Genomic DNA, 71,931 nt, shown 5'->3' on the forward strand with positions numbered 1-71,931 from the left:
GTCTAGCTGTTGGCACCAATCCTCCGATTCTCCATCTGAGCCGTTATTTTCCACCTGACAGGCCGATTCTAAGGGCTCAACGGTTGTGATGGCATTGTTGTCAACAGTATATAACTATGCCATTGTAGCGTACCTTGGCAAAGTGACCTCTTCCTCTCCACAGTTCAAAAGTCGTACCGGCACCCGTCCCCGGTGTACCTCGACCACCCCTCGTGCCGTGAGTATAGTGGGCCTGCTGTCGGTGTACGCTGGTTCTATTAAGGCTTGATAGTCTCGTCCTTTAGTACCAATGGCCACTCTACACCATACCAGCATTTCTGTTTTTGGTGGGATTACAATAGACGTTGGATCACTCACTCTCACACTGCCGATTTCTCCACCTGCAACTTCTATCTGTTGCCTTAACATTAATACTTTTATTTCTCTCCGGAGAACTCTCTGCTGGCAGGATTGGGCAGTTTCAGCAATTTGTTGTAAGACAGAAATAACTTCGGAAAAGCAGTTCTCTAACACATTCATTCCTATCAATACAGTTGGTTCACAGTTCTGTCGGTCAACATCAACGACAATTATACCCTGTTTCTTCAATTCTGCTTTACCAATCTTTATGGTCATCTCCCTGAATCCTAGTTTCGGTACCAACTTACCATTACTGGCCCATATATCTAGTTCAACATTGGAGGGTCCTTTATCAATATCTACCTCAGCCCAGTACCTCTTATAAAGGATATACGGTATAGATGAAATCTGGGAACCTGTGTCCAGCAAAGCGTTGAGGGGAATTCCGTCCAGCACGATAGGGATGATGGGTCATCCTCCGATGTACCTGTCGTGCCAGGGTGTTGGGCCTTGAAAATTCATTCCTGCGAAGTGGCCCGCATTCCCAGGGGATTCCAATTTAAATCACAATTTCATGCAAAGTGGCCTGGCTGCTGGCAACGGCGGCAAATGGGCTGTCCATCCGGTTGGTAGCGGTCACGGGGTCGTCCTCTCCATGTCGGGTATCTCCGGGACCTCATCCATGGAACATCCTCTCTACGGTTTGCCAACTCCATCTTGGGTTCTCTCATCTCCTGCATGGTTTTAGCCATTGAAGCAACAACATCAGTTAAAGAGTCAAGCTTTTGATGAAGAGCCTCATTAGTAATGGGCCCCAGGGACTGGCACCGGACATAGCTGATGTCACTGGCATTCCCCGTTGCTGAAGTGCATCTGCCATGGGTTGTGTGAGATCCTGATCCCGAGGTGCCTCTGCCAGCTGGAGACGTATAGCGCTCTCCTTTAATTGGGCAAATGTCAATTCAGGGTTCTTAAAAACAAGCATGCTCACATGCCCCTGGTGAGAAGGGGTGTAGAGTCCCTCAATAAATTGGTCTCTTAGCAGTTTATCGGCTCCTGTGTTAAAAATGGGTTCAGCCAGTGTAAGTGATTTAAAGGCTTCCTGCAGGTTTAAGGCAAAATCTCTCACGCCCTCATTAGCTTTTTGTTTGCAATTAAAGAATCGTACTTTAGCTTTGCTGCTGGCAGTGGTTTCAAATGTAGCTTTTAATCCAGCAAATATGCATTCAACAGTACCTTTTAGATCAGTTGCCCATGCCGTGACTTCTCGCTTAGCATGGCCACTTAACTGCATCATCAGGAGACTAACACGCTGAGCTGCACCCACGGGGAACATATCAAAATGAGCCAGCATCTTTTCCCTGAAACCGTCAAGGGTATTAGGTTCACCTTCATACATTGGAAGCCACGGGCCACCCGGGGTATATGGCATCAACACCGGCATGATGGGCGCCACTCCTTGCACTGCTGCGCTGCCAGGCTCTCTATCAACACTCTGTCTTTCAGCTGCATTAGCGTCGCCGGGTGCTGCGGCGTCTCCGTGCTGCGACATACTGTACCCCCTTAGTTAATCCAGACCCCTCCGGTCCCAGCTTCCGTCTAGATAATGTAGATTCGTTCCTCTGTGCAGCAGGATGACAATGACACGCCCCCTGCTGCTTCTAACTGCCGCACGCTCTGTGATGATGGATTTTGAAGTTTTTCAGTTAGACTGGGGCTTGGGTAATGACGTAGCTCGATTAACAGTTTTGTGCCTAACGGTTATGAGATGATTACATCAGGGGATGGCGGCCATTTTTACCCCATTATAACCAATGGAGAAAAGTCACTTTCAATAGTTTTTAATGGGGAACGGGATTTTCTTTAACAAAGTAAATTTCCAAGATTTTTCATCCAAATTTTCAGTTTCAGACTCCAATTACGGCACACAATACCCGGTGTACGGGCTGGCCCAATCCTGTTCGTGATGCCAGTTGTGACGCCCGGGAGACCGAGGTACCCAGCACCAGATCAATGAGGTCCGTCTCTTGAGGGGGATGTCACTAGTGGCTTGACCCGGTGCTGTGGCCTCAGGCGATGCACAATGTAAGGGATATCATGAAGGAACATACACTTACTTGATCAGCAACAGGTCCTCTCAGCCGTGATGACCCCGATCCTGGATCGATGGCTATTGTCCAAATGAAAGACTGAGGCGCTGAAACGTTTAACCAGTTTACTTCAACAAACAGGGATTTGCAACCAATACTGTCACCGGAGTCTGTTTAAGAACTCTGAATTACTTTGACCCTGTCAGGATTTCCACCTCTTATTATGCGCAGTTTCTGTATGGCCCTGCTGCTGTATGTGAACTGGCTGCTGACCCGATCTGTCTCTTCTGTGCTCTGGTTTGACGGACAACCCGAGTCCTTTTTTGTCGGCTTACCCCCTCTGGGAGTACTGCTGAACTCTGTGTCTGTTGCTGCGTCTTACCCTGGTGAAGCTGATATCACCTCACTTCCTTCCGGTTGCTGTATTATATATAATGAACATAGCCACGGATCCGGTATCCGTCTCTGCGCCTATTCTGGGTAGAGGTTATTGCTACCCGGTTCTCACAATGTCCTTTTTCTCTATTCCTCTTTTCCTACTATGGGTATTACAGGCCTATAATCCATCATAGGGCTGTTAGGAGTTCAGTTATACGACCTCTCACTTTCAGCTCCTCAACCCAACTTCCAGTCCTTTTCTCAGACCAGAATAGATCAAGGGCAGTCTCTGGAGCTCCCCCTTCTGGCCGGAGATGGTAGTGCAGTCTTGCTATTCTAGTATTTGTATTTGGTGTCAATAACTATTTTTGTGGCAAATACCCCTAGGGGCGCCACACATCTTTCTCAGGTGTTGCAAAAGCTTCAAACTGCATGTCTTACTGTTAAGCCAGGGAAATGTCAGGTAGCCATGCGGGAAGTACAATACCTGGGACATCGGGTGGGGGGAGGACTGCTAAAACCTGAGCCAGGGAAGGTAGAAGCCATTACAGCTTGGGCCACCCCACGAACCAAGAAGCAGGTACTGTCCTTCCTGGGTACGACTGGCTACTATAGGAGGTTTGTACCAAACTACAGTGCTCTGGCCAAACCGTTAACTGATCTGACCAGGAAGAGACTTCCTAAAATTGTCTCCTGGAGTCCTCAGTGTGATGAATCATTTTCTGCCCTAAAGTCGGCATTGGTTAGTTTACCCGTCCTGCAGGCCCCAGATTTCACTCGCCGGTTTGAAGTGCAGACAGATGCCAGCACCTATGGGCTAGGTGCAGTTCTCAGCTAGGTGAACGAACAAGGAGAGGAACACCCCATTCTGTACCTAAGCAGGAAACTCTTGCCCAGAGAAGTGGCTTATGCCACCATTGAAAAAGAATGTTTGGCAATTGTATGGGCTCTGCAGAAGCTGCAACCATACCTCTATGGGCACAACTTCACCGTGATCACAGATCATAACCCATTGAGTTGGCTCAACAGAGTAGTTGGGGACAATGGGAAATTGCTTAGATGGAGTTTGATACTTCAGCAATATGATTTCACAATTCAGCACAAGAAGGGAGCTGATCATGGCAATGCTGATGGCCTTTCTCACCAAGACGGGGCAGAACCAGATACGTGCTCGGGAGCTGACCTGTAAGTCAACCCCCATGCACGTTCATAAGGAGGGAGGTGTGGTAAAATATGTGTATATATATCTATATGTGTGTAGTGACCTATGTCTAGGGTTATATGTGTGACTAGTGATAATTTAACATCTGTCCTGAAGGCAAGTCGCACCTAGGTGTTAATAGGTACTTCCTTGGGGCTAGTAGAATTGTGTCTCCTTATCTCACCAGGAGGTCTAGCTAGGGCCAAGAAGAAAGTAACATTTGGCACCTCTCAGGTCTTGCAGGGGAGATGTTAATTGTGGCCTGAGGGGATCTATTCCTGAGAACCTTTTCACACGTAAGTCAAGAGAAAATAATGTATTAATTGGGGGCGCGGCCGTGGCCCAATCAAACAGGCAGCAGTTATGATATTGACTTGAGGGGCCGGTCTAGAAACCTGACCTCCAGACCAAATTTATAAATTTAGGCTGCAGACAGAGAATTGTGTTCACATGTGAGGGCAGCCTGAGAAGCTGTTGTGTTTCACCAACTCCATTCACCCCCCCCCCTCAGGGAGCAGAAAGCAACTACCAGTTAGATAATTTCTGTAAGTTTCTCCTGTTTATTTTGGTACTGTTTTGCATAAGTTGTATGTCTTTTTATTATCATATTTTTATACCTTTTTCTTATTGTAAGCATTGAACCTTTTCTTATTAAAGTATAAAACTTTAACAAGTTGAACCTTGAATGTTCTAAAAGGATCCATAGCCTAAGGTGTGTGAGCCTTATGAGTGATAGACATATTTTTATTAGTATTATTATTATTTTCCAGGACTCATCGCCCGTGTATTCGATGAGTGGTGGCAGCGTGCATGAGCGGGTGTGTGGCCTGGGTCGGTGTGTGATTTATGCTCCCATTACAGCATAGGACAGAGGTTGAATGCTGGACTGAGAGTGGGGAGATAGATTAACCCTTGCAGGCACAACCCCAAGTCACGTGTGAGAGCGGGCACGTGACGAATAAGTGACACCACGGAGTAGGGATCTGTGACACTCCGACTCCTCAATTTCCATGACTCCGACTTCCTCGTACCTGTCTCATGTTTTAGTTTAAGTGACAAGTTTACTGTAGTAAAATGGTAACATCAGGCTTTTAATCATTATTTTGATACAATAATCAAGCCATTTAGATAGAACATAAAATATTTTTTATAGGATTACAGCTTTAGAACAAAAAACTTTTTCATATTTAGTTTATTATACTCTATGCAGTAACTGTTCAACAAAAACGTACTGAATAGCATTTGTGCAGTATATGAATTTGTTCTGAGAAATAGTATTGCCTCCATCAGATCCTCCTTCATAGAAGACCTCACATCTGACCTAATTATTTTAAGGCTAGAGAACAACCTCTCCACACTAACTTGGGTTGGTGGCAAAGCAGTAACCACATGGACGACATCTCTTAACTATTTCAGGGTATAAAGGAATTGCCTCGTGCAGTCAGTTTTGGAGAACGACTGAACTCTTCTACTTCTCTGAGAGCAAGTGAAAAATATTGCTGAAATATGGTCAATCTGTTTTCTAAGGGAGTGGAATCTTTTTCCCTGCTCCATGTCATCCAAATACTTGTCGAAATCATACTCCTCATCTGATGAGGATGAAGGAATGGCAGCAGCAGCACTGGCAGGACCCGAGTCCTCTTGCTCTTGGCCGTCCTGTAGCCCACTCATCCTAACTGCTACCTCAATCAGAGCTTCTTTTTCTTTAGCAAGCTGTTGATCATCCAGCAATATACGATGACTCGGGTCCACATAAACAGCTGCCAGAAGAATTTTATTTTCTAATAGCAGTGTCACCGTGTAATTGAAGCAGCAATGCCATTTGCGATTAAACTTCCTCTTTGGGACAGGCAAAACAACAAGTTCTTCCACCCCTTTATAAAAATGCCAGGAGTTAAATCCTCAGCTTGTAACTTGTTAGTCACTGTAAATGGGTGATGAAGCAATTCCTTCAATTCAACCACCTGTGTCTATTGACCTTCATGCAGTGTTACCTGAGGGTTGGCCATATCTACAAGGAAGGGTTTCAGCTCAAGCAATCGCTCAATCATTAAATAGGTGCTGCCCCACCGAGTGGCTTGATCCACAATTGCCCCTTTTCCAGCACGTCTCTTCAAGATGGAATCAATTTTAGTGGTTCTGGCAGCAATAGACAATTTCCTGACTTTGCTAATCAGAGTTCCAGCATGTCCCTCTTACAGACTATCTCTTATTGCCAGCTGCAGTGTGTGCACAACACAGCACATGTGCTGAATAGGAAAGAGGTGTGAAGCAGCTTCAACAAGATCATCTTATTGTAAAGAATCATTTTGCTGTTCTTCTGTAGTAATATCTGTTTGTTCCTCCGTTATGGGAGCAGGACTGTGGCCTTCCATCTCTAACATACTGAATGTGAAATGTTCTAGCTGCTGTCCACCTTCATTATTCTCATTCATCAGTTTAATAGTACTTATCCTGTTTGAAGCATTGTCTGATACAATAGCAAGAACCTGTTCATTTTTGAGTTCATAATCTTGCAGAACTTTTTCCACCAAGGTCTGGAGAACCTGGCTGCTGTGATGAACTATAGTATCTTTTACTGCCAGCGTCTTAGTAATAATTTTTTTGTTGTCACAAACATATCGAACGTTGATAGCAAAATAGTTCACTCTGTGACGTGTGCAGGCATAAATTTTAAGAAACACAAAGTGTCTCTTGACAGCCTTTTTAAGATCTTCCTTTTGGTTAAGGGCTTCTTCAATCACTAATTATCTAATACGTTCTCTTTCCAGAGAAACACCAAGTTTGTGGGGCCATTTCTCCATTAAGAGCTGTAAAAGCTGGGCGTGCAAATAATGATAATGGTACACTGTCCTTCACAACAAGCTCAATGAGCTGTCTTTTAAACACATCAGCTGTCATTGTTACAGTAACTTTGTCACTTACAAAATATCTTGTAACTGATGATTGAGATGCTGTTTCCTCCTCCTTTGCCTGGCTGGAAGTGCTGGTCTCCAGTTTCTTGGTGCTGCTGTGATCATTTTCAATCACAGCTTTGTAAACTTCTGGGAGGCAACGTTGTAAATGTCTTTTTAGCTTGGAAGCTCTTGAAGGCGCATTTTTGTCACTGCCTGAGTATTCACTGATTTTGGCATCACAGCATTTGTTTTTATCTGGGTCATATACACTGACACAGAATGTTTTTTTTTTATCTTGAGTCACTGTGAAATGCTCAAATACAGCTGACTTCTTAAGATGCTTCTTAGACATTTTGTAATTATGTAAATTCGCTCTCAAAATAATTTTGTCCTGTAAAAAAAAATAAGGTATATTGTAATTGATACAAGAACAAGGAGTCATGCACTGTATAATTTAGGATAGAAATAAAACAATCTTTGCATAAATCAATAGATAGATCACTGCTCTTTTACCTCAGATCTTTGGGATAGATCGCTGCTGTTATGCTTCATCACTATGGGATAGATCGCTACTCTTATACCTCAGAAATCTTGGATAGATCACTGCTGTTATACTTGTCCTCTTGCTACACATGTATAACTAATTTATCTGAGAGCCCTCTGTACCAGTCTGTCATCATAAATTTGTGTACTGTAAATGATATTTATAACCCTGTATGTAACCCCTTTCTCATGTACAGCACCATGGAATTAATAGTGCTATATAAATAATAATAATAATCTGAGGGGCTACAAAGCTGGACAATGTCATTAGGGAGATTGTTTCTCGAAAGGGTTCTTCACTATCGTAACTAGGGCAACACTGTGGTTCAGTGGTAAGCAGAATGACTCTGCAGCGTGTAGTCGCCACATAATGTGGGACGTTCTGAGACGTGCCTTTTCCAAATTAAATTATAAAATTCAAATACGTGCACGGAAAGAGCCACGCTGATACCTTGAGTATCAAAGCAGATCTCTCTTTATTACATCATCCGGTCAGTCTTTATATACAGTTAAGTCCATATATATTTGGACAGAGACAACATTTTTCTAATTTTGGTTATAGACAGTACCACAATCCATTTTAAACAAAACAATTCAGATGCAGTTGAATTTCAGACTTTTAGCTTTCATTTGAGGGTATCCACATTAAAATTGGATGAAGGGTTTAGGAGTTTCAGCTCCTTAACATGTGCCACCCTGTTTTTAAAGGGACATTAAATAATTGTAAATAAAATGTTAATTTCTTGTACTTGGTTGAAAACCCTTTGTTGGCAATGACTGCCTGAAGTCTTGAACTCATGGACATCACCAGACGCGGTGTCTCTTCCTTTTTGATGCTCTGCCAGGCCTTCACTGCGGTGGTTTTCAGTTGCTGTTTGTTTGTGGGCCTTTCTGTCTGAAGTTTAGTCTTTAACAAGTGAAATGCATGCCCAATTGGGTTGAGATCAGGTGACTGACTTGGCCATTCAAGAATATTCCACTTCTTTGCTTTAATAAACTCCTGAGTTGCTTTGGCTTTATGTTTTGGGTCATTGTCCATCTGTAGTAGGAAACGACGACCAATCAGTTTGGCTGCATTTGGCTGGATCTGAGCACACAGTATGGCTCTGAATACCAAAGCAAAAAAAAGGGGAGAAGCCAACACTGCTTAAGGTCAGAACTCAAAACATAAAGTGCAAATGCACATATTGATTTCTAACTGTATTTCAAAATGAGACATTTAGCAAATAATTGATCAATTCTTTGAGCCACCCTGCCACTTCACGGCATTCTCATAATGGGGCAGTCCTACTCTATCTTTTTTATATTCGCTGTGCCATCACGGCCTCCTAAATGTATCAAAAGCAAGATTACATTAAATGCAAGCTGTACCTGAAGCATTTCTGAATCACTCCCATGGCACCGGAGAGGGCAGCACAGATAAAGATTGACCAGGTCTGGTCTGAATTCATTCGGCTGCTTCTGTCCTGTGTCACATCATCAATAAACACTAGTGACCCAGTGCCACTGGAAGCCATGCATGCCCAAGGCATCACACTGCCTCCGCCGTGTTTTACAGATTATGTGGTATGCTTTGGATCATGAGCTGTACCACGCCTTCGCCATACTTTTCTCTTTCCATCATTCTGGTAGAGGTTGATCTTGGTTTCATCTGTCCAAAGAATGTTCTTCCAGAACTGTGCTGGCTTTTTTAGATGTTTTTTTTTAGCAAAGTCCAGTCTAGCCTTTTTATTCTTGATTCTTATGAGTGGCTTGCACCGTGCAGTGAACCCTCTGTATTTACTTTCATGCAGTCTTCTCTTTATGGTAGATTTGGATATTGATAAGCCTACCTCCTGGAGAGTGTTGGTCACTTGGTTGTCTGTTGTGAAGGGGTTTCTCTTCACCATGGAGATTATTCTGCGATCATCCATCACTGTTGTCTTCCGTGGGTGCCCAGGTCTTTTTGCATTGATGAGTTCACCAGTGCTTTCTTTCTTTCTCAGGATGTACCAAAGTGTAGATTTTGCCACTCCTAATATTGTAGCAATTTTTCGGATGGGTTTTTTCTATTTTCGCAGCGTAAGGATGGCTTGTTTCACCTGCATGGAGAGGTCCTTTGACCGCATGTTTACTTCACAGCAAAACCTTCCAAATGCAAGCACCACACCTCAAATCAACTCCAGGCCTTTTATCTACTTAATTGAGAATGACATAAAGAAGGGCTTGCCCACACCAGTCTATGAAATAGCCTTGGAGTCAATTGTCCAATTAGTTTTGGTCCTTTTAAAAACAGGGTGGCACATGTTAAGGAGCTGAAACTCCTAAACCCTTCATCCAATTTTAATGAGGATACCCTCAAATGAAAGCTGAAAGTCTGAACTTCAACTGCATCTGAATTGTTTTGTTTAAAATTCATTGTGGTAATGTCTATAACCAAAATTAGAAAAATGTTGTCTCTGTCCAAATATATATGGACTTAACTGTGAGTTATTAGCATTCATGCATTGTAACAATATAATTGGCTCAGCTTATCTCTATGTGCTGGCATTAGCATACATCTAATTGTCTAAGGGTACTGTCACACAGTGCCATTTTGATCGCTACGACGGCACGATCCGTGACGTCGCAGCGATCGTATGATTATCGCTCCAGCGTCGTAGACTGCGGTCACACGTTGCAATCACGGCGCTGGAGCGATGCCGAAGTCCCCGGGTAACCAGGGTAAACATCGGGTTACTAAGCGCAGGGCCGCGCTTAGTAACCCGATGTTTACCCTGGTTACCAGCGTAAACGTAAAAAAAACAAACAGTACATACTCACATTCCGGTGTCTGTCCTCCGGCGTCTCAGCTTCTCTGCACTGTGTAAGCACAGCGGCCGGAAAGCAGAGCGGTGACGTCAGACGTCACCGCTGTGCTCGCTTTCTGGCTGGCCGGCGCTCACAGTGCAGAGAAGCTGAGACGCCGGGGACAGACACCGGAATGTGAGTATGTACTGTTTGTTTTTTTTACGTTTACGCTGGTAACCAGGGTAAACATCGGGTTACTAAGCGCGGCCCTGCGCTTAGTTACCCGATGTTTACCCTGGTTACAAGCGAACACATCGCTGGATCGCTGTCACACACAACGATCCAGCGATGTCAGCGGGTGATCAAGCGACGAAAGAAAGTTCCAAACGATCTGCTACGACGTACGATTCTCAGCAGGGTCCCTGATCGCTGCTGCGTGTCAGACACTGCGATATCGTAACGATATCGCTAGAACGTCACGAATCGTACCGTCGTAGCGATCAAAATTGCACTGTGTGACAGTACCCTAAGTTAACACTGTTAAGGCTATGTGCACACGCTGCGGATTTTGCTGCGGATTTTGCTGCGGATCCACAGCGGATTTGACGTTGTGGATTCGCAGCTGTTTTCCATACTTTTACAGTACCATGTAAACCTATGGAAAACAAAATCCGCAGTGCAGATGCTGCGGAAAAAAACGCGCGGAAACGCTGCGTTGTTTATTTCGCAGCATGTCAATTCTTTGTGTGGATTCCGCTGCAGTTTACACCTGCTCCATAATAGGAATCACTGCAGGTGGAATCTGCACAAAAACCATGGTAAAGGCCCCTTTCACACATTAGTTTTTTCAGTCACAATCCGTTGGCTCGATGGATCCGTCGCAGATTGTGAAAAACTGATGCGACGGATTCGTTTTTCGACAGATCCGGCTAATTGGATCGGAGCATTCTCAGTTAAAAAATTAAAAAAAAACAATCCGTCGCCATTTGACGGATCCGGCGCCCATAGGCTTCCATTCGAGCAAACAACGGATGGCGACGAATCCGTCGCTGTCAGTTTTTTCTATGTAGACAAAAAAACATTACTATGTCCTTTGTCTCCGGCCACCGGACAGTTTTCTATGGATCCGGCGAACGACAGATGAAACATGAGGCCATCTGTCGCACACTGTCGCTAATACAAGTCTATGAGAAAAAAAAACGGATCCGGCGGCATCAGTTGCCAGATCCGTTTTATTCAAAATTCGACAGATTGCGACTGATGGCAAAAATCTGATGTGAGAAAGGGGCCTAAGTCTCGTTTCTCTCTTTTGTTTTTTTTCTATGTCTGTTACACAAAGGCATTCCTGAGCCCCTTTATCTGATCATGTACTCCATCTTGGAAAGAAAGAAATACATGTAGAAAGAAGCTAAAATGAAGTCAGGATAGATAAATATACATCCTGCTCTCGTAATTTCCTTCTCTTGTGGCAGTTCCAGCCAAAGTGCCTGTCTACAGACTCCCCCAGATATGTTCTCCTTCCCTAATAAAAGAAGCCGGCCTTCCTACACCACTTCACCAAATTCTCTGGATCGTTCTTCCTGTCACCATCGAAAGGACACACACACAAAAGCCACATCAAGCAAGGAAACTATACGGGTGCCACATTTATGCGCTTGTCAGAGTTGGCATCCATCAGTTGGTCATAGTAGATATAATTTATCTAGTCCACATTTTTATTTGCCGTATTGTTGGGGAATAGCGATTGTAATCCCACTGCTACTCGATCTCTGGCTTTGAACTTGTTTGGTACTCCTCTTGAGACCCCAATAGCTTCAATGTACTCGTGAGGGTCAAAAAAGGTAGGAATACTGGTGTCTCTGGTTTTCTGTTGCATATTCGTGAATTTTGTGTGTATTTGGAGTCACAATCCGGAGTGGTATCAGGAATTTAACAATAACATATGTACCCTCCCATCCCACTGGCAAAATTGGATTAAAGTCAGTCACCATTTCCACACATCCACCACAAGTCAGCCCTAGCTACCCTCTGATTCAGGAGGACATGGCCTCGCACCAAGTTCATTGTAGTGGGACTGCAGTACGAGGAAACTAAGTGCTTTAGGTTAATGATACCTTTTAAACTCTGGAAACGTGTCATTTTTGGGATGCATGCTAACTCCATTGGCCTTTAGGGTTGTGAAGGAAGCCCTGTTCCTCCGACGTCACCAATCCATGACGTCACTACACAGGCACAGCTCTCCGGCGCTCCCTTTGTCTCTCAGGTCAGTAAGGGAACTGCACCTAGAGCAAATGGCCGCCGGGGAGACTGCCCTGTTACCCACGCTGGGTATTCTAAGATTCGCAATCAGAGTAAAAGGATCAGCCCAAAATTAATTTATGATTTAATTGCCTTAAGGGCGCACTAGGTAATTACAAGAAATATACAATCACAATATATCAAGAGTTACAGTCAGAGTACAATATAACAATAATAATACAAGGCTTAAAGGTATAAAGCTGGAGGTCAATTTACCAGGTTGAAGGTCGCTTGTGGAAGCCGGGGGGCTCTGCGCTCCACAGGTAGACAGCTTAGTTGCTGGGCAGCCCCCAGAAAGCGTGTGCTTGCCCCCCTCTGACTGGCCTGCCCTCTTTCGTAGTTCCTCAGTTAGTCATCTTCTTCTGTGTGTGTCTGACACTCTCCAAGTGTCCCAGCTCTTAACCCTGCTGTGACCCTCCCCCCTGTAGCTGGGTGGGCTTAGCAGTCTCCACCCCTCTGCAACCCTGCAAGATTTATTCCAATATCTAATAAATGGGATAACTTCTCTCAGGATGATCGGATCAGTACACGGGCAGTACCAGCGCCTGTAGTTTGTTCTGCCGGTCGTACAGGAATCAAACCTGGACCCATTCGGTCCCTGTGGGAGGCTGATCTCTATATCTCGGGTTTCAGACCTCCCACGGACACGGGAGTCGCACTGTTAGATGCGCAATTTCTTTAGGGCAAGGGGAATATTTTTAATGAGCCGGTACCTAGGATGATGCATCCATAATTCACGATTCCATCTTGGAGACGGTTCGACTGGACGGCCATAATAAATGTGTATCCTGTGGCCACTTGACATGCGTGCTATAATTAAGCCCCCAAACACCTCTAGGTCCCCTGCTGGTGTGGCTTCCTCACTCAGGCTTTGAAATGCTATCTGCCTGCCACATTGTGCTCAGCCCAGTACCATACTAATAGGAACTTTATTCTTTAGAAAAGGTGGGGGCCAGGAGCACTCCTCTCTGCAGACCTGTGACCAGGAGACAAAATGGAGTCACGCCAATCTCTGTTAGTATGCCCGTCCAAGATGGCGGATGTTCCCTCATCACAAGGGTTTATTAGGAAGGACACCAGGAATGAGTCTTTGGAAGTATAAGGTTATGAAGTCTCAGTCTTATTTAGGTCCGTCATGTACCCGCTTCTCAGCACGTGTCTGGGGGTTGTACCTGCAAGGGTTAATCTATCTCCTCTCACTTAATCCAGCATTCAACCTCTGTCCTCTGCTGCAATGGGAGCCTAAATCACATACCGACACAAACCATGCACCCGGCTTCACACACGCTGCCACCACTCACGGAACATATGGGCAATGAGTCCTGGAAATACTACTACTGTCTGCCAATCACTAGGATCACACTCTGAGGTTATGGATTCTTTTAGAGCATACATGTTGTGAATTCTGTTCTCGAGCTCCCTCCTGTGGTTATGAATGGTACTTCGGTGAGTTCTGTTCATGGACTCCCTCTGGTGGCTGTGAGTGGAGCTGCTGGTTCTGAGATTCCTTCTCCAGCTGATCTCGTTCAGGCCTTGGCTGGCTGCTCTATTTAACTCCACTCAGATCTTTACTTGATGCCAGCTGTCAATGTCCTAGTACTGGTTCAGTTCTCTTGGATCTTTCAGATGACCTGTCTACTTCAGCAAAAGCTAAGTCCCTGCTAGCTTATTTGTTACCGCTGTGTTTTTGTCCAGCTTGCTATTATGATTTAATCTTGTTAGCTGGAAGCTCTGGGATGCAGAGTGGCACCACCGCGCCGTGAGTCGGTGCGGTGGTTTCTTTTGCACACTGCGTGGTTTTTTGTTAGTTTTTTATGCTGACCGCAAAGATACCTTTTCTATCCTCTGTCTGTTTAGTTAAGTCTGGCCTCCTATGCTGAAACCTATTTCATTCCTGTGTTTGTGACTTCCATCTTAACTCACAGTCAATATATGTGGGGGCTGCCTATTTCTTTGGGGAATTTCTCTGAGGCAAGGTAGGCTGTATTTTCTATCTTTAGGGGTAGTTAGCTCTTAGGCTGTGAAGAGGCGTCTAGGCAGAGTCAGGAACGCTCCACGGCTATTTCTAGTTGTTGTGATAGGATTAGGGGTTGCGGTCAGCAGAGCTCCCACTTCCCAGAGCTCGTCCTGTATTGCTAGTTTGCTCATCTGGTCATTTCTAGTGCTCCTAACCACCAGCCCAACATAACACATACAAGGTTCAACTTATTAAAGTTTTAAGCTTTAATAGAAAAGGGTGCAGTGTTTACAATAAAAGGATATACAAATATGGAAATAAAAGTGACATACAAATATGCAAAAGTTATAAAATAAAAGGGAGAAATGTACAGAAATATTTAACCTTTGCAGTCTGTTATTCTGCTTCATGATGGAGGGAATATGAAAATGGATCACATCAGATTGGCTGCCCTCAATCTGTGAACAACTTTCTTTGTGTAGGGCCCAGGTTATAGGCTCAGCCTGGAGATCAGATTTCTAAACCAGCTTCTCATGTTAATATTCTAATTCCTGGTTTGTGACTGGACCATGGCTAATTTCTCAATGAATACATTATTTTTCTAAATGCTCTTTGTGTTAGCCCCTCTTACCCATAATAAATAGAAATTGTCAGGTTCCATTTGGTGTCTCCCTTCAAAGGCATCAGAGGTGTGAAATGGTTCCATTCTGTGGGTTCTAGGCAGGCACCCTGGGGTCTGAGAAACTGCGACCAGGAAAGTTGCCTTTTCTCAGGACAACATAGGTTATGACCTTTGTGAAGCGCTGCAGGCTAAGAACAGATGCTAATTTACTGTCGGTCATACATCGCCTACAAATACATATTTTCACTACAAGGTCGGTCCCTGATATCCTTAAGATAAAAGTGTCCTAATTGGTCTGTGTCCATCAGGATATTTATGTCCATCACATATAGTCCTGCATCCATAACAGATGGGTTCTCTATTGCCAAGTTTAAGGGAAGACGGTTGTCAAGTACAAGTAAAACAGGACCCTACTGTACAGTGTTTGGTCACGTATTCTGGTTGTAACAGAGTCATTCTAGTAAGTAGGCTCCTACCCTTACTGTCTTTTCTCGGAATATGGGAGGGCTGTAGGCCCAGTATTCCCAAGTGTTCCAGCCCACCATATTCTAGGACTCACAATTAGACCCATAGTCAGTGTTGGCTATGGTGACACAAGCTTTTGGGTGAGTCCCCACGATACCACTCCACCCTAGGGCAGGAGACCATGTTACACAGGTCATATTTATAACTGACTACAGGGTCTTATGTATTAAACCAGAAAGTGATAACTGTCTCCCTATTTTTCAAAGCAATAAGGATAAGGCATAGGGTGTGCATCCACATCATTCGGTGGCTTTCTTGGGTCAGTGGTCTTTCTGCAGTGTGAGGAGTGGATCCAGTTGGGCTCTCCTGGTGTGTCTTGACCATCACCCAGTCTCCGGGCTGAAGGGCGTAGCTCCCTTCCATAGAATTTGGAAGAAAATGGTAAACGCGAGAACATATGTCAGATAAGCCTTTCGTAAGGGCAATAACACAAGAAGACCGTCTATCATGTTGCATCTGGAGCTGCTATGGAAAATACAACCCTAGCCTAGGGGCTGACCCAACTAACACCTCTTATGGGATGAGTCCTGTCTTTTTGTTGGGAGTATACCTGATTGAGAAGAGCGCATGGGGCAAGCATTCTGTCCATAGTCTGCCCGTTTCAGTCATGGCTTTCTGGATTTTCAGTTTCAGGGTCCCATTCAATCTCTCTACTCTACCGCTACTTTGTGGATGCTACACAGCATGAAGGCCACACTCCAGTCCCAGGGCGGACATTATTTCCTGCGTCACTTCTCCCATAAAGTGAGTGTCTCTGTGGTCTCAGACACCCCGTATCTACAGACGACTTCTGAGATCAGTTTGTTGCAGTCTTGGGGGGTGGCTTTAAACACACTTAGTACGCTTCTGTCCATCCTGAGAAGAGGTCAACACACACAAGTACATTCTTGGGAAGTTGAATGTAGTCTTTCTGAAGGTGCTGAAATAGGTAAGGGGGCCTTGTTGTGCGTCTCATAGAGTATTGGTGGAGCGTCCGACTTTGTGAAGAACACAGGTCAGACTGGCTTGGATGTGTTTGGATGCAGTGACACTGAGCCCAGGAGCATACCAATGGCGGTGGACGAGGTCTGTCATGGCAGTCTTAGATTGGTGGGTATTGTCATGGGTGGCTTGAGCCATCATGGGACACAGAACTCGGGAAAGGCAAACTTTGTCACCACGTGCCACAGTTCTGTTGACAGCACAGATCCCTTCTCTTGCCATCTGGTGAATTCTTCAACACCAGCCTGTCGTTGTAGCTTCTAGAGGTCGTAGGTCACAGGTGGGTCTGTGATGGAGGCCACATGTGCAGCTGCCACCCCTGCAGGGTTGCCTCTTGGTTGGGAAGCTGCAGATGTTGCAGCCTGGTCACCAGGTGATTGCCTTTTGCTGTGGTTGAGTCCTCCTTTCATGGCCTTTGACTTTCACTATGGCAACTTTCTCACGTAATGTCTCCATCAGACATGGATTTTATCATTCTTGATAGGCTTACTTGCCACTGTGAGGAAAGATCAAGCTCTCCATATAGGTCCATAGTTATGAAAGCATAGTGACTGTATAAATTGTGTCAGATTGACCTTTAGCATGTCTGCAAGCTTCAGTTCGGCTTCCTGGACAGACATATTTGGGGGAAGCGGTTCTGCTTTTATGGTTTCATGGAGAGAAACAACAGCATATTTAGTATAGAACCAGCCATCTACGCCATCCATCCACAAAGAGCTCATGGTCTGGGGTATCTAATAGGACATCGGTAACATGACTGAAACCCCCCCATGGGACATTATTTGTACACATCATGCTCCTCTTGTAGCTCAACTAACAGGTCACCAAAGTTACCACTACCGCCCACTCTCCCCTACAGAGGCAACAAGATGGCTGGAATCAGTAGTGCAACAGTGAATGCTGATGTTATCAGGTATGAGGAGGGCACATTGAAGCCTGAGATGTCAACCGGAACTGAGAAAGAATGGCCGTAACATCCTGAGAGACAAACCGTGAGGGAGAAAGTTAGGACAATTAAAGCGGCAAAGCATTCATGAGCTGAACTACCTTGAAAAGACTGGTGAAGGGAGAAGGTCCTCCTCACATGTAAAGCGCCATGGAATAAATGGCGCTATAACAATAAATAATAATAATAATAAAGGTAGGGGGGGTTATCACGCTGCGCTTTGGTGTAGTAGACCTGCAGCTTCTGTATCCAGGCTTTTTATAATCATTACATGTGAAATTTCTTTGCCCTTGCCTAGTCTATATAAGAGCGCTCTGGACAGGGTTTTTGCCTTATTATCCAGGGCATTTGTTGCTTTCACACCCTTGGCTACTCATAGGCTTTAAACCTTCAACAAAGGCACAGGACATTAAACAGGTGTCGACCTCGGACGTGCTTGAATAAGTCCTACCATCTTTCCTGTTCAATATCCTGTAGGATGGCTGACTGGGAGGCTAACCTGTCTTGACCCCAGTGGGTGAGTTTTTCTCATATACTGTTTCCCCACCTAGTGAAGTATCATCTGCGGGTTGGGCTCCTATTGCCCCCATCACAAGAGGGTAGAAGGTGTCTCCTTCCTCTACTAACAAACACCAGGTCATCTAAACCCTGTCAACAAAAGGAGAAAGTATTTTTCCTTTTATAACAAATGACATGGGAAACATTCCAGGGTCTGGCCTTCTACTCATCATGGCCAGCATTTCACTAGGATGCCAGGGACGCCACACACCCTCCTGGGGCTCTACAGTATTGGGTCCCCTAAACTGGGGTGTGAGATCTGGTGGTAGCAATCTGGGCAAGTGCTGCGGGTGAGGAGCAGAGACTGAGGTGGGCTGCCCACCCTAATTGTCCTATTGAGTGTCGGATGGCAGCAAAAGACTGCTGCATGCGTTTGGGTTGTGTCAGAGCAGGAGCTGGAGGGCAGGTCCTGTTCAAAGGGGGGCATGGCCAAGACTGATGGGGGGTGTAGCACTTGGGGCACTGATTAGAAGGGGAACACCATGCAAATGCATTGTGGGGCAAAAAAGGATACAATCCTGTTTTAGGAGTAGGAGGTTTAATGGTTCCTATGTGCCAACAGGGGGCACCACATTCACGACAGGTCTCCGCCCAAACTAAATTCGGGTTCCTACATACACAACATGCCCATCCTTCAGGGACAATGTAGGGGATGAAGTCAAACTGGGAGGAGCAAGGCGATCAACACCATCTTTGTTTCATACTTTCACATACTAAAACTTATCATGTTTCCTTCCTTCACCTCACCGCTCATTACAAAGAGGTTTTCCACCATATCTCAGCCTGATCTAAGAAGCTAGCATCACTTACACATCCTCTCTGTTCCATCAATACACTTCCAGAAACCCTAATTAAGCCTTCTACCCGGTGGACAACCGGACACTGAACAATACCTATGCACTTTCTGCACACATTTCTTTTTTTTCTGTTTCACCAGTTTTCAACAGCACCTCTACCATGCTCCATCTGTTCCTTACAAAAGAGATTTACCCATCTTCTGTTTCTCTAGAAACAGGAGCACAGGACTATAAAGGCAAACCAGCGGCTACCACACACACGTTATGGCTTCATTCAGTCACTTCATGCCTGACATTATATATCAGACAAAAACCATCGGCCCCTACGTCTAGGAGCCGAAAGCATATGGGTTTCTTTAGCAATACAAGAGGCTACTGACGACAATCACCAACGTCGGCTCCACCGGGTACAAATCAACTAATCAATACAACCCACCCTCATGTCCAGATGACCAGTGAAATGCCAAATCCACACTCCCCATACAGCATACAACACAGCACACAAGGTTCTTTTGTCTAACAATAATGGACCCACTTACTAAGAAAATATCAAGTGACCTGCGGACAAACTTACCCAAACACACGGAGGCTAAATCAAAAAGACAAGTTCAGGTAGCGCAAGAATAAAACTTCTGACCTTGCTGCAGCTGTTCCAAGTTGTCTGTCTAAAAGCTAGCAAAACGTTTGGATCAAGCGGTCCTTTGAACTAGTGGGTTCCTGGTTGGGTGCTAGCTTTTGTTGTGACCACATAATAAGGGATGTTCTGAGACGTTGTCTGCTCCAAATTAAATTGTAAAATTCAAATACGGGAGAGCCACTCTAATAAATTAAGAATCAAAGCAGATCTCTCTTTATTACATCACCTGGTCAGTCTTTATATAGGTTACTAGATGGTGGCCAGATTCTAACGCATCGGGTATTCTAGAATATGTATGTATATCGCAACCACATAGTATATAGCACAGCCCACATAACACAGCCACGTAGTATATAGCACAGACACGTAGTATATTGCACAGCCACGTAATATATTGCACAGCCACGTAGTATATAGCAGTCGTAGTATATAACACAGCCCATGCAGTATAGAGCACAGCGATGTAGTATATTGCCCAGCTACGTAATATATACCACAGCCACGTAGTATATAGCACGGCCACGTACTATATTGCACAGCGACGTAATATATTGCACAGCCAAGTAGTATATAGCACAGCCCACATAGTATATAGCACAGCCCACATAGTATATAGCACAGCCCATGCAGGATATAACACAGGCCACGTAGTATATAGCACAGCGATGTAGTATATTGCCCAGCCACGTAATATATACCACAGCCACGTAGTATATAGCACAGCCCACATAGTATATAGCACAGAGATGTAGTATATAACAGCCCACGTAGTATATAGCAATGTGGGCACCACACCCCTGTTAAAAAAAGAATTAAAATAAAAAATAGTTATATACTCACCCTCCGTCGGCCCCCTGGATCCAGCCGAGGCGTTTACCGATGCTCCTCGCGACGCTCCGGTCCAAAGAGTGCATTGCGGTCTCGCGAGATGATCACGTAGCGGTGTCGTGAGACCGCTACGTCATCATCTCGCGAGACCGCAATGTATGGACCGGTCACCGGAGCGTCGCGAGGAGTGGGAAAGGCCTCGGCTGGATCCGGGGGGCCAACGGAGGGTGAGTATATAATGATTTTTTATTTTTTTTATTATTTTTAACATTAGATCTTTTTACTATTGAGGCCGCATAGGCAGCATCAAAAGTAAAAAGTTGGCCACACAGGGTTAATAGCAGCGTAACGGAGTGCCTTACACCGCGGCATAACGCGGTCCGTTAATGCTGCCATTAACCCTTTGTGAGCGCTGACTGGAGGGGGATTATGGAGCAGGCACTGACTGCGAAGAGTAAGGAGCGGCCATTTTGCCGCCGGACTGTGCCCATCGCTGATTGGTCGCGGCAAAATGGCCACGACCAATCAGCGACTTGGGATTTTCGTTACAGACAGAAATACAGACAGAAAGACGGAAGTGACCCATAGACAATTATATAGTAGATTAGTATTCATGCATTGTAACAATATAATTGGCTCATCTCTAAATATGTGCTGGAATTAGCATACATACTTCTTATTTGCTAAGTTAACACTGTTAACACCCAGCTTGTGGTCTAGGTGTCCACAGTATGTGGCTTTCGATCACACACAAATTGTCGTACATCTGTGGGGCACATGTGAAGAAATTGATCCTTGACCATAAGATCCGTTAAGTCCTCAAAACTGTTAACAGAAAGTCCCCCGATCCATTGGTGGTACGTGGTCCTCAAGGTGCTCACAACATCTGCATAGCTGTCAATCCACGTTGTAGGTTCCGGAACTTTCTCTGATACACTTCTGTGTTAGGTTGTATTTCCTGATCAGGGCCTCTTTTATGGCCTCATAGTATCTAAGTCCAGATCTTTCTCCATCACAGGGAAGTATTCCAGATGTGGTCTCCTTGGATTTATGTCCTGGGAGGGGGTTATCTGAGGACTGATATCCTGCTCTATTTGAGCCATCTGAAGCTGGAAAGCTCTGTCCTCCCGGCGTTCTGCAGCCTCTCTCTCAGCCCGGTCCCGGCGTTCTGCAGCCTCTCTCTCAGCCTCACGGTCCCGGCGTTCTGCAGCCTCTCTCTCAGCCGGTCAGTCCCGGCGTTCTGCAGCCTGCCGGTACATCTGCATGAGCAGATTGGAATCACTCGTCCCCAGCTGTTTTAAGTCCATTTGTAAAGTACAGTCCATAGGCTCCTCAATCTGGTATCTCCGGTGCAAGAGCTGGCATTGCTGGGTGTCACGGATCCCTACTCCGTGGTGTAACTAATTCGTCACGTACCCACTTCTCAGCACGCGACTTGGGGTTGCGCCTGCAAGGGTTAATCTATCTCCCCTCTCCCCGTCCAGCTTTCAACCTCTGTCCTATGCTGTAATGGGAGCATAAATCACACACCGACCCAGGCCACACCCCCACTCATACACACTGCCATCACTCACCGAATACACGGGCGATGTGTCCCGGAAATATTTATAATAATAATAATTTCTACTACTCATAAGGCTCACACACCTTAGGCTATGGATTCTTTTAGCACATTCAAGGTTCAACTTGTTAAAGTTTTATACTTTAATACAAAAAGTTCAATGCTTACAGTAAGAAAAGGGTATAAAAATATGATAATAAAAAGACATACAACTTATGCAAAACAGTATAAAATAACAGGAGAAAACTTACAGAAATCTTCTAACTGGTAGTTTGCTTTCTGCTCCGAGGGGGGGGTGAATGGAGTTTGTGCAACACATCAGCGTCGGCTGCCCTCACATGTGAACACGTGTCTCTGTATACAGGTCTAATTTATAACTTTGGTCTGGAGGTCAGGCTTCTAGACCAGCCCCTCAGGTTAAAATCATAAAGGCTTGGTTTATGATTGAACCACGGCCGCGCCCCCCCAATGAATATATTATTTTCTCTTGAGATCCTTTGTTTAACAGCTTTTCCAGAGACACTATCAGGCCTTAATTAACATCTCTCTTCCAAGAGCTCGGAGGTGCCAAATGTTACCTTTCTTCTCAGCTTCCAGCAGGACCCCTGAGGCTATGTTCACACGATCCTTTTTTTGATCCTTTTTTTTTCAGGTCCTTTTTCCATGCAGGGTACAGTCCAATGTTACTCTATGGAAAACAAAAACCGCTGTGCCCACTATCCTTTTTTTCTCAGGCAAATCCGCGAGCATTTGCCTGCAGAAAAAAAAAGTACCATGTCCCTTCTTTCTGCGGATTCAGCTCCTGTTTTCAACAGGCACCAATAGGAAAGTGCTGTTGAAAACCCGCAGAGGAATCTGCAGAAGAAACTGCAGGAAAATCAGCAGTGCAGTTTTGCACTGCGGGTTTTCCAAATCAGGACCTGAAAAAAAAAAGGATCAAAAAAAGGATCGTGTGAACATGGCCTTAGGGAGATTAGAGACAGAATTCTACTTGTCCCAGGAAAATACATATTAACACCTGGGTGCAACATGCAGCTTTTCAAGACAGATGTTACATTATTACCAGTGACACAATAAATCTATACATAGTCCACTGTTTATATAATATATATATATATATATATATATATATATATATACACATATATATACATATATATACATATATATACATACACACACACACACACATTTCACCACACCTCCTTCCTTATGAACGTGCATGGGGGTTGACTTAGGCTTCTTTCACATTTCCGTCAGTATGGGGCTGTCACGAATCGTCGGCGCAACGTACCGACGGAAGTGTGTGCTTTAACATTTCCGTTAAGACTGCAGGGTGAGGAAAGATCGTGAGAGCGATATTTCCTGCTGGGCATGCACAGTCTGAAACACTGGATGCGACGTACAGAAAAACGTTCCCTTAAACGTTTTTCTGTGACAACGGTCCGCCAAAACCCGACGCAACCAGTGCACGATGGACGCAACGTGTGGCCATACGTCGTGATCCGTCGGCAATACAAGTCTATGGGGAAAAAAACATATCCTGCGGGCAAATTTGCAGGATGCTTTTTCCCAAAACGACACATTGTGACGGATTAACAAAAAACGGAAATGTGAAAGTAGCCTTACAGGTCAGCTCCTGAGCACGTATCTGGTTCCACCCCACCTTGGCGAGATAGGCCATCAGCATTGCCATGGTCGACTCCCTTCTTATGCTGAATTGTGAAATCGTATTGCTGTAATATCAGACTCCATCTAAGCAATTTCCCGTTGTTCCCAACTACTCTGTTGAGCCAACTCGATGGGTTATGATCTGTGATCACGGTGAAGTTGCGCCCATAGAGGTATGGTTGCAGCTTCTGCAGAGCCCACACAATTGCCAAACATTCCTTTTCAATGGTGGCATAAGCCACTTCCCTGGGCAGGAGTTTCCTGCTTAGGTAAGGAATTGGGTGCTCCTCACCTTGTAGGTTCACCTGGCTGAGAACCGCACCTAGCCCATAGGTGCTGGCATCTGTCTGCACTACAAACCAGCAAGTGAAATCTGGGGCCTGAAGGACGGGTGAACTAACCAATGCCGATTTTAGAGCAGAAAATGATTCCTCACACTGAGGACTCCAGGAGACAATTTTGGGAAGTCTCTTCCTGATCAGATCAGTTGACGGTTTGGCCAGAGCACTGTAGTTTGGTACAAACCTCCTATAGTAGCCAGCCGTACCCAGGAAGCACAGTATCTGCTTCTTGGTTCGTGGGGTGGCCCAGGCTGCAATGGCTTCTACCTTCCCTGGCTCAGGTTTTAGCAGTCCTCCCCCCACCCGGTGTCTGAGGTATTGTACTTCCCGCATGGCTACCTGACATTTCCCTGGCTTAACAGTAAGACCTGCAGTTTTAAGCCTTTGCAAAACCTGAGAAAGATGTATGAGGTGTTCCTCCCAAGAATCACTAAAAATGGCTATATCATCAAGATAAGCGACGGCAAAAACATCACATCCTCCCAATAAGTGATTGACCAACCTCTGGAAGGTGGCAGGGGCATATTTCATACCAAATGGCATCACCAGAAACTCAAACAGCCCGAATGGCGTTATAAAGGCAGACCTCTCCTGAGCTTCTCTGGTCAGGGGGGTATCTGCCAGTATCCCCTACTTAGGTCCATGATGGTGAGGTATGATGCTTTAGCTAGCTGCTCTAACAGCTCATCTATCCTCGGCATGGGGTAGACCTCACAGGTAGTCAGTACATTTAATTTCCTGTGGTCTACACAGAACCGGGTAGTATGGTCCTTTTTTGGGACAAGAACCACAGGCGAGGACCAGGCACTCTGGGATTTTTGTATCACCTTGAGGTTCAGCATCTCCTCTACCTGTTCCCTCATGTGTGCCTTCACCTCTGCTGACACACGGTATGCAGACTGCCATATTGGGGGATTAGTACCAGTGTCCACATGGTGAGCTGCTAAGTGTGTCCTCCCAGGCTCCCCTGTGAAGACTTCGGTGAACTCGCTGAGCGCCCCCATCAGCTCAGACCTCTGACTGCGGGATAGCTCCGGGTTAAACTCTTCTGACTCCAGGGACTCCATGTACTGAGCCCGGCCCCCACATCTAGTAACAGATCAGCCTCCCCCTCTTCAGGCAGGCTACAGACAGGTAAGACACAGGTCTCCCTGTCATGATGAGCCTTCAGCATATTCACATGAAATACTTTCTGACGCTTTGCATGCTCATCTAGTGTCACCACATAATTAACATCATTTAGCCGCTTGTGTACAGTGTATAGTCCCTCCCGTGAGGCCTGCAATTTATTCTGTAACATAGGGACCAACACCCAAACTTTCTGTCCCTCCTCGTAGGCCCTCAGTCTGGCATTACGGTCGTACCAGACCTTCTGGTTGATTTGGGCCTGGGTCACGTTCTCATGGGCCAGGTTGCTCAGTTTTTGCATTCTCTCTCTAAGCCGCAGTACATATTCGACCACAGACTCCAGTAGTTCTGGGGTCGTCCTCCCAACAGTCCTTAATCAAAGCAAGTGGCCCCCTGACCCTCCTCCCATAAACCAGTTCAAAGGGGGAGAATCCAGTAGATACCTGGGGTACCTCGCTGTAGGCAAACAACACCAGCATTTTGAGCATTTGCTTTAATATTCCATTAAAACGCTCGCAGAGTCTGTTGGTTTGGGGATGATAGGCACTGGCCACAAAATGCTGTATTTGAATTCTTTCACAGAGGCTTTTCATCAGATCGGACATGAACTGGGTTCCCTGATCGGTTAACATTTCCCTGGGGAAACCCACACGAGAGAACACAGTCAGTAAAGCATCCGCCACTTTGTCTGCTCGGATGGAGCGTAGTGCCACTGCTTCTGGGTATCGTGTAGCATAGTCCACCACTGTGAGGATGTACTTTTTGCGAGAGCTGCTAGGGATTGTAAGTGGCCCTATGATATCCACAGCCACTTGCTGGAAAGGTTCATCGATCACAGGCAGTGGTATCAATGGAGCTTTCTGTATACTCTCAGACTTTCCAACTCTCTGACAAACTACACATGATCGACAGTAATTGGCAATCTGTCCCCATCTTGGGCCATAAGAAGTTATGTGTCAGGTGAGCTTTAGTCTTTTGTATTCCAAGGTGTCCGGCCAAAGGAACTTCATGGGCAATTCTCAATAATTGTTCCCTACATGGATAAGGGACGATCAGCCGCCTTTCAGAGTCCCAAGATTCTGTAGTATCCGTGGGCATAGTCTCTGTATACAGTCTGCCCTGGTCCCAGTATATTCTCTCTTTGCCAGAAGCAGCAGGGGGTTGGTCTGCAAGACATCTGAGCTCTTCCAGACTGACATCTGTCCGCAGGGCCTCCTGGAAGCTCTGTCTGTCAGTCTGCAGCCCCTGGCCTAGTGTGACTGCCAGGCCCTGGTCTGAAGTGGAGTCTTCAGTATCTGTTATCAGGGACCTTGTTGGGTCTGCCATGTGAGGAGGCTCTGGGACCACAGTATGGGTCTCCTGTCCTGGCAGTTCTGTCTGAGACTCATTCTCTAATCTCTGGGCCTGAGTCTGAGCCGCAGCCTGACTCCGGGTCACAGCTGCCACATATTTACAGTCCTGTGCATTGGGACATTTTCCCTCCTCGCACGGGATCTCAGGTGGGTCACTTGCTTCCACCTTCTCGGTATCATTTACTTGCAAGGGAGGAACATAGTGAGACACCATCCTCCACCGGTCTGTGCCTAGCAACACATTGGTGGGAATAGCCTCTGATACTCCCACTTCCCTCAATCCTTTCCCTGCTCCCCAGTCCAGGTACACATGTGCCATGGGCACGGCAGGGCTGACCCCTCCAATCCCGGTTATATACATAGTCTTTCCTGGTATATCGGCAGGGGTTATCATGGCTGGACGCACCAGGGTCACCTCTGCCCCAGTGTCCCTGAGACCAATGGTGACTTTATTGCCAACAGTGACAGATTGACAGTTTTCATTAGCCCTCGCATCAGAGCCGGCCACAAAGAGGACAGATGGTGGGGGCACAGACGGCTTTGTGGTTGTGGTTCGGCGTTCCTCCCTATCTGGGCAGACAGCGCTAACATGTCCCACTTTGTTGCAGGAGAAGCACCGGCGTGCATCGCCTAGAGAATGTCTATTCCCTGGGGCCCCATAGAAGGTGGGCTTGGACAGCACTGGTGATTGGCCGGCAGAGGGAGAAGGGTCCCCTTTTACCTTATCTCCCCTCCAGCTGAATCCCGATGGCTTCCGCAACTCAGGCATCCTGTTCACCACATAGCAGTCCGCAATCCTTGCAGCCTGATCCACAGTTTGTGGCTCCCGATCACACACAAATTGTCGTACATCCGTAGGGCACATGTGAAGAAATTGATCCTTGACCATAAGATCCATTAAGTCCTCAAAACTGTTAACAGAAAGTCCCCTGATCCATTGGTGGAACGTGGTCCTCAAGGTGCTCACAACATCTGCATAGCTGTCAGTTGATCCACGTTGTAGGTTCCGGAACTTTCTCTGATACAACCTAACACAGAAGTGTATTTCCTGATCAGGGCCTCTTTTATGGCCTCATAGTATCTAAGTCCGTATCCTTCTCCATCACAGGGAAGTTTTCCAGACGTGGTCTCCTTGGATTTATTTCTTCTCAGCTTCCAGCAGGAACCCTTGGTGAGATTGGAGACAGAATTCTACTTGTCCCAGGAAAATACATATTAACACCTGGGTGCGACAAGCAGCTTTTCAAGACAGATGTTACATTATTGCCAGTGACACAATAAATCTATACATAGTACTGGGCTGCCATATCTGTGAACAGCCTTTGCCAAATAAAAGATAGAAAAGAAAAACGGGGAGGGGAAACTGTTTGCAAGTATGTCTAAGTAAGCACTGAGTTGAACCATGTAGAACTGGTGCACTCCTTGCAAGGATACCAATTCTTTAGTACAGGGAATTATTGCTTACACCATGCACTAACAGAAATAATTCTATCCCACCGCTGCCACAATTCTGTCAAATACCTGCTTCTCAGCACGTGACTTTGGGTTGCGCCTGCAAGGGTTAATCTATCTCCTCTCACTCAATCCAGCATTCAGCCTCTGTCCTATGCTGCAATGGGAGCATAAATCACACACCGACCCAGGCCACACACCCCGCTTCATGCACGCTGCCACCAGTCACCGAACACACGGGCGATGAGTCCCGGAAATACTACTAATGCTGTCTGCCAATCAACAGGGTCACACACTAAGGAATTGGATTCTTTTAGAGTATACAAGGTTCAAACTTAATAAAGTTTTAAGCTTTAAAAGAAAAAGATACAGTGCTTACAATAAAAGGATTAAATATGGAAATAAGATGTGACATACAAATATGCAAAACAGTTATAAAAATAAAAGGGATAAACTTACAGAAATATCTAAACTTTGCAGTCCGTTATTCTGTTTCCCGAGGGAGGGAATATGGAAATGGATCACATCAGCTTGGCTGCCCTCAATCTGTGAACAACTTTGTTGTGTCAGGCCCCATTTATAGTCTCAGCTTGGAGATCAGATTTCTAGACCAACCTTTCATGTTAATATTCTAATTCCTGGTTTATGACTGGACCATGGCTACTTTCCCAATGAATACATTATTTTTCTAAATGTTCTTTGTCTTTGCCTTTCTTTCCCTTAGTAAATAGAAATTGTCAGGCTGAAACAAGGTTCTATTTGGTGTCTCCCTTCAAAAGGCATCAGAGGTGTGAAATGGTTCCAATTCTGTGGGTTCTTACGAAGACACCCTGGGGTCTGAGAAACTGCGACCAGCAAAGCTACCTTTGCTCAAGATAGCATAGGTTATGACCTTTGTGAAGAGCTGCAGCCTAAAACCAGATGCTAATTTACTGCCGGTCATACTGTATATCGCCTACAAATACATATTTCACTATAAGAAGAAAATACAATATTAAACCCAAAAAGCTTTTCATTTTTTTATTTTATCTAATAAGATTCCATCACGCCCAGGACATAAATGCCACAAAATAATAAAGTGAGTGCGAGCGGCCGAGCAGCTCAGGTCGGAAGGGTTTATGTCTGCAGCGAGGGACGCGTTTCACACATTGCAGCCGTTGGTCTAAGACTTTTATTGAAGCTTTCATAATTCTGGACAGAACTGAGCATTTCATGATTTAAAGGGCCAGTTAAAAATTAGATTTTTAGTGAGAACATTCATGATTCATCCCCTTCATTAGCAGACAACGCAGTAAGCTCCGGGGGGTCCCGACTCCTGCGGCACAGCAGCGTCCATTGCAATGACCTTAATGGGGGAACACAGTGAAAACGTAGACTTCTCTAGGAGATACCACCAGAGAGGAGTCATAGAAGCCATATACAATAGAGGAGGGGTACACAGAGGACAGACATCACATACACAGTGTGAGGGGGGTCACAGGCTCACATTGAAGTGGGGGTGCTGGGGTCTAGGGGTCTCCTGGAAAGGCTCTCTGTGTATTGGGGAATCTCTGGGGACTGTAGGACTCATTCTCTTGAAGGATTTTCTGGATGTCTTGACAAAACTAAAAGAAAAGCAAAATGTCAGCGTTATGCAAGGAAATTCCGGCGCCGTGTGCAAGGATAGGATGCTCATTTATGGCATAAGTTGTACAAAGCCGTCAGCGTCCATGTTCCTCTGTGCATTCTCTTCGCCACAAATTTATTCAACATGTGAAGCAGAATTTCTGCCAGAAAAGCCCCGAATCATTACGACAGGGGTTTTGCACGGGGTTGTCCACTCTTGCAGATAGTTAGTCCCTAGCTGCAGTTTGTTAAACCATAAAATTGAGCTGTTCTCACCTTCCCCAGGTTCAAACGCAAGTCTTCATTGCTGTTCCCGAAGTCAGCAAATGCCAGATGCCGGGAGCAGCAACAGTTTCCGGAGACTGGACAGTGGACCCGGGGGGAGGGGAAAGTAAAGTGCGGCTTATGTTTTACCAAAATGCAGCCGATAAAGACATTTTCTGAAAGGGAACCACTTCTTTAACCCCTTCCCGACCCATGACGCCTATGCGGCGTCATGGAATGATCGCATCCCTGCAGATCGGGTGAAAGGGTTAATTCCTATTTTACCCGATCTGCAGGGAGAGGGGGAGTTGTACTTCAGCCTAGGGGGGGTGGCTTTGCCCCCACGTGGCTACGATCGCTCTGATTGGCTGTTGCACTTTCAACAGCCAATCAGAGCAATTTGCAATATTTCACCTATGAAAATGGTGAAATATTGCAATCCAGCCATGGCCGATGCTGCAATAGCATCTGCCATGGCTGGAAATCATGTACTGGCCCCCCCCACCGCCCCCGATCTCCTCCCCAGTCGTCCGTTCTGTCAGGTACCCCCCTCCGTCCCCCTGTTCGCTCCCCCGTGCTCCTGTCCGCTCCCCCGTGCTCCTGTCCGCTCCCCCCGTCCTCCGATCCCCCCCCCTGTGCTCCGATCCACCCCCCCACCACCCCCTCATACTTACCGATCCTCCCGGTGTCCGGCCGTCTCCTCGCTGGGCGCCGCCATCTTGGAAAATGGCGGGCGCATGCTCAGTACGCCCGCCGAATCTGCAGGCTGGCAGATTCGTTACAGGTACATTTTGATCGCTGTGGTAGGTTCTACCACAGCGATCAAAATAAAAAAATAATAAATAAACCCCCCCCCTTTATCACCCCCATAGGTAGGGACAATAATAAAATAAAGAAAATATTTTTTTTTCTTTTACCACTAGGGTTAGGGTTAGAACTAGGGGTAGGGTTAGGGGTAGGGTTAGGGTTACGGGTAGGGTTAGGGTTAGGGGTAGGGTTATGGCATGTGCACACAGAGCGGATCGGCCGCGGATCCGCAGCGGATCGGCCGCGGATCCGCAGCGGATCGGCCGCGGATCGCAGCGGATCCGCAGCGGATCTGCAGCGGATCGGCCGCGGATCCGCAGCGGATCGGCCGCGGATCCGCAGTGGATCCGCAGCGGATCCGCAGTGGATCCGCAGCGGATCGGCAGCGGATTGGCCGCGGATCCGCAGCGGATCGGCCGCGGATCCGCAGCGGATCGGCAGCGGATCCGCAGCAGATTGGCCGCGGATCTGCAGCGGATTGGCCGCGGATCCGCAGCGGATTGGCCGCGGATCTGCAGCGGATCCGCCGCGGATCGGCAGCGGATTGGCCGCGGATCCGCAGCGGATTGGCAGCGGATTGGCCGCGGATCTGCAGCGGATTGGCCGCTGCGAATTCGAAGCAGTTTTCCATCAGGTTTACAGTACCATGTACACCTAAGGAAAACCAAATCTGCTGTGCCCATGGTGCGGAAAATTCCGTGCAGAAACGCTGCATTGTATTTTCCGCAGCATGTCAATTCTTTGTGCGGATTCCGCAGCGGTTTACACCTGTTCCTCAATAGGAATCCGCAGGTGAAATCCGCACAAAAAAACACTGGAAATCTGCTGTAAATCCGCAGGCAAAACGCAGTGCCTTTTACCTGCAGATTTTTCAAAAATCGTGCGGAAAAATCTCACACGAATCCGCAACGTGGGCACATACCCTTAGGGTTAGGGTTGGAATTAGGGCTAGGGTTGGAAATAGGGTTAAGAATAGGCTTGTGGTTAGGGTTACGGATAGGGTTAGGGGTGTGTTGGGGTTACAGTTGTGGTTAGGGTTGGGATTAGGGTTACGGTTGGGATTAGGGTTAGGATTAGGGTTGGAATTAGGGTTACGGTTGTGTTGCGGTTAGGGTTGTGGTTAGGGGTGTGTTGGGGTTAGGGTTGTGATTAGGGTTATGGCTACAGTTGGGATTAGGATTAGGGGTGTGTTGGGGTAAGTGTTGAAGTTAGAATTGAGGGGTTTCCACTGTTTTAGGCACATCAGAGGTCTCCAAACGCAACATGGCGCCACCATTGATTCCAGCCAATCTTGCGTTCAAAAAGTCAAATGGTGCTCCCGCCCTTCCAAGCCCCGACGTGCGCCCAAACAGTGGTTTACCCCCACATTTGGGGTACCAGCGTACTCAGGACAAACTGGGCAACAACTGTTGGGGTCCAATTTCTCCTGTTACCCTTGCAAAAATAAAAAATTACTTGCTAAAACATAATTTTTGAGGAAAGAACAATTATTTTTTATTTTCACGGCTCTGCGTTATAAACTTCTGTGAAGCACTTGGGGGTTGAAAGTGCTCACCACACATCTAGATAAGTTCCTTCGGGGGTCTAGTTTCCAAAATGGGGTCACTTGTGGGGTGTTTCTACTGTTTAGGCACATCAGGGGCTCTGCAAATGCAATGTGACGCCCGCAGACCATTCCATCAAAGTCTGCATTTCAAATGTCACTACTTCCCTTCCGAGCCCTGACGTGTGCCCAAACAGTGGTTTACCCCCACATATGGGGTATCAGCGTACTCACAACAAACTGGGCAACAAATATTGGGGTCCAAATTCTCCTGTTACCCTTGTGAAAATAAAAAATTGCTTGCTAAAACATCTTTTTTGAGGAAAGAAAAATGATTTTTTATTTTCACGGCTCTGCGTTGTAAACTTCTGTGAAGCACTTGGGGGTTGAACGTGCTCACCACACATCTAGATAAGTTCCTTGGGGGGTCTAGTTTCCAAAATGGGGTCACTTGTGGGGGGTTTCTACTGTTTAGGCATATCAGGGGCTCTGCAAACGTAACATGATGCCCGCAGACCATTCCATCAAAGTCTGCATTCCAAAACGTCACTACTTCCCTTCCGAGCCCCGGCATGTACCCAAACAGTGGTTTACCCCCACATATGGGGTATCAGCGTACTCAGGAGAAACTGGACAACAACTTTTGGGGTCCAATTTCTCCTGTTACTCTTGCAAAAATAAAAAATTCTGGGCTAAAAAAATATTTTTGAGGAAAGGAAACACATTTATTATTTTCACGGCTCTGCGTTATAAACTTCTGTGAAGCACTTGGGGGTTCAAAGTGCTCACCACACATCTAGATAAGTTCCCTTGGGGGTCTAGTTTCCAAAATGGAGTCACTTGTGGGGAGTTCCTACTGTTTAGGCACATCAGGGGCTCTGCAAACGCAACCTGATGCCCGCAGAGCATTCCATCAAAGTCTGCATTTCAAAACGTCACTACTTCCCTTCCGAACCCCGACGTGTGCCAAAACAGTGGTTTACCCCCACATATGGGGTATCAGCGTACTCAGGAGAAACTGGACAACAACTTTTGGGGTCCAATTTCTCCTATTATCCTTGGGAAAATAAAAAATTGTGGGCTAAAAAATCATTTTTGAGAAAAGAAAAATTATTTTTTATTTTCATGGCTCTGCGTTATAAACTTCTGTGAAGCACTTGGGGGTTCAAAGTGCTCACCACACATCTAGATTAGTTCCTTGGGAGGTCTAGTTTCCAAAATGGGGTCACTTGTGCGGGAGCTCCAATGTTTAGGCACACAGGGGCTCTCCAAACGCGACATGGTGTCCGCTAATGATTGGAGCTAATTTTCGATTCAAAAAGCCAAATGGCGTGCCTTCCCTTCCGAGCCCTGCCGTGCGCCCAAACAGTGGTTTACCCCCACATATGGGGTATCATCGTACTCAGGACAAACTGGACAACAACATTTGGGGTCCAATTTCTCCTATTACCCTTGGGAAAATAAAAAATTCTGGGCTAAAAATCATTTTTGAGGAAAGAAAAATTATTTTTTTATTTTCACGGCTCTGCGTTATAAACTTCTGTGAAGCACCTGGGGGTTATAAGTGTTTACTATGCATCTAGATAAGTTCCTTGGGGGGTCTAGTTTCCAAAATGGGGTCACTTGTAGGGGAGCTCCAATGTTTAGGCACACAGGGGCTCTCCAAACGCGACATGGTGTCCGCTAACGATTGGAGCTAATTTTCCATTCAAAAAGTCAAATGGCACGCCTCCCCTTCCGAGCCTTGCCGTGCACCCAAACAGTGGTTTACCCCCACATATGAGGTATCGGCATACTCAGGAGAAATTGCCCAACAAATTTTAGGATCCATTTTATCCTGTTGCCCATGTGAAAATGAAAGAATTGAGGCTAAAAGAAATTTTGTGTGAAAAAAAAGTACTTTTTCATTTTTGCGGATCAATTTGTGAAGCACCTGGGGGTTTAAAGTGCTCACTATGCCTCTAGATGAGTTCCTTGGGGGGTCTACTTTCCAAAATGGGGTCACTTGTGGAGGAGCTCCAATGTTTAGGCACACAGGGGCTTTCCAAACGCGACATGGTGTCCGCTAACGATGGAGATAATTTTTCATTCAAAAAGTCAAATGGCGCTCCTTCCCTTCCGAGCCTTACCATGTGCCCAAACAGTGGTTTACCCCCACATGTGAGGTATTGGTGTACTCAGGAGAAATTGCCCAACAAAATTTAGGATCCATTTTATCCTGTTGCCCATGTGAAAATGAAAAAATTGAGGCTAAAATAATTTTTTCGTGAAAAAAAAGTACTTTTTCATTTTTACGGATCAATTTGTGAAGCACCTGGGGGTTTAAAGTGCTCACTATGCTTCTAGATAAGTTCCTTGGGGGGTCTAGTTTCCAAAATGGGGTCACTTGTGGGGGAGCTCCAATGTTTAGGCACACGGGAGCTCTCCAAACGCGACATGGTGTCCGCTAAAGATTGGAGCCAATTTTTCATTGAAAAAGTCAAATGGCGCTCCTTCCCTTCCGAGCCCTGCCGTGCGCCCAAACAGTGGTTTACCCCCACATATGAGGTATCAGCGTACTCAGGACAAATTGGACAACAACGTCCGTGGTCCAGTTTCTCCTTTTACCCTTGGGAAAATAAAAAAATTTTTGCTAAAATATCATTTTTGTGACTAAAAAGTTAAATGTTCATTTTTTACTTCCATGTTGCTTCTGCTGCTGTGAAACACCTGAAGGGTTAATAAACTTCTTGAATGTGGTTTTGAGCACCTTGAGGGGTGCAGTTTTTAGAATGGTGTCACTTTTGGGTATTTTCAGCCATATAGAACCCTCAAACTGACTTCAAATGTGAGGTGATCCCTAAAAAAAATGGTTTTGTAAATTTTGTTGTAAAAATGAGAAATCACTGGTCAAATTTTAACCCTTATAACTTCCTAGCAAAAAAAAAATTTGTTTCCAAAATTGTGCTGATGTAAAGTAGACATGTGGGAAATGTTATTTATTAACTATTTTGTGTCACATAACTCTCTGGTTTAACAGAATAAAAATTCAAAATGTGAAAATTGCGAAATTTTCAAAATTTTTGCCAAATTTCCGTTTTTTTCACAAATAAACTCAGAAATTATCGACCTAAATTTACCACTAACATGAAGCCCAATATGTCACGAAAAAACAATCTCAGAATCGCTAGGATCCGTTGAAGCGTTCCTGAGTTATTACCTCATAAAGGGACACTGGTCAGAATTGCAAAAAACGGCAAGGTCATGAAGGGGTTAATAAGATGAAAGTTGGCTGGGACAAGAATAAAAAAAGGAGATTTTTGTGTAATCACCGTAAAATCTCTTTCTCTTAGCTTCTAATTGGGGGACACAGGACCATGGGTGTTATGCTGCTGTCCACTAGGAGGCGACACTATGCATAATCTGAAAAAGATTAACTGTGGCTCCTCCTCTGCAGTATACACCCCTGGAAGGCATCAGCCTTCTCCAGTTTTGTGCAAAAGCAGTAGGAGGAACGTAACATGAATAACATAATTATGCCTGTAAGAAAGCAACTATGAACGAGCTCAAGAAAACAATATGAGAACTCAACAGATACAACTGCCCGGAAAGGGCAACAGGGTGGGAGCTGTGTCCCCAAATTAGAGGCTAAGAGAAAGATTCTACGGTGAGTACACAAAAATCTCCTTTACTCTGTCGCCTCATTGGGGGACACAGGACCATGGGACTTCCTAAAGCAGTCCCTGGGTGGGAACCAATGGACGAATATTGTGCAGACAGGCCTCTATACTTAGGGCACCGCTGCCTGCAGAACACATCTACCCAGGCTCGCGTCCGCTGAGGACTGGGTATGAACCCTGTAGTGTTTAGTAAACGTGTGTAGGCTAGTCCAAGTGGCCGCCTTACACACTTGTTGTGCCGAAGCCTGGTGCCGAATGGCCCAGGAGGCCCCTACCGCCCGTGTAGAGTGTGCCGTAATACCGGCTGGAAGAGGAGAATTCTTAAGGCGGTAGGCCTCTTGTATGGTGGATTTGATCCACCTGGCAAGGGTAGCTTTGGAAGCTGGTAGACCCTTGTGGCCTCCTTCCGGAAGAAGGAAAAGAGAATCAGACCTCCGGAAGGATGCAGTCCTAGACACGTATATACGCAATGCCCTGACGAGGTCAAGCGTATGCAGAGCCTTCTCCACTCTATGAACCAGGACCGGACAAAGGGATGGTAGTGAAATTTCCTCATTGAGGTGGAAGTTGGACACAACCTTCGGAAGGAAGGATGGGACCGTACGAAGAACTATCTTGTCCTGGTGAAAGGCCATGAAGGGCCGTCTGCAGGAGAGTGCTGTCAGTTCAGACACCCTGCGTAGCGAGGTGATTGTCACCAGGAAACCACCTTCTGGGAGAGAAGGCGGAGCGGGACCTCCTTAAGGGGTTCGAAGGGTGGTTCCTGCAATGCTGTCAGGACCAGGTTGAGGTCCCACGTTTCTAGTGGTCGTCTGTAGGGGGGAACCAATCGGGAAACCCCCCGAAGAAAAGTCCTTACTTGCGGCTTGGTAGCAATGCGCCTTTGAAAAAGCACTGAGAGGGCTGAAACCTGGCTCTTAAGCGAGCCTAATGACAGCCTGGCCTCCAGACCCGACTGGAGAAAACCAAGTACTTTGGGTAGGGAATAAGGGAGTGGGGTCTGGCCATGAGATTCGCACCAGGTAAAGAAAGCTTTCCAGGTACGTTAATAAATCTTGGCAGAGGCTGGCTTCTGTGCCCTGATCATGGTTCCAATGACGTCCAGCGAGAGCCCTGCCTGGGTTAGAACCCAGGTCTCAGGGGCCACGCCGTCAAATTGAGAGCCCCTGAGTTCTGGTGGTAGAACGGGCCTTGTGATAGAAGATCATGGCGGTCGGGGAGACGCCAGGGGGCGTCTGCTGTAAGTTGTACGATGTCGGCGTACCATGTACGTCTGGGCCAGTCCGCTGCAATTAGGATGGTTGGAACTCCCTCTTGTTTGATCTTCCTCACCACTCTGGATATCAGGGGGAGAGGTGGAAAAATGTACAGAAGCTGGAACTGGGTCCAGTCCTGAACCAGAGAGTCTGCTCCGAGCGACCGCGGATCGTGTGTTCTGGCCATGAAGTTGGAGACCTTGGCATTGAACTGGGATGCCATTAGGTCCACATCCGGGGTCCCCCAGCGATGGCAGATCTGGCGAAAAATTTCGGGATGGAGAGACCACTCTCCAGAGTCTATTTCTTGTCGGCTGAGGTAGTCTGCTTCCCAGTTGTCCACACCTGGAATGTGGACCGCCGAGAGAACCGACCCCGTGTCCTTCGCCCAGTGGAGGATATGTGACACTTCTCGCATCGCCTGGGTACTGCGGGTCCCCCCTTGGTGATTCACATATGCCACAGCCGTGGCATTGTCTGACTGTATTCTGATGTGAGAGGCTGCCAGTAAGTGATGAAAGGCCCTAAATGCCAGGAGGATGGCACGAATTTCCAGGATGTTGATGGGCATGGCCGCTTCCACTGGGGAACACTTGCTCTGTGGTGTAGGTGCAATGCACCCCAACCCGTCAGGCTCGCATCGGTGGTCAGAACTTTCCAATGACCTGTGAGAAAGGATTTCCCCTTTGCTAGCGAGGTTGGCTTGAGCCACCAGTGCAGGGACCTCTTGGTTGACCACATTAGCCGGAACTCCCTGTCGAGAGAGAAAGGGTTCTTGTTCCAGGACTTGAGGATGGCTAGTTGGAGAGGCCTGAGACGAAACTGGGCAAATGGGACGGCTTCTATTGCTGCCCCCATCCTGCCGAGGACTCATGGCAAACCGGAGAGATCGAGGGGGTTTGCGGAGGAGGGTGCAAACTCCTAGATGGAGAGCCAAGTGCCTTGTCCTTGGGAAGGAGCACTAGACCCCTGGAGGTGTTGAATAGCATTCCCAGGAAGGTCAGAGACTGACTCGGGGTTGGTGATGACTTTTGCAGGTTGACTAACCAACCCATGCGACTCAGAGTGTCGATTGTGATTGAGACGCTGAGCTCGCAGTCCTTGAAGGTGGGAGCCTTGATGAGTAGATCGTCCAAGTATGGAACGACTACTATGCCTCTGGAGTGCAGGACGTCCATGGCAGCTGCCATGACTTTGGTAAACACTCTGGAAGCCGTGGCGAGTCTAAACGGGAGAGCCACGAACTGGTAGTGGTCCTGGTCGATTGCAAACCTGAGAAATCTCTGATGAGCAGGTGCAATCGGTATATGCAGGTATGCGTCCTGTATGTCTATGGAGGCGAGATATTCTCCCTTCTCCATGGACGCAATGATGGACCGAAGGGACTCCATGCGGAAGTGACGGACCCGTACGTATTTGAGTTGTTTTAGGTCCAGTATGGGCCGCACGCTGCCTCCTTTCTTGGGAACTACGAATAGATTGGAGTAGAACCCTCGGAAGTGCTCGGCCATGGGGACTGGTACTATGACTCCTGCTTGAAAAAGCGAGGAGACCGCTTTCTGGAAGGCACGAGCCTTGGCTGGTGGTTTTGAGGGGACAGAGAGGAAGAATCGGTCTGGAGGTGAACTCTATATTGTATCTGGAAGACACTCGTTCCCTGACCCACCTGTCTTCTGTAATAGGCAGCCAGACTTGATGAAAGAGCAAAAGTCGGCCGGCCTACGGGTGTGGTGTCTTCTGGGGTCCGTGAGTCATGATGAGGAGAAAGTCTGAGATTTTCCTCCTCTAGGTTTAGACTGGGCTGCTTTTGACTGCCAGGTCTTGTCCGGCCTTGGCGTTGATCGTGAGTTGGCCCTGCGTGGGGAACGGTTACGATTTTGTGCTGGACGCGAGACGGACCAGCCCGAAGAATTCCGAAGGGATCCGAATCGAGTTTGGTTACGCTTCTTGTAAGTGCGTTTAGGTTTCAGTTGGGGAAGAGAGGTACTCTTTCCCCCGGTGGCGTTGGATATCATCGTGTCCAACTGTTCACCGAAAAGACGCCCACTGAGGTAGGGGAGGTGCGTGAGGGACTTCTTTGAGGCTGCGTCGGCTTTCCATTCCCGCAGCCAGAGGATACGCCGAATTGTGATGGCGTTTGATGCTATCCCCGCTACACCCCTTGCTGAATCCAGAGCTGCATGAAGCATGTAATCTGCTACGACTGCTATTTGAACCGCTTGGTCTGACAGCTCAGGAGCGGATGCTTGGAGAGCTTGTAAATTTTTGGCAGCCCAAACTGAAGCGAACGCGGGAGCCAGGGATGCCCCTGCGGCCTCGAAAATTGAACGAGCCATGCGTTCTACCTGCCGGTCTGCTGCATCCCTGAGGGTTGAGCTATCTGGCAGTGAAAGGAGGGTCTGTGCTGCTAGTCTAGAGACTGGGGGGGTCCACTTCGGGTGGGTCTGTCCACTCCTTGGTATCCTTCTGCGGGAAGGGGTACCTCGCCTCCAGATATTTGCGATTAGCGAATTTTTTCTCAGGCTGTGAGAACTGCTTTTTAAGGATCGCCTTAAACTCTGGGTGGTTAGAGAAAACCTTAGGCGGCTTCAGAGGTCCTTCAAAGGAAATCTTGTGTTCTGGGGCCTCTGGTGGCAGATCAGAAATGTCCAGCATTCGATGGATGGAAGAGATTAAGTACTCAACTAGCGCAGTATTGCTAGGGGGGATTGGGATCAGGGACCCCTCCGTTTCCTTGTCTGAGTCGGAGTCACAGATGCCTTCCGAATCCTGTGCATCACTGAGGCGTCCCCTGCTGGGTGAGCTGGGGAGGCCTTCTCTGGTCGGGGATTGCGGAGATCTGCGTTGTCTGTCCCTGGAAGGGGACGGTCTAGCTGACCTGGAACTACGTTGTCTCTCCCTAGAAGGGGATGACCGAGTGCTATGGGATGACGTAGATGGACTGTGGGTCCGCTTGCGTCCTGACTTAGACGTGGATGTGCCAGGGTTGTCCTGTCCCTGAGCCAAGCTCTCCCTTTGCTAGGTAATGGTCATAGCCGAGGCATGACTCTGCAGAGCCTGAAGCAATGTGGAGGTTAGGTTATCTATAGACTGCGTCATAGATTGCGACATCTGAGCGACCCATTCCGGTGTGGCATTAGACACCGAAGCATTGGTAGGGGCCTCTTGGGGCTCTGACACAGTAGCCTGAGTGCAGTCCTGGCAGTGTAAGTAGATACTGCCACTGGGGAGAGCAGTCCTGCAGGCTGTGCAGAATGCATAATAGCAGTCCTGCCTGGTTCTCTTGGACCTTGAGCCCGGCATAGTGCACAGAGTGCGGAAGGGCTGCTATGCAGAGGACGTTACAGGGGTAGCTATGCAGAGAAACCTATAGGGGAGCCTTATAGGTAACATGGATTCACAGCCGAGTAAAACAACCCAGCTGTGATCTTTCCCCACCAGTTTTCCCCTAGGTCCAGCGCCGAAGATCCACAGTCCTGTGCCCCCCAGAGACTGGCTGGCCTGGTCCTCGTCCTGCTGACCGGGAGATGCAGGGTTAATCCTTGCTGCAGTAGAAATGGCCGCCGAGGAGAAGAGGCAGGGGGAGAAAGGGGCGGACAGCTGAGAAAAAGGCGGCAAAGCTGTGTAAAAACGCGCCCTTTCTGTCTCGATCCTCCCCCTCTATGACACTGTAGAGTGTCATATTTGTCATCCGGGGGGCGGGCCGGGGGGTGGAGAGGAGACGGTGGCTTCAGCTAGGCCGAAGCCGGGGCCTAAATTAGATGCCTGATGCCCAGAAGGGCTCCAGGCCCGGCGCGAAAGTCCGGGAGGGGTCGGATCTGAACCAGACCCCCCCCCGGATTTAAAGGCAGGATAGCGGTGGGGCTATAAGCGGAAGGGGGGCCCGGTGAGGGGGGTGAGCTGGGCTGGGGTCCCTGGATGCAGGCGTAGTGTGCTGGCACATTGCTGGGAGCTGTAGAATGCTGCCTGTACAGGTCCTACCTGAGGCGTCTCAACCTAATACCCCCAGAGGGGGATTAGGGAGGGTGCTGATGTCACCTTCAGGGGCCTTTATCCTCGCCTCGACCTCAACCCAGAAACCAAAAGGAATTGGGGAAGGAGGGGGGGTCTCGACTTCGAACCAGCTCCCGAGGGACTGGGGAAGGAGCAACATGGGGAATAGCCATCTCTACTTCAACCGGGCACCCCGCAATAGGGGGCCGAGGAAGGAGCCATGCCGGGAGTCTCGCAGGAGACCCACTTTTCTTCATCTGTAATCCGTCGGAAAAAACGGAGTAAAAGAAAAAATCTTAGGTGTGCCTCCTATGCGACACTAAGCAAAAACTGGAGAAGGCTGATGCCGTCCAGGGGTGTATACTGCAGAGAAGGAGCCACAGTTAATCTTTTTCAGATTATGCATAGTGTCGCCTCCTAGTGGACAGCAGCATAACACCCATGGTCCTGTGTCCCCCAATGAGGCGACAGAGTAAAAAAAAAATAAAAAAATACCAAAAGGTGGTAACTTTTTTTTTGCAATCAAGAAGTTGCACAAAAGTTTTGCCCCCAAATTCTGCAGAAATTAACGGGGTCCTAAATATATGACGCGACTCTGTCCTTACCTGCTCTCTATACCGCACTTGTACCTCGCTGTTATCCAGCTCCCTCCGCAGACTCTCGGTACTGGTTTCGGGTTTAGCGCCTGTATATCTCATAGCTCGATTTACAGCATCTGAAAGCGAGAGGTGAGGCCCCTCACCCTGCATAGTCTAGAAATAAGGCGACAAGCACATCAGTGGTTAATAGGTCCACACATGTATATATAGTGTCACAGGATGCAGGACAGGGTGGCTATTACCGCCATACTATGCACATTAGTAGCACTGTCATATCGTTGGCATAGCTCTCACTGGAGTGTCAGTACTTATGTAATGTGCATGCACCGTCTGTAGGCTTTACTCTCTTGGTCACTCACTTTTCGTCGCTTCGCTGGCATCCCGCTCAGGTATGCGTCACTCAGAGAAGGCTGCGGCTTGATCTTCCTTTGGCTCTGTATGTCTTGTCTGATAACAGGGACCCATTCCTTGGGTTGGGGGAAGAGAAGAGCAGAATAAAAGACTAGGAATGAAGCATGGAGCCCAGATCCGACTCACTAGATAGACGCAGGCAGGAAAGGTTAAAGGTGGCGGACGGGTAACACTCACTGGAGGCACGGCTGCAGCCCAAGGCTCAGATCCTGCCTCTTCTTGGGGAGGAATCTCCGAGTCTGGGCACAGAGCGGGAGCTGAACTCTGGGTCGGCAGGAAGATGGCTTCTTCCACTGTGGTGGCTGGAGCCGGAGAGGAGGCGCACGGCTGCGGGACAGAGACAGTGACGTCAGGCATTGGGTTGTAGATGAACCTGCAGGCAGTGAGGGTTGTTCTGTATACGGGGGCACCACATTCACACAAGGGTTGTACCTGAGCGTCGGCAGGGGACGTCTCCATCGGCTGCTCCTGCGATGCGGCTTCAGAGACCTGATGGAGAAGACGGGCAGGAGACAACGTAAGAAAAGTCTAAGTAACTAATACAAGAAAATACAAGCCTGTAACCTGCGCCTATCTCACCGGGGGAGCGTCCACGGTTCTGCGCACGTGTCTCTGCACCTCGGCTTCAGTTACAGGCATCTGGCCCAGCAGAACCTGGAGTCGCAGGGACAGGACAGACGTCACCCATGACACCAACGCAGGAGACACGTCCAAGGACAGACGCCGCTGAAAATGAGGAGAGAAAAAGAAACATAAGAGGAAGAAGAGGAGATCGTCCGAGGGTGAAGGCAGAATTGAGAAGTACAGAGGAGCTAGACTTCGATTTCAGCATTAGAAGGAGGTCGCCTTCTTCGTGATCGTTCAGACTGACAGAGGAGCCTTCACCCTCATTTACAGATAATAAAGATGCTTTATTATTTCAAGGAGAAAAAAAAAAATGGCGCCGTCGGCAGGGGAGGAAGTAGCTAGCTTCTCCTCCTATTGGGGTCAGTAGGTCGGAGAACATGGAGCAGGCGGCTTACAATCCTCTCGTTGATGACGGAAGTGAGGGCGTTCTGATCCCCCCTCAGACAGTACAAATTCAGGGTGAGCCACTCAAACAGGGACTGATTGCACATCTCCAGCAGACGCTGCCCGAATGTAGGGCCTGCAGGATAAAAAGGTGAAGAATAAATGTCCATCTCTCTCGGGGGGGGGGGAGGGGGTCCACCGGTACGATCGCCCCATGTAACAGTCACTAACCTGAGCAGTGCAGGATGTGGGTGGTGATTCGGTTAAACTGCTCCTGGAGGAACTCCACATTCGTCCTTGTGATGTCCACATCTTCCCGGACCGGCGCCAAGGCCTGCGTACATAGAGGACAAGGGGGACATTAGTAGAGACCTCCCATCCCAAGTTGCAGGAAATTACAGCGGTGGCAAAACATTGTGAGCGGTTTCACAACTTAAACTGGTTTGTGTGCTAGTCTCAGGGTGCGGCCTGCAGTGTAAAGAATGGAGGGTAATCTTCTGTTATGTCTCTTGGTAAATTGCAATACTGTTGAGGTCTCATAATTGGGGATTCAGCTGTGAGACCCTGTGGTGAAATATGTATATATCTATATGAGTGTAGTGACATATGTGTAACTAGCAGTAGTTGAACATCTGTCCTGAATCTGCAGGCCTCACAAAGTTTACAGCATACATATCTTGAGAAGGCAGACTGCGGTCTCCACTCTCACCAGGGGGTCGTGCTGGGAACCAAGAAAAAGGGAAACATTTCACACCTCCTAGCTCTTTGAAGAGAGATGCTAATTACAGCCTGACAGCATCTATCTGAGAACTTTTACACAGGGAATCTCAGAGCAAATAATATATTCATTGGGGGAGTGGCCGTGGTCCAATAAAAAACAAGCAATTATGAAATTAACTTGAGGGGCTGGTCTAGAAATCTGACCTCCAGAGTAAAGCTATAAATTAGGCCTGTATATATATATATATATATAATCGTGTTCACATGTGAGGGCAGCCTGGGAAGCTGATATGTTCTACCAATTCCATATTCACCCCCCTCAGGGAGCAGAAAGCAGACTACAAAGCTAGTTTCTGTAAGTTTTCTCCTGTTTATTTTATACTGTTTTACATAGTTGTATGTCTTTTTATTATCATATTTTTATACTTTTTTCTTTCTGTAAGCACTGAACCTTTTTGTATTAAAGCATAAAACTTTAACAAGTTGAACCTTGAATGTTCTAAAAGAATCCATAGCCTTAAACTGTATGATCCGTATGAGTGGTAGACAGTATTTGTAATTTCCGGGACTCATCGCCCGTGTATTCGGTGAGTGGTGGCAGCGTGTATGAGCAGGTGTGTGTCCTGGGTCAGTGCGTGATTTATGCTCCCATTACAGCATAGGACAGAGGTTGAATGTAGGACTGAGAAAAGGGAGATAGATTTACCCTTGCAGGCACAACCCCCAAGTCACGTGCTGAGAGCGGGTACATGACAAATTAGTGACACCACGGAGTGGGATCCGTGACAATTGGTGGCAGTGGTGGGATCCGTGACAGACCCCATTTTGGTTGCTAAAGTGAAGAGGCAAAAGCCAATGCTGCTCTCTCCAGCAGCCCTTCTGCCCGTTCATTTTAGAGATCACTGGGGGTCTTAGCACCCAGACCCCCGCTGATCAAAATGTCTGATCTCTCCCCGTTACCCAAAAACAAAAAAAATACACTATATACAGGCTCTTACAAAGCTTTCTCGGATGTATTCCTCCAGACCATTAATAAGATTTCGTGACGCCATCTGAAAGTAGAAGAAAAATAATCATTCATCTCTTTTATACAGAGGCAAGTCCATCATTGCCACCAATTTCTAATTTTTATCGCATGACTGCAGCATCTGACTACATAACGGTCCGTTTGTAATCTGTAACCATAGAAACACACTGCTCTGTAAAGGAGCTGTCTGCAATAAACGCCTCTTTTGGGGCTCGCACCTGGATGTTCTGTGGGGTGGGGTCCGCCTGATGGAGATACTGTTGGAGGAAGAAAGAGCGCAGCTGCGGTTGTAGGTTCTGCAGCGGCTGGGACTGTCCGTGTAACAACATCACCATGTCCACCAAGGAGAAGTGATGGCAGATGAGCGAAAGGAGGTCCCCAAAAAATCCTGGCGAAAAAAACAAAATCAGCATGAGACTCGTACGTGGAACACACGAGACGCTTGATAGGAGGCCGCCGCTCACCGCCAGGACCCTCAGAGTCTGGTTGGAAGATGTTGTGGGAACCGCTGAGGCGTTGGATGAAGGCCGCGATGCTCTCTGTCCCGCTCTGATCTGCGGCGCTCAGGGATCCCAGCATGGAGGACAGAACGCCTTGGACCACGCTGGTGAAGAACTCAGGGGGGAGGGTATCGGCAGCTTGAGGTGAAGTGCTGGACGATGGAGAGGGGGATGGGGAAGCAGCTGTGGGGGCAGTAAATGATGGGATTGGACTGGTGGACACTGGGATGTTCTGTGCTTCCTGCGGTGGAGTAACAATGAAGAAGTCAGACATGATTGTTGGCGAATGATCGTTAGCGAGCGTCTTCTTCCCACCCCTCCGCGAAGCCAGCATGAGGGTACAACAATAATATTACAGTGCCTTCTCTCCTACCTGCAATATATCGGTGACTCCTTGTAGAAAGGATGGCATCCCGGGAACCGCCACCGCGATGCTTGGCGAGCTCATGGCGATGTTGGCCACGCCGGAGCTGGCGGTGCCCAGTAATGAGCCCAGCAGCTGGGACAGTTGTTGCTCTGGTCCTGTAGGGGGCAGAGAAGATGGCGCGGTAGGTGCTGTCGGAGTGCTGGGGAAGGTGGAAGTGGTGGAGGTGGTGGTTGCTGTCGAGGCGGATGTGGTGGTGGACGAGGATGTGTTGGTAGGAGCCGTGCTGCCATTCTGAGCTGTGAGGGAGAGAGAACCAGTGAAAAGCTGAGGACAGGGGGGGACACATCAGAAGAAATATTGTGAGATTCACACATCAGTGAGACACCATAGCACAGGTCACATTATCAGTGCCGGACCCCCACCGATCAGTACACTGCAGTGGTTACAACCCTTAATGGGACTGAAGGACTGAACCAGAGCCACAGTCCTTTGGAAACCTGACGTAATTGTGAACAAAGCCTAAAGGACATCCCATACCAGACTGTGCCACGAGACGGGAGACCCAGGAGACGACACTCACCTACAATGACGGGGTGCATGAGGAGCTGGCCCACCAAACCACTGATCATCTGAGTCAGGGAGGTCGGAACGGTCTGAGAGAGACAAGAAAGAGCCTTATAGTCCTGCAGCCCACAGCCATTACGGTGACGGGCGAGTACGAGGGTAAAGTGATCTGACAGCTCACCGTTGGCCCGATACCTGCTCCAGCCTGCCCCGCGGTCCCTGCAGGTGGGGCGGTGGTCCCGGTTTGGGGAGGCTGAGGTGGGGCAGCGGGTCTTGTGAAAACAAATCGTGGGGGCTGACCTTGGAAGCCGGGCATCTGTTGCCCTGTACGAGAAATAAAGGGAAGCGATCATTAGGACCGACCATCAATCACGATCAGAGAAGGGTCCCTCACCCGACTCCTGCACACACCTGAAGCGGCAGCCATAGCCTGCTGGGAGATCTGATGGGAAATGGCTTGCATGAACTCCGGGGGCAGGCCGGGCATGTGTAGATGCGCTGCGCCACCTAAAACACAAAAGCAACAGCCATGTTAATAGTTTATCAGTAATATACGGCTGATGTACTGCACTCTTCATTCATTTCCAGGCCCCCAATATGCAGTTTACAAGGATCAGACTCCCCCCCCCCCCCCCGTATATAATCTGGCCCTGAGATCTAACCAGAAAGCTGCTCCTCTCACAAGTTCTCATGTGCCAGCACAGCTTCATTCCTGCACCGATTTCCCCTGCAGAATCTGATGTGGGTGCTCTACTCTCTTCCTGAACAGAGATACCATCTGTGCGCGAATCACCATGACAGTCTGCTGACTGCTGAGTGCTTTCCTCCCTATCCACAGCCGATGCAATCTGCTGTTCATGAAGACTCATTAATAGCCTGAACGGTCGAGTACAACCTTTTTTTATATTCTTATCTGCTGTGTACGACCTCTTCCCCTCCCTCCTGGTGTCTCTTGACACAGAGAAAAGAAAGGAAGAGCAGAGAGCTGACAGTCACGATCAGCAGGACAGCCTGCTATGTGCAAGGGCTGCGCAGACTCTACAACTACAACAAATGGTAGGACATTTTTTTATGAAGACCATTTAGAAGTGTGATTATTTCTCATGTATGACTCAAAGAAAAGAAAAAATTAAATTCTCCATAGACCATATTGGGGAAACAGCGGCATCCTTACAGCTTCTTCTTATGGAGAATGGTTGGGGGATGCCCCATCTACCAGACCATTTATTCTTTTTGGAATGCCCTTTAAATATAAGTACACAAAAAATGGATTAAAAAAAAATCCATTCACATCTTACCATGAGCTGCTGATGTCGGGGGAATGTTGGGTGATCCACCAGATCCGGCGTCTAAGACAAATCACAGAATGCACCATTAAAAAAAAACAAAAAAACCCCTGTATCCTGGGGGATCTCAATGTAAGTGTGTGGCTGCCTCACCCGGGATGTTCATCATCATCATGACGGGCTCCATTGTCTGGTGTGTGATGCGTATTACACGGGGCTGTAGGGGAGAAGTCGCGGGAGAGTCCCCAGTTGTGTGGATGGGCGTGCCCCCTCTAGATGGTTGGCGCTGGGGCTGCGGCTGCTCAGGGGTGCTGGTGGATGGAGCAGGGGTGGGGGAAGGATCAGCGGCGCCTTGGCTAGCATTGGCTCCGTTGCCCCCGTTGCCCGTCATTGTGACTGTGGTTCCAACGTTTATCTAAGGATAAAATGAACAGAGAATTAGACCAATGCCAATCACAGGGACGCTTGTGACCGTACGTCAGCCGCATCTCACCTGTATGGGAATGGCGGCCTGCTGGAGGACCATGGGACCGGTGTAGTGTGAAATGGGGCGGACGACATGCATGTGTCGGGGGGCGGCCACCGTCAGATTGCACCGCAGATCAGACACTGCGATAAGAGCATTTCCCAGGAGGCGGAGGCATTCTCCGACGAGGTTAATGATCCTCTGAGACTGATCCCGGTCATCCTGCAGCACAGAAAGACAGACGCTATAAGTCAGTGACACATGGCGGCGGTCTGCTGTCAGGTGTTATGGGCGGCTCATATGAGGTTATCTTACATTCTCATAGACGCCATTTGTGGCATTACTGATGATCTCCCGGTAGCGCTCCATGAAGGGGGAAAGACGTTCCTCCGCCCGGGACAATGACTGGAGAACCTCAGCGTACTCAGTGGGAGTGGGGTGACTGCAGAGACGGAGGGCGAGTTATGGGATACGATGCAGAGAAGACGCAACAGGAGTAAGAAAGAGGTGTCCGGTACCTGGAGGATGCGGCACCGCCCGGCGCCTCATTATTAGGAACCGCTTGGGATTGTGGGTCCCGACTGACAGCAGCTTCGCCTTCAGGTCCGGACATCTCCATGGGCTCTGAAGGTTGATCGCTACTCGATGGTTGCTGCAAAACACGTAACATGAAATACCATAGGACTACTCCTCCCATGGGGCACGCCGCCATCTCCGCAGACTCACCTCCAGACGATCCAGGATGGACTGGATATCCTGCAGGATGTGTTGTGCCAGGACGAGGCGGACGCGCGGCTCACTCTGTATAGTGGGATGTAAGTGAAGGAGAAAGACAGAAGGACACAGCGGGATTACCAGGAGGAGGCAGCAATAAGGGCAGGACGGGGAGGAGAACGGAGAGGACCACGTGGTGCAGACCACGGAGGAGAAGTCAGAGGCGAGAATGGAAGAAAGGAGCGAGAGACAGACGTAAAAAAAAAGAGGTGAGAGGAAGCCAGAGAACACAAAACGCGTTAGATCATGGCAGCAAGAAAAGTGCGTAGTGCACACCCCACAGAAACTTAGAGGGGGTCCATCACCCAAACCAGACTTACCTTCAACCCGCGTCAAAGATTAGAGTATGGGATAGATCCGGTACTGACTGCCAAGAAAGGATTACATCTGCCAATGTGTGACGGATACCCCCGATGTCATTTCTCACCAGTCAGTGAGGATTAGCCCCCTAAAGGTCTCAGAGAAAGTGAAAAGAGACCTCCTTAAGTAAAGGAAGCTTCTCTTTAAGTTATGTGGCAAAACTGTCACTAGGTAAACTGCGCCTGTCGGAGAGAAGTGGCGGACATCGGCCAAATTCTAGAAAAAGTGCTAGTAGCACCGGCCACCGACTGACGTGCAAATACCAGTAACACTAAAGGTTGTCCCATCGTGAGGAGATGCCCAGGCCGCCATCACTCATGAGATGGCGCGCCATCATGGAGCAGAGGAGTGTCTGTGCTGGCGCCCATCTCTTCATTCATTTCTACTGGAGCTCAGAAAACTACTGCAGGGGGACCCGAATCTACTAGGCAAAACCTTTCCCAAAAAAAGCCAATTAATCCATCCCAAAGAAGTACAAATTCATCTCAGGAGAAAGAGCAGAATCAAAAACTACAAAGACGAGAGACCTCACAGCCCGCCATCATCACACTACAGTGCAACCTGCAAAAGAGTGGGCCCCCATGGTCTTCATGGCGGACACCACTGGGAGTCTGAGCTTGAGGACCGTCACTGTGCCTCAGACTCAGCGCCGGGTCCAATTCACAGCTGGTTTCCTGCAGAGCAGCGCTCCTGGCCACCTAGCTGTGCAGAGTAACTGCGCTGAGCCTCCATCCCTCGCTGCTCCTGTGATGAGGAAGAACTGAAGGGGAGCAAACACCACTTCCAAGGTCTCTACTCGCTGTCATATTGGGGGGTGACGCCATATCTAACACCTTCAAGGACCACCTATGTGAGTGTCAGGTAATCTGTGGAGCCAATGTCACTGCTCACCTCGAATGCAGCAGCGCGCGGAGGCCGATTGCCCAATGTAACCTGATATACAGCAGTCTAATATAGGAAGAGGTGGTCCAGGAGGCCATGTTATCTGGCCTGCACCCCCTGTTACTGACCACCGCCCCTCATTTGGTGTTTTTTTTTTTTTACACTAGATTTACTCCATATCTGGTTTGCATTGTGGAGGGCACATAACACTACTGAGCGTTTGTGGTGAAATATGTGTATATATATCTATATGTGTGTAGTGACCTATGTCTAGGGTTATATGTGTGACTAGAGATAATGTAACATCTGTCCTGAAGGCAAGTCGCACCTAGGTGTTAATAGGTACTTCCTTGGGACGAGTAGGAATTGTGTCTCCCTATCTCACCAGGAGGTCTAGCTAGGGCAAAGAAGAAAGGGAACATTTGGCACCCCCTAGCGCTTGGAGGGGAGATGCTAATTGTGGCTTGAGGGGATCTATTCCTGAGAACCTTTTCACACGTATCGCAAGAGAAATAATGTATTCATTGGGGGAGCGGCAGTGGCCCAATCAAACAGGCAGCAGTTATGATATTGACCTGAGGGGTCGGTCTAGAAACCTGACCTCCAGACCAAAGTTATAAATTTAGGCTGCAGACAGAGAATTGTGTTCACATGTTGGGGGCAGCCTGAGAAGCTGGTGTGATCCAATCTACATTCGTCCTACCCTCAGGGAGCAGAAAGCAACTACCAGTTAGATAATTTCTGTAAGTTTCTCCTGTTTATTTTGATACTGTTTTGCATAAGTTGTATGTCTTTTTATCATATTTTTATACCTTTTTCTTATTGTAAGCATTGAACCTTTTGTTATTAAAGTATAAAACTTTAACAAGTTGAACCTTGAATGTTCTAAAAGAATCCATAGCCCAAGGTGTGAGCGCCTTATGAGTGATAGACATATTTTTATTAATATTATTATTTTTGGGACTCATCGCCCGTGTGTTCGATGAGTGGTGGCAGCGTGTATGAGCGGGTGTGTGGCCTGGGTCGGTGTGTGATTTATGCTCCCATTACAGCATAGGACAGAGGTTGAATGCTGGACTGATAGTGGGAGATAGATTAACCCTTGCAGGCACCACCCCAAGTCACGTGTGAGAGCAGGCACGTGACGAATGAGTGACACCACGGAGCAGGGATCCGTGACAGTGTTCAATTATAGACACCAACTTTACGAAACAGAGAATCGAAGGGGGGCTGTTTGGGCAGAGACCCCCCAGTGACGCGCAAATGAAAAGTCAGACAAGATCACGACGTAGTCTATCAGTCCATCTTCAGTCTCGGAGGATAGCAGTGATGGGCTGATAGCGATCAGCGGGGGTCTAGGCACCAGGACCTCCACTGGAAGACTTCTATCATCTCTCTAAACTTTCCAAAAGTTGTGTCAGTGCAGTTCCTCTTTAAATGCAGCATTGGCACAAGGGAGGAGGGCGCCCGGCTGTACCCTGCTCTGGTTAATAAGTGCCTCTTCGAGCCCCAGGCAGCGGACGGCTCCTAATTAGGATCTGATTGGTTGCATTTTTTCCCCATAGCATCAGTTTTGTTATGGACGGCAGCCTGGCGGTGCCTGTAAGCCCCGACGTGCACCGTCCCGAGTCAGAGGAGCTCCGTGCACAATGCCCGTTTCCACCCGATGTCGACAGACTACAGGACCGCAGTGAAGAGATCGGAAGAAATTAAAGGGGAACTCCAGCTGCAATGACTGACTTTTACACTTTATTACAGCAATTTTCTTAGCATTTTCAAGCCCTTGGCTGTCAGTCATCCAGGAGATGCAATGACACCCCGGTCATGTGACGGACACCCTGACAGGGGCGTCATAACAAGCCATGCAGCCGCCACATGAAACAATGACAGCAAGCGCAGACCTGGGCGCAGAACATCCCGGATTTGCAGACAGCAGAGTCTCCCTTTAATACTACAGCGAGTGATTACATGGATGAAGGGGGGCCCTGTCTCATACCTGGATGGGCAGCTGCTGATCCAAGTTTATATGGACATCAAGGGAGGAGCCATCATTCTAAGCAGAGGAGGGAGGAAGGACAAAGCGGACATGACAGCGGGGGCACCGGGCGTTCAGGGTACCGGGGGTGGGTGACAGGGCGCAGGGGTGCAGGAGGTGAGAGAAATGGAGGGAGGAGAAGTGAATAAATGTGAATGGGGGAACGAAGAAAAGAGGAAAGAGAAGAACGACAGGAAACAGAATAATATCAGAATTGTTCTATACAGTTCACATCTAATCTACATGGAGAGAGATCGCCCAGTGAGGGGGTCACACACATGCCGGTGACACGGAAAGACCCGACACACATACTTACTCCAGTGACTGTGGAGACCCGCGGCGCCCTGCCAGGCTCACCAAGACCAGACATGACGTGCTGCGGAGAGAATGGGCACAGCATGAGCAGCAGAGGAATGGCTGAGGATAAGAGCCTGCCCGGACACATCAAGGAGCCGTCCCGCCACGCGCTCAACACCCGGTGCAGCAAGGAGCCGTCCTCACCGCGCGCTCAACACTGGGTGCAGCAAGGAGCCATCCTCACCGCGCGCTCAACACCCGGTGCAGCAAGGAGTTGTCCCACCGTGCGCTCAACACCCGGTGCAGCAAGGAGCCGTCCCGCCGTACCCGGTGCAGCAAGGAGCCGTCCCGCCGCGCGCTCAACACCCGGTGCAGCAAGGAGCCGTCCCGCCGTGCGCTCAACACCCGGTGCAGCAAGGAGCCGTCCCGCCGCGCGCTCAACACCCGGTGCAGCAAGGAGCCGTCCCGCCGCGCGCTCAACACCCGGTGCAGCAAGGAGCCGTCCCGCCGCGCGCTCAACACCCGGTGCAGCAAGGAGCCGTCCCGCCGCGCGCTCAACACCCGGTGCAGCAAGGAGCCGTCCCGCCGCGCGCTCAACACCCGGTGCAGCAAGGAGCCGTCCCGCCGCGCGCTCAACACCCGGTGCAGCAAGGAGCCGTCCCGCTGCACGCTCAACACCAGGTGCAGCAAGGAGCCGTCCCGCCGCGCGCTCAACACCCGGTGCAGCAAGGAGCCGTCCCGCTGCGCGCTCAACACCCGGTGCAGCAAGGAGCCGTCCCGCCGTGCGCTCAACACCCGATGCAGCAAGGAGCCGTCCCGCCGTGCGCTCAACACACCTGGTGCAGCAAGGAGCCGTCCCGCCGCGCGCTCAACACCCGGTGCAGCAAGGAGCCGTCTCGCGCGCGCTCAACACCCGGAGCAGCAAGGAGCCGTCCCGCCGCGCGCTCCACACCCGGAGCAGCAAGGAGCCTCCTTTCTCCCCTCGTATTCAATGCCCGACACAGCAAGGAGTGCCCTGCACTTCACACAATATGGAGCATCCTTCTCCCTCATGCGCTCCACACACCGAGTAGTAAAGGAGCCCTACCCCAATGCCCAGCGAAGCAAGGAGCCCACCACTCACCCCCCCTTCGCCATGCTCCACACCCTGATCAGCAGAGCCCCACCTCCCCCATGCTATACACATTAAGAAACAAGGAAACCTCACAGGTGCTCCAGAATCTGTGATGGAAAGAACTCTCCCTCCCCTGCAAGCTCCACACACAGTAGGCGGCATCACATCCCGCATCCCTCCGGCTTCTGCACCCCACAAGACACGTCTCACCACTTGTACTTCTTACCGGCAGGTTAAATGCTCCCACCATTACGTAGCTGTTTCCATTCCTCTCGGGACCCGCGGCCCCCGTGCCACCTGGTGCACTCCCGTTCGCAGTGGTCGATGTGTTGGATGAGGATGTGGCGGCCCCCGTTGTGCTTTGTGCCTGAGGCGGCGCACGTTCCACCAGGTGAATAACTTTCCCATCCACATCTGAGGAGAGCAGAATTGGGAGGGTTAATGAGAGCGGAGCACGCGGGACGCGGCCACAGCACATGCAGCCTCCTCCAGACGCGGCACTCACTGTATTCCTTCAGCTTCTTGTCTTCCTGCAATACCCGACCCTGATATATGAGTCGCTGCTTCTCCGAGGGGATGCCGACAGACGGCGAGATATGATCTTTAAAGTCCTTCACCGTTATCTGCAGGAAGAAGAGGAGGAAGAAAAGCGGCAGCATTAACAGACCGTACACAGAGGAAAGTGAGTGCAGCTCTGGGGTATAATACAGGATAAGTACAGGATGAGTAATGTAATGTATGTACACAGTGACTGCACCAGCAAAATTGTGAGGGCAGCTCTGGGGTATAATACAGGATGTAAATCAGGATCAGTAATGTAATGTATGTACACAGTGACTGCACCAGCAAAATTGTGAGGGCAGCTCTGGGGTATAATACAGGATGTAAATCAGGATCAGTAATGTAATGTATGTACATAGAGACTGCACCAGCAGAATAGTGAGTGCAGCTCTGGAGTATAATACAGGATGTAACTCAGGATCAGTAATGTATGTACGCAGTGACTCCACCAGCAGAATTGTGAGGGCAGCTCTGGGGTATAATACAGGATGTAACTCAGGATCTGTAATGTAATGTATGTACATAGAGACTGCACCAGCAGAATAGTGAGTGCAGCTCTGGAGTATAATACAGGATGTAACTCAGGATCAGTAATGTATGTACACAGTGACTCCACCAGCAGAATTGTGAGTGCAGCTCTGGAGTATAATACAGGATGTAACTCAGGATCAGTAATGTATGTACGCAGTGACTCCACCAGCAGAATTGTGAGGGCAGCTCTGGGGTATAATACAGGATGTAACTCAGGATCTGTAATGTAATGTATGTACACAGTGACTGCACCAGCAGAATAGTGAGTTCAGTACTGGGGTATAATACAGGATATAACTCAGGATCAGTAATGTAATATATGTACACAGTAACTGCACCAGCAGAATACTGAGTGCAGCTCGGGGGTATAATACAGGATGTAACTCAGGATCAGTAATGTAATGTATGTACACAGTGACTGCACCAGCAGAATAGTGAGTGCAGCTCTGGAGTATAATACAGGATGTAATTCAGGATCAGTAATGTAATGTATGTACACAGTGACTGCACCAGCAGAATACTGAGTGCAGCTCTGGAGTATAATACAGGATATAACTCAGGATCAGTAATGTAATGTATGTACACAGTGACTGCACCAGCAGAATACTGAGTGCAGCTCTGGAGTATAATACAGGATATAACTCAGGATCAGTAATGTAATGTATGTACACAGTGACTGCACCAGCAGAATAGTGAGTGCAGCACTGGGGTATAATACAGGATATAACTCAGGATCAGTAATGTATGTACACAGTGACTGCACCAGCAGAATAGTGAGTGCAGCTCTGGAGTATAATACAGGATGTAACTCAGGATCAGTAATGTAATGTATGTACACAGTGACTGCACCAGCAGAATAGTGAGTGCAGCACTGGGGTATAATACAGGATATAACTCAGGATCAGTAATGTAATGTATGTACACAGTGACTGCACCAGCAGAATAGTGAGTGCAGCTCTGGAGTATAATACAGGATGTAACTCAGGATCAGTAATGTAATGTATGTACACAGTGACTGCACCAGCAGAATAGTGAGTGCAGCTCTGGAGTATAATACAGGATATAACTCAGGATCAGTAATGTAATGTATGTACACAGTGACTGCACCAGCAGAATACTGAGTGCAGCTCTGGAGTATAATACAGGATATAACTCAGGATCAGTAATGTAATGTATGTACACAGTGACTGCACCAGCAGAATAGTGAGTGCAGCTCTGGAGTATAATACAGGATGTAACTCAGGATCAGTAATGTAATGTAATGTATGTACACAGTGACTGCACCAGCAGAATACTGAGTGCAGCTCGGGGGTATAATACAGGATGTAACTCAGGATCAGTAATGTAATGTATGTACACAGTGACTGCACCAGCAGAATAGTGAGTGCAGCTCTGGAGTATAATACAGGATGTAACTCAGGATCAGTAATGTAATGTATGTACACAGTGACTGCACCAGCAGAATAGTGAGTGCAGCACTGGGGTATAATACAGGATATAACTCAGGATCAGTAATGTAATGTATGTACACAGTGACTGCACCAGCAGAATAGTGAGTGCAGCTCTGGAGTATAATACAGGATGTAACTCAGGATCAGTAATGTAATGTAATGTATGTACACAGCGACTGCACCAGCAGAATACTGAGTGCAGCTCGGGGGTATAATACAGGATGTAACTCAGGATCAGTAATGTAATGTATGTACACAGTGACTGCACCAGCAGAATTGTGAGGGCAGCTCTGGGGTATAATACAGGATGTAACTCAGGATCTGTAATGTAATGTATGTACACAGTAAATGCACCAGCAGAATAGTGAGTGCAGCTCTGGAGTATAATACAGGATGTAACTCAGGATCAGTAATGTAATGTATGTACACAGTGACTGCACCAGCAGAATAGTGAGTTCAGTACTGGTGTATAATACAGGATATAACTCAGGATCAGTAATGTAATGTATGTACACAGTAACTGCACCAGCAGAATACTGAGTGCAGCTCGGGGGTATAATACAGGATGTAACTCAGGATCAGTAATGTAATGTATGTACACAGTGACTGCACCAGCAGAATAGTGAGTGCAGCTCTGGAGTATAATACAGGATGTAACTCAGGATCAGTAATGTAATGTATGTACACAGTGACTGCACCAGCAGAATAGTGAGTGCAGCACTGGGGTATAATACAGGATATAACTCAGGATCAGTAATGTAATGTATGTACAGTGTGACTGCACCAGCAGAATAGTGAGTGCAGCTCTGGAGTATAATACAGGATGTAACTCAGGATCAGTAATGTAATGTATGTACACAGTGACTGCACCAGCAGAATAGTGAGTGCAGCTCTGGAGTATAATACAGGATATAACTCAGGATCAGTAATGTAATGTATGTACACAGTGACTGCACCAGCAGAATAGTGAGTGCAGCTCTGGAGTATAATACAGGATGTAACTCAGGATCAGTAATGTAATGTATGTACACAGTGACTGCACCAGCAGAATAGTGAGTGCAGCACTGGGGTATAATACAGGATATAACTCAGGATCAGTAATGTAATGTATGTACACAGTGACTGCACCAGCAGAATAGTGAGTGCAGCTCTGGAGTATAATACAGGATGTAACTCAGGATCAGTAATGTAATGTATGTACACAGTGACTGCACCAGCAGAATACTGAGTGCAGCTCGGGGGTATAATACAGGATGTAACTCAGGATCAGTAATGTATGTACACAGTGACTGCACCAGCAGAATAGTGAGTGCATCCGAACGCACAAGCTCAGACACATATGAGGCTGTAGCTTCAGGGCAGGAGACCTGCGGTCAGTCCGGGCACTGTTGTCTGTACACGGTACGTGAAATACGCTTGTGTGAACTCGACCTTGCTCTGCTGGTGACTCTTCCTTTGCACCCACCTCTGCATCCACTGTGAATGTCCGTGTCTGGGAGTCCAGCGTTTTCACAGTCACCTCCATCTTCTCATCTGCTGCCATTTGTCTCCTTGTAAAAAAAATAAATAAATCATCAAAGGGGTTTCCTGTAATGAAAGCATAAAAGCTCTGAAACTTTCCAACATCTCTCGTCCTTTATACAAAGACTGTATTAGCATCAGAAGGCAAATCTGGGGGCGGCTGATCCTTGTGGTTCTATGCCCCTTCCAGCTGTGACCAATTTTCCATTTCCTTTTGACTTTTTAGGGCGACAAGTTGTAGTTTTGAATGACGCTATTAACTTCACCATATAAAATACTGAAAATTGTGGGGAAAAAAAAGTCACGATTCTCCAGCTCACAATGAATACAGCGATCTTCAAGTTGGAGAAGGATTTTTCACATTTTACCAGTGAAAAAAAAATAAAATTATATATATTGTCTCCATTTTCAGAGTCCCCAGGATCGTCGGAGCGGTGAGAGGACTACTCTTTTATTGTTGTTTGTTGCTACCATCTTGGGGAGCTTTTATTGCATTTTTTTTTTAGAGGGGGGAAATCCGAGAACAACAATTTGGGGGCTTAGATTTTCCCTTTGGGACGGTTACAGATGTCAGATCAGAGTTTGAGGAAGTGACGATAATTATGATCTTTGTATTGGGAGAAGGAGCGATTTTAATGTTCTAACACTCATTTTCCGTTATTTTGTTTAGCCCTGCGATCGTCCGGTTGCTCGTACTATACAGGACCAGTGATCAGGGAAGTTCCCGCTCTCCTAGGCGGCCTCCCGGGAGTATGAAGATGGCAGTAACAGGGGCTTTGGCCTCCCAGAGACTGCTCCGCGGGGAGCCGATGGGCAGCAGATCGCTCCCCTTACAGGCGCCATTTAAGTGGTTAAACAACAGCTGTCGCCTGCAGTGCACTGAGCGCGCTCAGACCCCAGGGAAGGATTTAAAGGGGAGCTCCATAAACATCTGACAGATGTAAACTCCTCCCCCTCTCACTCTCCAACACCCATAGATATAGTCCTGAACTACATGTCCCATAATGCAGCTCCACACCAAAGATTAGCACAAGGCATTCTGGGAGTCATAGTTCCATCGCAGATAGAAAGACATCAATCGTCCGCTCTGCCCTAATCCTATTTGTGGTGACGATGAGGAGGCGATGCTGTCACGTCCCCGCAGCAGCTAGAACCTTCTACCTCGGTGTCCGGCCCCTCCGCGGCCCGCCGGTATCTCACCTGTGCTCCCGGTCTTCCCTGTAACCAGAGACACCGACAACTGACAAGTACTGTAACGAAAACAGCAGCCGCAGCCGGCCAGCTTCCGCTTCCGGGGCAACTGGGGAGCAGTAGCGCTTTTCCGGAAGGTGAACCGCATGACGCACTTCCGCTTCCGCCCTCACCTTAAAACCTAAGCTACGTGTCACTTCCGCCCTTAGCCCACTACCAATAATCCGGCAGTTTATTCTTTTTATAATAGTTATTTTCACATTTATTATCTAGACTCAATCACTGACAAGTTATCTATAAACCCACAGTATAGAAATATAGATATAACGTCAGAGTTGGTCTCCTCCCGGCACCAGTTGTCATTTTCTTCCGTGTGTTATAACTTTTTTTTCAAGCAAGATTTTTTTTATATATTATTATTATTTTGGTGGTTTCACAAAACCAATCTGCGCTTTTTAAATGTGATCATTTTGGGTTAAATATTTATTGCATATTAACTATTTTTTTGCGCAGGGGCAGCGGCCAAAACAACGTCAGTGTGGTTTCTAAATTAGAACAAGCAGTCGTTTGGAATTTTTTTTTTAATTTACTTTTTTTAAAATATATTTTACTTTTTTTTCTTTAATGTTTATTTTTGATCCCCCTTGAATTAGAGCCTGTATGTCTGTTTATTTATTTATTTGTTTATTTTTTAAATTAGACAGAGCGATTGGAATATTTTTTTTATTTATTTCTACTTTGTTTATTTTTTTTTATTTTTTAATTTTTTTTTGCTTTAGTGCTGATTTTTTTTAGCCCCCATACTTGAATTTAAGTCCGAATGCCTATTTTTTATTTATGTATTTCTTTGTTTTTAGACTTTTTTAATATTTCTTTTAACTTCTTTTTTTTTTACTTTACTCTTTATTTTTTACTCCCCTTACTCGAACTCGAGCCTGTATGCCTATTTTTTTTATTTTTTATTTTATTTTCCGAACTGGAAAAAGGGGTCGATTGGAATATTTATTTTCCTTTTATTACATTTTTATTATATTTTTTGTACTTGTTTTTTTTACTTATTATTGTTTAGCCCCCAGACTTAAACTTGAGTCTGTGATTGTCACTTGGACTATATACAGCAATATTCCTGTTCTTTGATAAGTGTAGACTAGCGCCAAAATGGCGGCACAGGGCTTTCAGCTGGCCTCTGGCTGCTATGGGAACCTCTCAGCACCCCTCAAACTAATATGAAAAAATTGATAAAAATTTTCAACACGAAGATCTCATATATATATATAACACAAATCATTTCTATAATTCATATAGAATTAGTTTCTGACAGATACCAAATGTGACTCTTAGCCACTGTGAGGGCACTTTCTCTGACATCTTTATCTGGATAATATTGCAAAAGCTGTAGCATCTCCAAATCATTCTTTGGAGCCCATCGACTTACAACTGCCTCGTGCCAAAAGCGGACATATATTAGACAGACAAAACGCACTACTTTTCTTATTCCTTTCAATTCGGTATTAGAAATATGCAATTGTTTAGTGAATAGCACAATTTTGAGTACATATATGGCCTTTGCCATCCACCTTGCTTCAGTCAGAGCCCCTGGAACCCTAAATTCGAAATAGTTTTCATCCCAGCCTCCAAGATATAGAAATGATAGTTCTAATAGCTCTTTGGAATCTTCTCTTGGATGACTGCCATCTTGCAAGACATTGTTGAGGTAGTCCACTATTTTGACAAGTTGTTCTTCTAGAAAACCTTGAATGGGATTTTCTTCATCTAACATCGTGACATAGGACTTCTTATCAACTGAATTCGACTGATTTTGGAACTTTCTGAAAATCTGGATGTCAGGACAACATGATGGGATGTTACAACAGTTACCAAACACTCCTTTCAAGATTAATTCGTGGGTGTGGTGGCGGCAAGCCAACCACAACAATGGTCTCCCAAATTCAGTTTCAATTCTGATACATGCTCCTTGGATCATTCCTGTATTAGATGCAGTTGTATCGAAAGCTATACCAATGATAAGGTCACGTAGCGCGAATCGGTCCACCTCCTGAATAACAACTTCAGCCATTAGCTCTCCAGTACCTTTCTGGGCAACAGGTACGCCAAGCAAATGCTCAAAATCTTTTCCAGTTTCAAGAACAGCAGCTCTATCTTCTAGAGTTTTGACACTCCCTCAGGCAACAATTCACTATCCTAATGTAAGACTAAATGAGGAGGATTTTCAAACAGTGACTTTTCCATGTTCTCAGCCATTTGTCTTCTGTTAATCGCCCGAGCTCGGAAAACGGTAGATGGAGATATGGAAATGCATGAAACATCGTGACCAAGGCTTTTTGCAGTTGCAATAAATGAAGTACTTGCTTGTCGAATGGAGAGTTGTTCTCGATCCCATGTAGCCGTGAGTGTGTGATCAAGAGGTTTTAATCTACGACCTGCACAAGATTTTTTCACTGGTGGTGCAGAAAATTTGTCCTCTTCGTGAATTGATGATGATGGAGATGAGACTGAGTGTTCCACTGTTCATTTTGGCGACTTCTTTATAATGTTTCTCCTTGTATGCCTCCTTTTTTCTGCATTTATTTTCTTCTTTTTAATTTGTGAGGCAAGAACCTTATCTACACCACTCATTGATAAACTCATATAATCCTCTCTTTGTGACATAAGGAATGCTTTATCGTCTTCTAGTACGCTATTCATAGAGATCACATTTTGCCTGGCAATATCAAATAGCTCAACAAGATCACCTTTCCAAATCTGCGGCTTCGTATTTACTTTGCCAGTGTTTCTTGATTTCTCTTTACCCAGATGTTGATATTCCTTGTATAACTTCTGTATACGAGTTCTGATATTCTCCTCTGTCATGACAGGGATACTTGCTTTCTTCCACACTCCCTGTAGTTTAATACTTGTGGATTTAGCAGCACACAAGAGTGTTTCTTTCATTTCCTTGTGATGGTAAATAAAAACTAAAAGCATGTGTTCCTTGGAAGGGAGTTGAGCTCCCAAAAATTCACCACCAGGCACCTTTTCAAGTAACCAAATTCCCTTTCTAGTACTCTTTTTCAGTTAAACTACCCACAAAACATAATAGAAACACAACATACACATTAGTGTGATGTCGATGATACATTTTCATGAATTTCGGTACTTTCAGATAAAAGTGATCAAAGTGTGCAACCTCTAAATATTAATTGATTTCGCAAAAATTTTTTACATGGATCTTTTAGATGACTTAGATCAAGGATTCAAGCAAAGTCATATGAAAATCATAACTTCGGAAAAATGAAACACCCTAACTTATATGCAAATAAAGCTAAAAAATAAGTAGGGTAGCAACTCTATTAAGTATATAAACAAGGAGAAACCTGAGTCCATGCTACTAGATAAAAACATACATTTTCTTGAGAACAAAAACCAATCACGCCCTGAGGAAGCGAAAGAAAGCGAAACATACGTCGGGGACATAGAGCCGGCACGATACCACAATTGTACCAATGGATATTTGTTACTTCACTTATTGTCTGTGTCACTATCCTTTTGATAGTCATCAACCTTGTATTTAACTTCATGCACAGACTCTCGTGTGTTGGTGAGCATGGGTGTGGAGCCATATTTGACTCTGCCATAGTAGTGCATGGACTGCTGCAGATGGACAATCTTCTTGACAGCATTAAATTAAGGACTAAATGAGGTTGAGGAGGTAACAGAGGCGTGATCATTACCATTAGATGAATGATGGTATGGCTTTAGTAACATGGCGAGGTGTGAGCTACTAGAAAGAATAGTATTGTCTAAAGGTACCGTCACATTTAGCGACGCTGCAGCGATCTAGACAACGATCCCGATCGCTGCAGCGTCACTGTGTGGTCGCTGGAGAGCTGTTACACAGACAGCTCTCCAGCGACCAACTATGCGAAGTCCCCTGGTAACCAGGGTAAACATCGGCTTACTAAGCGCAGGGCCGCGCTTAGTAACCCGATGTTTACCCTGGTTACCAGCGTAAACGTAAAAAAACCAAACACTACATACTTACATTCCGGTGTCTGTCCCCCGGCGCTGTGCTTCTCTGCACTGTGTAAGCGCCAGCCGGAAAGCACAGCGGTGACGTCACCGCTGTGCTCTGCTTTCCGGCCAGCCGGCGCTTACACAGTGCAGGAAAGCACAGCGCCGGGGGACAGACACCGGAATGTAAGTATGTAGTGTTTGTTTTTTTTACGTTTACGCTGGTAACCAGGGTAAACATCGGGTTACTAAGCGCGGCCCTGCACTTAGTAACCCGATGTTTACCCTGGTTACCAGTGAAGACATCGCTGAATCGGCATCACACACGCCGACTCAGCGATGTCTGCGGGAGATCCAGCGACGAAATAAAGTTCTGGCCTTTCTGCTCCGACCAACGATGGCACAGCAGGATCCTGATCGCTGCTGCCTGTCAAACTCAACGATATCGCTAGCCAGGACGCTGCAACGTCACGGATCGCTAGCGATATCGTTTAGTGTGAAGGTACCTTAAGACATCCTTTCTGAACAGAGGTGTCTCATCCATATGTCTAAGAGGATTGCCTTTCAGAATGATGTCCAAGAAAGAAATCTGGGCAGAAGGTCTAGTAACTGTGAAACATAGGTTTAAATAATATGTACTGACATAGGATGAAAATCCCTCAAATGTGGATACGGGACCCTCCGAAACACGCAGGAGGTCATCTACATATCTACCAAACCATTTGATGTTAGGGAGAAATGGATTGTTATCAGTAAAAACATCATTTTCTTCCCACCATGACATACAGAGCATTGATAAAGAGGAGGAAAAAAAATAATTTATTTATGTATTTATTTATTTCGACTTTTTTATTTTCTTAACTTTTATTTTTTACTTTAATGCTGATTTTTTTAACCCCCATACTTGAACTTGAGCCTCTATACCTATTTTTTCTTTATTTAATTATTTTAATCTATGATTTAGAAAAAGAGGCCGATTGGAATTTTGTTTTCATACTTTTTTAATACGCTGCTCAAAAAAATAAAGGGAATACTAAAATCCCACATCCTAGATATCACTGAATGAAATATTCCAGTTGTAAATCTTTATTCATTATATAGTGGAATGTGTTGAGAACAATAAAACCTAAAAATGATCAACTTACCGTATATACTCGAGTATAAGCCGAGATTTTCAGCCCAAATTTTTGGGCTGAAAGTGCCCCTCTCGGCTTATACTCGAGTCATGATCGGTGGTGGGGTCGGCGGGTGAGCACTGTCATATACTTACCTAGTCCCGGCGTTCCTGACGCTCCCCCTGCCTGTCACACTGTCTTCGGTGCCGCAGCCTCTTCCCCTGAGCGGTCACGTGGGACCGCTCATTAGAGAAATGAATAGGCTGCTCCACCTCCCATAGGGGCGGAGCCGCCTATTCATTTCTCTAATGAAGCGGTGCCGGTGACCGCTGATAGAGGAAGAGGCTGCGGCACCGAAGACCAGCTGTCCGGGGGAAGGAGCGGGACGCCGGGAGCAGGTAAGTATCGCATATTCACCTGTCCGCGTTCCACAACGCCGGGCGTCGCGCCATCTTCCCGGCGTCTCTCTCTCCACACTGACTGTGCAGGTCAGAGGGCGCGATGACGCATATAGTGTGCGCGCCGCCCTCTGCCTGATCAGTCAGTGCGGAGAGACGCCGGGAAGATGGCGCCGAGGAGCTGCAAGCAAGAGAGGTGAGTATGTGTTTTTTTTTTTTTATTGCAGCAGCAGCAACAGCTATGGGGCAATAATGGACGGTGCAGAGCACTATATGGCACAGCTATCTATGGGGCAATGGTGCAGAGCACTATATGGCACAGCTATGGGGCAGAGCACTATATGGCACAGCTATGGGACAACGGTGCAGAGCACTATATGGCACAGCTATGGGGCAACGGTGCAGAGCACTATATGGCACAGCTATGGGGCAACGGTGCAGAGCACTATATGGCACAGCTATGGGGCAACGGTGCAGAGCACTATATGGCACAGCTATGGGGCAACGGTGCAGAGCATTATATGGCACAGCTATGGGGCAATGGTGCAGAGCACTATATGGCACAGCTATGGGGCAATGGTGCAGAGCACTATATGGCACAGCTATGGGGCAATGGTGCAGAGCACTATATGGCACAGCTATGGGGCAATAACGGTGCAGAGCACTGTATGGCACAGCTATGGGGCAATGGTGCAGAGCACTATATGGCACAGCTATGGGGCAACGGTGCAGAGCACTATATGACACAGCTATGGGGCAATGGTGCAGAGCACTATATGGCACAGCTATGGGGCAACGATGCAGAGCACTATATGGCACAGCTATGGGGCAACGGTGCAGAGCACTATATATATGGCACAGCTATGGGGCAACGGTGCAGAGCACTATATGGCACAGCTATGGGGCAATAACGGTGCAGAGCACTATATGGCACAGCTATGGGGCAACGGTGCAGAGTACTATATGGCACAGCTATGGGGCAATAATGGACGGTGCAGAGCACTATATGGCACAGCTATGGGGCAACGGTGCAGAGCATTATATATATGGCACAGCTATGGGGCAACGGTGCAGAGCACTATATGGCACAGCTATGGGGCAATGGTGCAGAGCACTATATGGCACAGCTATGGGGCAACGGTGCAGAGCACTATATGGCACAGCTATGGGCAACGGTGCAGAGCATTATATATATGGCACAGCTATGGGGCAACGGTGCAGAGCACTATATGGCACAGCTATGGGGCAATGGTGCAGAGCACTATATGGCACAGCTATGAGGCAACGGTGCAGAGCACTATATGGCACAGCTATGGGGCAACGGTGCAGAGCATTATATATATGGCACAGCTATGGGGCAACAGTGCAGAGCATTATATATATGGCACAGCTATGGGGCAACGGTGCAGAGCATTATATATATGGCACAGCTATCTATGGGGCAACGGTGCAGAGCATTGTATATATGGCACAGCTATGGGGCAACAGTGCAGAGCATTATATATATGGCACAGCTATGGGGCAACGGTGCAGAGCATTGTATATATGGCACAGCTTTATGTGGAGTATCTATGGGGCAATGGTGCAGAGCATTGTATATATGGCACAGCTTTATGTGGAGCATCTATGGGGCCATAATGAACGGTGCAGAGCATTATATGTGGCACAGCTTTATGTGGAGCATCTATGGGGCCATAATGAACGGTATGGAGTATCTATTTTTAATTTTGAAATTCACCGGTACCTGCTGCATTTTCCACCCTAGGCTTATACTCGAGTCAATAAGTTTTCCCAGTTTTTTGTGGCAAAATTAGGGGGGTCGGCTTATACTCGGGTCGGCTTATACTCGAGTATATACGGTAAATCACAACTAATATCCAACGGAGGTCTGGAGTTGGAATGATGCTCAAAATCAAAGTGGTAAATGAAGTTACAGGCTGATCCAACTTCAGTGGAAATGCCTCAAGACAAGGAAATGATGCTCAGTAGTGTGTGTGGCCTCCACGTGCCTGTATGACCTCCCTACAACACCTGGGCATGCCCCTGATGATGCGGCAGATGGGATCTCATGCCAGACCTGGACTAATGCGTCCGCCAACTCCTGGACAGTCTGTGGTGCAATGTGACGTTGGTGGATGGTGCGAGACATGATGTCCCAGATGTGTTCAATCGGATTCAGGTCTGGGGAACGGGCGGGCCAGTCCATAGCTTCAATGCCTTCATCTTGCAGGAACTGCTGACACACTCCAGCCACATGAGGTCTGACATTGTCATCCATTAGGAGGAACCCAGGGCCAACCGCACCAGTATATGGTCTCACAAGGGGTCTGAAGAGCTCATCTTGATACCTAATGGCAGTCAGGTTACCTCTGGCAAGCACATGGAGGGCTGTGTGGCCCTCCAAAGAAATGCCACCCCACACCATTACTGACCCACTGCCAAACCGGTCATGCTGAAGGATGTTGCAGGCAGCAGATCGCTCTCCACAGCGTCTGCAGACTCTGTCACGTCTGTCACATGTGCTCAGTGTGAACTTGCCAATCCTGGTGTTCTGTGGCAAATGCCAAGCGTCCTGCACGGTGTTGGGCTGTGACCACAACCGCCATCTGTGGACATCGGGCCCTCAGACCATCCTCATGGAGTCAGTTTCTAACCATATGTGCAGACACATGCACATTTGTGGCCTGCTGGAGGTTATTTTGCAGGACTCTGGCAGTGCGCCTGCTGTTCCCTTGTCACAAAGGCTGAGGTAGCGGTCCTGCTGCTGGGTTGTTGCCCTCCTACGGCCCCCTCCATGTCTCCTGGTGTACTGGCCTGTCTCCTGGTAGCGCCCCCAGCCTGTGGACACTACGCTGACAGACACAGCAAACCTTCTTGCCACAGCTCGCATTGATGTGCCATCCTGGATGAGCTGTACTACCTGAGCCATTTGTGTGGGTTGTAGAGTCCGTCTCATGCTACCACGAGTGTGAAAACACAACCAACATTCAAAAGTGACCAAAACATCAGCCAGAAAGTATTGGTACTGAGATGTGGTCTGTGGTTCCCAACTGCAGAACCACTCCTTTTTTGAAGGTGTATTTAATTGACAATAATTTCCATCTGTGTCTATTCCATTTGCACAACAGCATGTGAAATTGATGGTCAATCAGTGTTGTTCCTAAGTGGACAGTTTTATTTCACAGAAGTTTGATTTACTTGAAGTTACATTCTGTTGTTTACGTGTTCCCTTTATTTTTGAGCTGTGTATATTATGAACTAGAAAAAAGGATCGACTGAAATATTTATTTATAAATATATTTTTTACTTTTTATTGTTTAGCCCCCATACCTGAACTCCTTTGATAGGAATGAAACCTGGCATCAAGATGGCAGCATCAGGGCTTTCAGCAGACCTCTGGCTGCCATGGCAACCTCTCAGCACCCCATGATCATGTCACAAGGGGGTCTATTGAGTCTAGGCCGGATTTGACTCATGAAATGCTCCTGTCAGAGATTGACAGCGGCATTTATGCGGTTAAATAGCAGCGATCAGAGCTTAGTATAATGGCTGCTATTAGCAATAGGTGCTGGCTGTATGACACAGCCACCTCCTAATCAGTATGGAGTGGGCTCAGCTCCGTGCACCCACATCCACTGCATGATGTAATAGTATGTCATGGAGCGTGAAGGGGTTAAAAGAGTTCTGGAGGCCCATTATGGCCATGTTTTTGTTGCTAAGCAACAGTCCACCTATTCGAGCCTTTGGCCACCATTATGCTTCTTTCTTACGGGCTCTCATTATCTTTCTCATTAAGATATTGGGCATGTCGGCCTACTCTGTAAACTGACCATCAGCCGGGAGTTAATGATTGACGGACGCAGAGAACAAGGGTCTGCCAGTGGGCAAAAATAAACAAAAAAAGTGAAAAAAGAGCAAGGTCCCAAGAGATAAGAGGCTGGGAGAAGGCAGAAGGCGGACAGAAGAGACATACAGTCCCCGGACCAGTCACACATTACTGACTGACAGAGACGCTCCAGAAATGATCGTCAGCGCATGGCGGTATTTCCTCTACTTTTATGGACTCATCTTCGACTCCAAACCTCATTGTGACAGGAATGACCAACTGTCGGCATCACGCATCAACAGGACAGAGGTAACCAAATGGTTATGGTCATGGAGGCTTAGATCCAGGAGCATCATTGAAAGTGGTGTTCCTATCATAGAGTGTTAGGCCAGATGGGTTTCTCGTTCGATGCATGGACTGACTACGGGTCTCCTGACACAAGTGTGACAGCCTCATACTTTCGCTGTCTGATACATGGACCGACTACGGGTCTCCTGACACAAACTTGACAGCCTCATACTTTTGCGGTCTGATGCACAGACCAGTCGCAGGACTCCTGACACAAACTTGACAGCCTCATACTTTCACGGCCTGATGCACGGACCGGCCGCGGGTCTCCTTACATGAACTTAACAGCCTCGTACTTTCGCTGTCCAATGCACGGACCAGCTGTGGGTCTCCTGACACAAACGTGACAGCCTCATACTTTCGCGGTCTGATGCACGGACCGGCTGCAGGTCTCCTGACATGAACTTAACAGCCTTGCACTTTCACTGTCCAATGCACAGACCGACCGACCGAGGGTCTCCTGACACGAATGTGTCAGCCTCATACATCTTATGGTCTTATGCATGAACTGGCCATGTGTCTCCTGACAATAACTTGACAGCCTTATACTTTTGCTGTCTGATGCACAGACCGGTCAGAGTTCTCCTGACGTGAACTTGACAGCCTCATACCTTCGCGGCCTGACGCATGGACTGGCCATGGGTCTCCTGATATGTACTTGACAGCCTCATACTTTCGCGGTCCAACGCATGGACCGTCCAAGAGTCATCTGACCTGAACTTGAGAGCCTCACACTTTCGCGGTGTGATGCACGGACTGACCTAGGGTCTCCTGACACAAACGTGACAGCCTCATACATTCGTGGTCTGATGCATGAACTGGCCGTGGGTCTCCTGACACTAACTTCACAGCCTTATACTTTTGCTGTCTGATGCACAGACCAGTCAGAGGTCTCCTGACATGAACTTGACAGCCTCATACCTTTGCGGCCTGATGCACGGACCGGCCAGGGGTCTCCTGATATGTACTTGACAGCCTCACACTTTCGCGGTCCAATGCATGGACCGTCCATAAGTCGTCTGACCTGACTTGACAGCCTCAAACTTTTGCGGTGTGATGCACGGACTGACCGCAGGTCTCCTGACACAAATGTGACAGCCTCACATTTTCGCGGTGTTATGAATGGACAGACCGTGGGTCTCCTCACACTATCTTGTCGTCTTCTTATGAGGTTGTCAAGCTCAGGTCAGGAGACCCGTGGCCGGTCAATACAACAAACCCAGAAACACGCATGTATGAATCTAGCCTTTAAGCATGGGCTGATCACAACATTGTGATCTGTGGGGGTCTGACCCTTCAGCTGTTTCCCCCTTCACAGCAGCGCTCCTGAACATTCTCTGTGCAGGAAATGAAAGCAGCGGCTCGATCAGCTCTGTGGCCCCTAGAGATCTGCGTCAGATCCGACACTCTAGGATGCGCACCACAGATTTTCAGATTTAAAGATCACCGTCACATAAATATATAATATTCTATACATGGTGTAAATGTCGCTGTTCTCCTGAATCCGGCGATGTTTTTCTTTTCTTCCTGCACCTCTCCGTTCCTGAAATATGGCCTCTTCTTCCCCTGTCTAAAAATGTAGTCAGTTTAGCAAGTGGGCGTGGTTTTCAATTCTTCCTTAGGATGATGCCCATTTGGACAACAAGACTAGATTTCTATAGAGGGAAGAAGAGGCCATATCTCAGGAACAGAGAGGCGCAGGACGAAAAGAAAGACATCGCCGGATTCAGGAGTACGGCGGCATTAACCCCAGACAAAAAAATATGTGACCCCAAGAGGTCAAATGAGGGGTAATATTTTTGTAATAAAATATATCACAATTCAGAGTATCTGGGGCTCTGTTATTTGGAAACATGGGGCCTCTGTGTGCCGCCATATTGGCTTTGGGCTCAAAGAAGAATGTATGTATGACTATGGCGACTACAGGGGTTTATAAAACTTTACATTTCAAAGGGTTTTCCATTGGTAGGAAATCCAATGGGGGGCAGGGGTTCATTCACAATCTCCCAGGTTTTTTCCCAATCTACGGTGTTTTTCTATATGGCAATATTTGTCTAGAGAGGCCCATAAGATTTCCGCTTACTAAGCTCACAGACACCCACACAAGTCAATAGGAGCCGGGGGTCAAATTACAAGAAGATTCAACTTTCTGCAGCTTGAGACAAAACAAACTGTAGAGACTTTCTTAGCTGTAGTTGACCCATAAAAGGTAGGCCCAGGCCCCTCGATTAGTTGTGGCCCCCTCCATGTTAAAGGGATTGTCCACTTTCATGTATTTGGGGCTAAAAAATATTTTTGCAATTGGTTTTCATTAAAAAAAAATGTTGCACCGTTTGGCTTTTACAGGCTCTTGGAATTCCACGCACATTCAACTTTGATGTAGTCTTAGGTCATAAATCAGCCTTGAAAGGAAAAAAAATGGATAAAAGAGTTACAAACGCTCCCTTCGTTAAATCTGAATGAGCTCACTGAAGGATTCTCAGTTAACTCATTCTGCAGCCAGCAATAAACCATGAAAATCAAAAGTTGATTTTTTTTTAATGAACCCAACTGAAAAAAGAAAATTTTTTAACCCCAAATGCATGCATTTAAGTAAAAAAAAATTGCGCCCAAATATGGACAACCCCTTTAACGAAAATTAGATACTGCCTCTCTCAATCCCAAAGAGAAAAATAGGACACAAATATAAAATGTTATTACGTTTCTGAAGTTCGGTAAGATTGTAATGTTTAGAAGGCAGAGGGGGGAAGAGGGGCTTAAGATTTCCGGGATTCCTTGTTCATATCCTTGCATTAAAGTTCTGGCAGTTCCCATTGCAGTACATGGGGAGCTGGTATTTCTTGGCAGCGGCGGCAGAATCGGGGACCGGAGCGCTGGACATCTTCAAGGTGATGGATAACGGACAGTTCTTAGTCCGGGAAAGAGCAGAGACGGAGAAACTGGAGTTCAGAGCGTCCATCAGAATGTGAGATTCCCCGTCTGTCTCTCTCGCTGTCTCGGGGTCCTCTCGACCACTTCTGCCCTCTCTCTCTCACCCCCTCTTCCTTGTGTCCTCCATCTAAACTGGTATTGAGCCCTTTTAATAGTGAGGGGCAAATAGGGCAATCGCCGCAAGGACCCCCACTATCTAGAAGCCTCCAATGTGCTCACCTGTCTTTGGGCCTCCATCTCTGGATCATCTTTCTGTGCTATTCCCCTGTTGAAAACATGAATAAATTGACAACTGGGCGGTACCCTTTTTATGTGATATGTTTCTCTGCAGTTTGACACTGGTTAAACTCATTGGATGTAGAAACTCCCTTTTAAAAAGTGGAATGGTTACCGCCCAGTTGTCAATTAATCCATTTATTTCCAGGAGCAATAATAGAGGAACAACACAAGACAATTCTCCAGGACCATTATTCCATAGCGTTTACTGAAACCTCAGAAGAGATAGATATCCTCTTTAAAAAATGTAGGCCAATGTGCTTCTCTTCAGTCCTTAAAGGGGTTGTCCTGGGGGTAAAAATTATTTTTGAAAGGGGGAAAAAAAAGTAATTTTCATCTGCTAAAAAATCTGCTTTTTAT

The 71,931-nt window shown here is 47.3% G+C and overlaps 2 protein-coding genes across 7 annotated transcripts in view; one reads left to right on the forward strand and one right to left on the reverse strand.

Annotated features, from left to right (window-relative positions):
* Positions 1-29,024: 29,024 nt before the first annotated feature.
* BAG6 (BAG cochaperone 6) lies at positions 29,025-58,802 on the reverse strand. 4 transcript variants are annotated; one of them, XM_077286045.1, is made up of 28 exons: positions 58,676-58,802; positions 57,420-57,504; positions 53,917-54,034; positions 53,638-53,825; positions 52,317-52,376; positions 51,962-52,018; positions 48,676-48,750; positions 48,468-48,601; positions 48,265-48,391; positions 47,977-48,171; positions 47,637-47,898; positions 47,496-47,546; positions 46,609-46,704; positions 46,379-46,521; positions 46,214-46,286; positions 45,640-45,929; positions 45,231-45,507; positions 44,985-45,154; positions 44,738-44,791; positions 43,251-43,353; positions 43,031-43,155; positions 42,588-42,734; positions 42,441-42,497; positions 42,186-42,335; positions 41,957-42,064; positions 41,604-41,750; positions 29,358-29,475; positions 29,025-29,216 (listed from the first exon to the last, which is right to left on the reverse strand). In XM_077286045.1, exons 2-27 carry the CDS (start codon positions 57,495-57,497, stop codon positions 29,380-29,382), a joined length of 3,381 nt encoding a protein of 1,126 aa, XP_077142160.1. In that variant the 5' UTR covers positions 57,498-57,504; positions 58,676-58,802; the 3' UTR covers positions 29,025-29,216; positions 29,358-29,379. The 4 variants fall into 4 exon arrangements, with proteins under 4 accessions (XP_077142160.1, XP_077142162.1, XP_077142159.1 ...); XM_077286047.1 differs by lacking the exon at positions 51,962-52,018; XM_077286044.1 differs by having other exon boundaries at positions 29,025-29,475.
* A 9,281-nt stretch (positions 58,803-68,083) lies between these two features.
* The window catches only part of APOM (apolipoprotein M), a 21,226-nt gene continuing 17,378 nt past the window's right edge, over positions 68,084-71,931 (forward strand). The window contains exons 1-2 of one of the 3 annotated variants that reach the window (XM_077292542.1): positions 68,084-68,325; positions 71,184-71,329. In XM_077292542.1, the coding sequence (XP_077148657.1) occupies positions 68,212-68,325; positions 71,184-71,329 (260 nt within the window). In that variant the 5' untranslated portion in view covers positions 68,084-68,211. Of the gene's footprint in view, positions 68,326-71,171; positions 71,330-71,931 lie in introns of all 3 variants that reach the window. The other 2 variants (XM_077292540.1, XM_077292541.1) reach the window with 2 other exon arrangements.

Source organism: Ranitomeya variabilis, chromosome 2 (assembly GCF_051348905.1).
Source record: "Ranitomeya variabilis isolate aRanVar5 chromosome 2, aRanVar5.hap1, whole genome shotgun sequence".
NCBI classification, from domain to species: Eukaryota; Metazoa; Chordata; class Amphibia; order Anura; family Dendrobatidae; genus Ranitomeya; species Ranitomeya variabilis.

Excerpts from the sequence above, each read along its gene's own strand:
- BAG6 (XM_077286045.1), bottom strand. The coding sequence starts at position 57,497 with ATGGCAGCAGATGAGAAGATGGAGGTGACTGTGAAAACGCTGGACTCC. Across the intron at positions 47,899-47,976 it reads AGGCCGCCATTCCCATACAG|ATAAACGTTGGAACCACAGT; the intron begins GTGAGATGCGGC and ends TTTTATCCTTAG. Across the intron at positions 42,065-42,185 it reads GGGCTGCAGCCGTGCCTCCA|GAATGGGTCCCTGTTATCAG; the intron begins GTGAGTGTTACC and ends CCCCAACCCAAG.